Source organism: Lissotriton helveticus, chromosome 4_1, assembly GCF_964261635.1.
Source record: "Lissotriton helveticus chromosome 4_1, aLisHel1.1, whole genome shotgun sequence".
Taxonomy (NCBI): Eukaryota; Metazoa; Chordata; class Amphibia; order Caudata; family Salamandridae; genus Lissotriton; species Lissotriton helveticus.
This window is the reverse complement of record NC_136063.1, coordinates 1733489889-1733561977: the sequence shown is the minus strand read 5'-3', so window position 1 is coordinate 1733561977 and position 72089 is coordinate 1733489889.

Genomic DNA, 72089 nt, shown 5'->3' with positions numbered 1-72089 from the left:
AAGCAGCACATTGCAGGAATCACGTCATAAGCGTGACATGTCTACTGCAATGCACAGGAGGAACCCTCACATTGCATGGTGCATCACTTCTTATGCCTGTTTCAAACAGGCGTAAGGATTTGATTCAGCAATGCTATAAAGCTGACTCAGTGAAATCTTCTAAATTTCACTGTGTTAGTTTTACAGGGCTTTCATGCAAATTAATGCATACCTTGCAACAAAACACCTATATGAAAACTGACGCAGGTTTCATGTGGCACAGGACTTTACAGCATGACACATCTGCCTAGATGCATCAAGTTGTAAATATGTCGCCACATAGCAAATCTTTTGCACCGCCGCTGCGTCACAAAAGTGACGCACAGCGGCGCAAAAGAGGCACACTCCTATCATAAATCTGTCCCTAACATTTTAAATGATTGATTCAAGATTACGATAAAGTGTGGCCTATCCAGAGGTTTGTTTGAGGTGAGGCCTACTCAGGGTTGCAGATGAGATTTACGCTTGTTGAAGAGTACAGAGGAGATAATATATGTGAAGGCCTACCAATGAAGTAAGTCATGTCCACTTCACTCTTGAACAAAGGCCAGACCTCTTCTGTGTCCGTGGACAGACCTAAACCTCATCTGCACAATGTCATTCATAAACTTAGGAAACACAGGTGATGTAATTGAAAAATGTGGAGTTTCTTTTTCTCATTTCACAATCACATCACCTGTGTTTCCTTTGCTTAGGTATCTCATAGTGCAGATGGACTCTAGCATATCAAAGAGTACACATAAGCTGAGCAGTGTATACAACAATTTTGACATTTACATAAGATTCAGCTTCTTATCTTGTTGGAGATGAAATGAGGCCTGTCTTGCAACATGGTGCATCTTTTCCATCACTGCTGCATCGGTTTCATGTGGCACGGGACTTTACAGCATGACACATCTGCCTAGATGCATCAATTTTTAAATATGTCGCCACATAGCAAATCTTTTGCACCGCCGCTGCGTCACAAAAGTGACGCACAGTGACGCAAAAGAGTCATACACCTATCATAAATCTGTCCCTAACATGTTAAATGATTGATTCAGGATGACATTAAGGTGTGGCCTATCCAGAGGTTTGTTTAAGGTGAGGCCTACTCAGGGTTGCAGATTAAATTTACGCTTTTTGAAGAGTATAGAGGAGATAATACATGTGAAGACCTACCAATGAAGTAAGTCATGTCCACTTCACTCTTGAACAAAGGCCAGACCTCTTCTGTGTCCGTGGACAGACCTAAACCTCATCTGCACAATGTCATTCATAAACTTAGGAAACACAGGTGATGTAATTGAAAAATGTGGAGTTTCTTTTCCTCATTTCACAATCACATCACCTGTGTTTCCTTTGCTTAGGTATCTCATAGTGCAGATGGACTCTAGCATATGAAAGAGTACACATAAGTTGAGCAGTGTATACAACAATTTTGACATTTACAGAAGATTCAGCTTCTTATCTTGTTGGAGATGAAATGAGGCCTGTCTTGCAACATGGTGCATGTTTTACATCACTGCTGCATCGGTTTCATGTGGCACGGGACTTTACAGCATGACACATCTGCCTAGATGCATCAAGTTGTAAATATGTCGCCACATAGCAAATCTTTTGCACCACCGCTGCGTCAAAAAAGTGACGCACAGCGGCGCAAAAGAGGCACACACCTATCATAAATCTGTCCCTAACATTTTAAATGATTGATTCAGGATGACGATAAGGTGTGGCCTATCCAGAGGTTTGTTTGAGGTGAGGCCGACTCAGGGTTGCAGATGAGATTTACACTTGTTGAAGAGTACAGAGGAGATAATATATGTGAAGGCCTACCAATGAAGTAAGTCATGTCCACTTCACTCTTGAACAAAGGCCAGACCTCTTCTGTGTCCGTGGACAGACCTAAACCTCATCTGCACAATGTCATTCGTAAACTTAGGAAACACAGGTGATGTAATTGAAAAATGTGGAGTTTCTTTTCCTCATTTCACAATCACATCACCTGTGTTTCCTTTGCTTAGGTATCTCATAGTGCAGATGGACTCTAGCATATCAAAGAGTACACATAAGCTGAGCAGTGTATACAACAATTTTGACATTTACATAAGATTCAGCTTCTTATCTTGTTGGAGATGAAATGAGGCCTGTCTTGCAACATGGTGCATCTTTTCCATCACTGCTGCATCGGTTTCATGTGGCACGGGACTTTACAGCATGACACATCTGCCTAGATGCATCAATTTTTAAATATGTCGCCACATAGCAAATCTTTTGCACCGCCGCTGCGTCACAAAAGTGACGCACAGTGACGCAAAAGAGTCATACACCTATCATAAATCTGTCCCTAACATGTTAAATGATTGATTCAGGATGACATTAAGGTGTGGCCTATCCAGAGGTTTGTTTAAGGTGAGGCCTACTCAGGGTTGCAGATTAAATTTACGCTTGTTGAAGAGTATAGAGGAGATAATACATGTGAAGACCTACCAATGAAGTAAGTCATGTCCACTTCACTCTTGAACAAAGGCCAGACCTCTTCTGTGTCCGTGGACAGACCTAAACCTTATCTGCACAATGTCATTCGTAAACTTAGGAAACACAGGTGATGTAATTGAAAAATGTGGAGTTTCTTTTCCTCATTTCACAATCACATCACCTGTGTTTCCTTTGCTTAGGTATCTCATAGTGCAGATGGACTCTAGCATATCAAAGAGTACACATAAGTTGAGCAGTGTATACAACAATTTTGACATTTACAGAAGATTCAGCTTCTTATCTTGTTGGAGATGAAATGAGGCCTGTCTTGCAACATGGTATTTACAACAAGGGGTGGTGATGGACAGAGTCTCTGAATTAAGCAGAATACTCTCACCCAGTCAAGAGATCAGGGCTAGATCCAACACCGTTTTTTAGCTCATTGCACCATCCCAGTTTCAGAACCTGGCTGTATGCAAATTAGTCTGTCCCTGGCCCAGTGCATCATGGGAACAGGGCAGACCAGACTACAAAAGCCAATTCTTACACTGGGAAGGAAACAAGCTTCCGGGGACCGGTTTCTGGCATTTCAGCCGTCTTCGGCCCGGCTTGCTTGAATCCTGATGGTGCAATGAGCAAGGGACTCACATCTGAGTATACCCTTCCACGCTTAGGGTGGACAAAATTATTTACAACAAGGGGTGGTGATGGACAGAGTCTCTGAATTAAGCAGAGTACTCTCACCCAGTCAAGAGATCAGGGCTAGATCCAACACCGTTTTTTAGCTCATTGCACCATCCCAGTTCCAGAACCTGGCTGTATGCAACTTAGTCTGTCCCTGGCCCAGTGCATCATGGGAACAGGGCAGACCAGACTACAAAAGCCAATTCTTACACTGGGAAGGAAACAAGCTTCCGGGGACCGGTTTCTGCAACATGGTGCATCTTTTGCATCACTGCTGCATCGGTTTCATGTGGCACGGGACTTTACAGCATGACACATCTGCCTAGATGCATCAAGTTGTAAATATGTCGCCACATAGCAAATCTTTTGCACCGCCGCTGCGTCACAAAAGTGACGCACAGTGATGCAAAAGAGGCATACATGGCTATGTAAGTTAAATAATCAAAATCTAAATTTGCCAAGCATACATGGGTGTGTATTTACAAGGACCTTCCACCACGAGGAAATGTCTTTAAATAAAATGGGAGAAATAACATCAAAGGGACTCAAATGCCTTTTAAATGTACCCCAAGCAACCTATGAAACTCTAGCAGTACATATCAAGAAACTTAAATGACTTCAATAAACGTTTTTAAACACATCAAGTAAAGCAGTTATTCAAATACATTCAAGGGGAAATGACTTAAAATGGCCTAAGACACATGAAAGCGTTTTTTTAAGGTCCTTGCACCATTTTTGGGTCACTTTTAACATGGCTATGTTAGTCAAAGAATTAAAATCTAAATTTGCCAAGCACAGATGGGGGCGTATTTACAAGGACCTTGCACCACGGGGAAAGGTCTTTAATTAAAATGAGAAAAATAACATCAGAGAGACTCAAATGCCTTTTAAATATACCCCAAGCAACCTATGAAACTCTAGCACTACATATCAAGTAAACTAATTGATTTCAAAAATCGTTTTTAAACACATCATCTAAATCAATTATATACCTACATTCAAGGGGAAATGACTTAAAATGGCCTAAGACACATAAAAGCGTTTTTTTAAGGCCCTTGCACCATTTCTGGGTCACTTTTAACATGGCTATGTTAGTCAAAGAATTAAAATCTAAATTTGCCAAGCACAGATGGGGGCATATTTACAAGGAAAGACACATGAAAGCGTTTTTTTAAGGGTCACTTTTAACATGGCTATGTAACTCAAAGAAACAAAATCTATTTGTAAAACACTTGACACAAAGCAACATTTTAAATACAGAACTTTCTTCATAATTTTCTCCCTAAAGCATACTATTGTCTATCTAAATTAAATGAATCTTTTCTCACCTTAGCAAATACTTTATGAGTTTCAAAACAGTCTCAGAAACACACCAATTTGTCTTTAGCAGAGCAAAAGGTATGCACTCCAGAGTCTGCAGCTATGAAAAGCACAGACATGCTGTAACTCATCACACATATCTCTCATGTCACCCAATCAAAACTCTTCCCTCACTTTTTTCAAATCAACTCCCTTCCCCCCTCTGCCCTCTCTGCCTTTTTTGCATAGCAACCACCTCCTGAAAGACCTCTCATGTTTGCAAGTTCACACAACAATGTTTCAATTGAACTCTGAACTCTCAGTGCACCTGCATATCCAGTGCAATCTTTCATAAAATGATTTTTTTTGACCATTCAAATTACATCTTTCAAAGAACTCATCCATGCACCCTAACTTTCTGTTTTCAGCAATCAAAATCCACCAATCATTGCTACTGCTTCATTAACACAGAAACTCCACATATTTTTTCATTTTAAACTCTTATTTTTTCAACTCCCATTTATTTCATTGCCACACTTCATCTGACTGCAGCAGAACCTCCTCTCACCATGTTTTCTGTCTGGATTGTTGGACATAGTTACATCTACTGGGCTCAGAGGTATGCTGATAACAGAAATTTACCTAACCTCAATTTACAAGATGTGGAAATTAAGTGGTTTGGCCACAGAGGATTAAAATGTCACCAATTGATACCATTGGTGAAAACCTTTATGCATTTGCCTAAACCTGACCTGTTAATTTTGCACTGTGGAGGTAATGACTTGGGCACTTTGACTGGTGTAGGTCTGGAAATGCTTTTAAAGGACACCTTTGAGCAATTGATGGCACTTTTTCCTCAAACTGCCTTGGTATATTCAAATATATGCCAAAGACAGAAATGGAGGTGGTCGAACCAATTTTGTCCACAAATTGAGAAATCGAGGAAGCATGTAAACAAATCTGTTTCAGCTTACATGAGAGACCATGGAATGGGCTGCATCTACAACAATAACTTGCGTTACTACATGCAAGATATCTACAGAGGAGATGGAGTTCACTTCTCAGATGAAGGGAACAGAGTTTTCATCCTGAATTTAAGACTATGCATTGGTACCTACTTATAAGTACCTAAATGTACCATAAACCCAAAAGCTCTTCTCAGAGCTACCCCACATCTGATCACTCACAATTATTATTTTACTCTAACTTTTTTCACTAATTTTCAACAAAGTACGCTCCCCGGAGCGCTACCCGATACGCGAACCGGAAACTAACCGCGCAAAATTTAAAAAAAAAATGATTTTGAGTAAACCTAGGGGGTCAAAATACGTCTACCGTGTCCCCTTCTACCCATTCTGAACATTATTTGCCCTCCATCTTGTATCTTAATTCGACCGAAACACAAAATGGTGGACTCCCGTAACGCTGCAGGTTCGTGTACCGGGGCGCTCCCCGGGAAGCGCTCCATTATAAAAGGTGGGGAAGTAATTTACAGAAGAAACCCTAGAGACACTTTCACCAAATATAGATTTGCTCATACTACATACCAATCCCTACCATTTTCACAAATTTGGTTGGAATTCCATTTAGCCATTTAGCCTGTAGACCTCTCTAAATACCCTGAGGTAAATTACTTCACAAAACACATCTGAAGTGTTGGAATTGACAACCAATGAAAATGTTACTTTCTTTTCCATTTTTTTTTACCTGACATTTGATTGGTTATGTACCTGAATATAAAGGAAGAGAAGGAAACACAGCCATTTTGACTACTACTTCCTGGTATACATTTCAATAGGATTTTCACTAATAACTTCAACTTCTTTTTAAAGGTAAGTTGTTATTTTAAAAACTGAAGTATATTGTGCACTTTAAGTTAATATGGTAAACTTTTTCTGATAGTTATATACTATCCCTCTGTAGTAGTTATAGATTTTGATAGACTTCTCTGTTATAGTTATGGATGGAGTTAGGCTTGTCTTTTATAATTATAAATTTACTTACGTTAAATCACATACACTTTTTTATATTCCTACTTCCACTCTGATACTATGCACTGCCCAAAGATAAATTCACTGTTAAAAACTGCCTATCTAAAATTAATCCCAACAGTGCCCTATCTCTACTAATATATATTTTTTATGCAAATTTCAAGCAAAATGGAAGGCGAACAGAAAGTGTCATTTGAAATTGTCCTTGCAGAGACCAACCAAGAAATCATTGATCCAAATGACATTGAATTTATGGATGAAACTTGGGACCAAGAACTACTGCAATGTGTGCAATCAGTAGATGTCCTCCTTGAAAATGAGGACATTTTACACACTCAAACATTACAAGCTATGTTCAATGAAAATAACGACATTTCAGACAGTGAAATGGTAGACATTTTATTAAATTTTGAAACACAATCACAATAATAAATAATTGTTTAAAAAATAAATAAATAAATAAAAAATCAACAAAACAAACAATCAATTAACATACAATATTTGAAAAGTCTATCATTCTTTTTTCCTTATAGTACGCTCCCCGGGCCGCTTCCCGGTTCGCGAACCGGGCGCTCCCCACGCAAAAAAAAAAAAAAATGTATTTCTTTTTTTGCCCCGCGGGGCCCTTTTAAAGCCTCCACATCAAACCTAGGGGGTCAGGGAGGATCTACTATGCCCCCTTATGGTCATTTCCCCCTTTGTTTTGGCCTCCTCTTGTCTCTCGATCCTACCGAGAGACAAGATGGCGGCCGCTCCGGACTGTTTAGAATGTTGACAGACACCGGAGAGCCAATCAGCTTCGCTTCGCGAAGTTCCGTTACGCGTCAAGTATGCGAACCGGGGCGCTGCCCGGAGCGCTGTTACAGATATATATATTTTTTTTAACCTTAATTTCTCAAAATCCACTGGAGCACATATATTGAGACCTAGCAAAGGCACATCGGGCTAACAGTCCCTACAATTTTGCCAAGTTTCGTGCAAATCCATTCAGCCGTTCGGGCTAAAAGTGAGGCCAACCGCCCTATGGAAATTAACATGGGAAAAACGCGTTTTGGGACCCCCCTTTTTTTCTCGGCCCCCCCTTGACAAACCCCCCCAAATTTTCAGGGGCTGCTCAGAAACAAAATGTTCCATTTTCCTGAAAATTTCAGCCAATTCCGTCCACAAACGCCAAAGTTATTAGACATAGAATTTTCAAAAATCCCATGGAGAAAAAATCCTAACTATATATACCTACTGGCGACCGCCAGTAGGTAATATATATATATATATATATATATGTACATCACATTCCGTTTTCAAACGAAAGATAGACGGCACTCCAAGTCTCTTGTCCAAGAAAAGGATTTTATTAGGCAGACCCCCTGCCCCCACGACAAACGCGTTTCGCCACTAGGGCTTCGTCAGTGTCAACTTGATTATTGTGATAGACACCATTTTATCGCCACCTTCTCCACATCATAGAAAGAGGACTAAATCTCGCCAAATCGGCGGCCATCTTATAATGTGCAATATCCTGTTAAGTATCTTTTATACAAAAATATACATGGTGGGATAAATGGTGAGTAAAAAGTAATTGAAAAGTGCTCGTGAAGTTAAAAACATTGAATTGTCCAAATATTGTTTAACAGTTCGTTTTGGTTGCATGTACAACAATCATCCTTCATATGCCACCTAGTAAAGAATACAACATATGTATTAAAATCATAGCCATTCCCCATTATTATTTAGATGTACTCATTCATAAGAGATGCCTTCATTTCCTCAAAGTTCATTTAGATTATAAGCATCAAAGTTATTTATATTATATATTTACACCTTTACTGACAACCTTCCCATTTATGTCAGTATTCCGAGGATTGGGACGTTGGATAATTGAATTCTCGGTGTTCAATAACTCTCTCAATTCCTCTGTCCCTTGGTTATTAATATATGTACAAGCAAACGAATAATATAGCCCTATATGGGCATATATATTTTTTGGACACACTAATTCCTGCTTTCCAATAGTGCCCTGTATGGGCAAATATCTGTGCACAGCTACACCACTGTTATGTTACAGAACAACGATAATAATTATTTGTGATGCCCTATTTTATTCCAGGTGGACCCACAATTCCTCATCATTATTTAAACCTCTCGGGTGCATACTTTGGAGGTCAATAATGTACCTGGATTCCAAAGCTCGCAATGCTCTGATTTTGTCACCCCCACGTTCCTTCCTATCTAGTTGATCGATAAGGAAGTATGACAATAGATCCCTATTGTTATTGTGGTGGGTCTCAAAATGGCGCGCCACAGGGTAGCTCTTATCCCTATTTGTTATAGCACGCATGTGCTCCAGGATACGTTTTTTGGCCTGATTGATTGTACTGCCAATGTACCTCTTGGAACACGGGCATTCCAGGCAATAAATCACATATTCTGAATTACAATTCAGTAATTTTGTGATAGTTCTTATAGGGCGTGGATCATTGGGTCTCCCGTCATATTTCGTTCGTTTCTTACTGTACCTGCACGCCTTACAATGCTTGCAAGGATAGAAGCCACAAACTGATTTCTTGTTCGTTGTTTTAGGGGAATCTTCAAAGTGGCTATCAGTCAGATGGTCACTTAAAGACTTGCATCGTCTGTAAGTCACTGAGGGTTTGGGGGTAAGGTGTGTTTCATTGTTGGATCAGTTATCAGAATGTGCCAGTTTTTGTTGAATATTGTCACTAACTCACTAGATCTCATATTAAATGTGGTTATCATTCTGGCACATCCCTCCGTTTTTACATCCTTCACTTTGGTTTTCATTAGATCCTTTCTTTCCAGGAGGTCAGCTCTACTTACTGCACTCGCTAATGTTGCCTTCGAGTACCCTCTGTCTTTGAACCTGTATATTGCTTCATCCTGGGCCTGTGCAAAATCTTTAGGATCTGTACAGTTCCTTTTCAGGCGGAGTAGTTCCCCAAAGGGGATATTTCTAATCATACTCCTTGGATGGTGGCTATCCGCATGTAATACGGTATTGCCCGCTGTGGGTTTGCGATACAGTTTTGTTAGTAAGGAACTCCCTTTTACGAAGACCTCTAGATCAAGATAATATACAGATGTGTCGCTGATAGTGCTGGTAAATCTCAGATTGAGATTGTTGTCATTGAGAGCCGCAATGTATTCCTCCACCGAGGATCTATCGCCCCGCCATACGACAAACAAATCATCTATATATCTTGTCCAGATCATGATCTGATCCAACCATTTCTCATTGGTCCCTCCCCAGGCCACGTGCTTCTCCCACCAGCCCACGAACAAGTTCGCGTAGCTAGGGGCGAAGCACGTGCCCATGGCAGTCCCCCTGATTTGTCTGTACATATTTCCTGCAAAAAGAAAGACGTTATTGTTGAGACAAAACTCGGCCATCCTCAAAAGCATACAGTTATGTTGATGATACTTCATGTTTTTCATGCCTAGAAACCATTTCATAGCAGAGACACCCTCCTGATGATCTATACGAGTATAAAGATTGGCCACATCGAGGGTAATTAGAAGCATGTCCGGTTCCCACTCAATACCGTCAATCAATCTTATAAAATCTTGGGTGTCTCTAACATAGGAGGGTAAATCCTTGACAAAGGGAGCTAGGTAAGTGTCAATAAACCTAGAAGTGTTCTCCAGGAGGCTCCCTATTGAGGAGACAATAGGTCTCCCCGGTGGGGGAGAAAAAAAAAAAATATATATATATATATATATATATATATATTCACTGAAAAAACCATAGGTTTCACACCAGTTATAGTTAGGAATTAGCATTTAAAAAACCTATTAAATTCACTGAAAAAAACATATATATATATATGTACACACAACCACACACACTCCCATGTGAACTTTACAATGCCAAAACAAGCTTCTTGTGTAAGCATGGATATGTTGCATGCACACAATGTTTAGTTTAGGATCACAACCATGTCAGACCAACACATACATACAAGTGTCTCGTCTTATAACATATTTATTGCGTTATTCCAATCATAGGCTGGCATGAGGTCAGAAACATAGCAAATCAAACATGACCCAAACATTCTATGTCAGTGATCGTATTTTCAGGTGAAGACCTTAACAACATGGAAGAAGGGGATACATCAGACAATTTCCAACTGAATAGGCAAAATAAAATTGGTCTTCTGGAGCCATATCACCTACCTCACAAAAGGAATCCCACATCCTTTAAGCCAATAAACAGACACATGGCAATACAACAGTGTCTTGTCACAGGGTCATTTCAATCCAGTGTTGCTGCATCTGGTGGAATGTCACAAACACATGCCACACATGCCAGAGATGTGCCACAATGGCCTACAATGATGACACACATCAACAGCTACATGCAGTTTATACACAATGAGGATTTAGCCAATGTGAAGGGAGATTTGGACCCACAATAATGTTTTGTTGGAGCACATGATGGCACAATATAGCTTTAGAACCACCACGCAACAAGGAACAAGGTCAATGGATTCCTCTGAACTTCCATCCTATCTCTGTGCAAGCTGTCTTGGTACAGGTTTTGTACACCCAAAGTCTGTGAAAGCCATTCCCTGGAGCAATCCATGTCCACTTCATATGTCCAAACAGCTTCATATACCTGCCAATGTCACAGCTCTGAAATGTCCAAATACAGATGCCATGGTGAATGTACCTAAAAGAGACCAAAACAAAGAGATTAGATATGAAACCATACATATGACATAATTCACATAGTCAACTTCTGGAGAACACAGTCCATGACAAAAATCTAAGCTACACAAAGTGACACTAATTAAATGAGCATGTGTCAAAACCTTCATCCACAAACACCTTTCACCAGAATTTGCTAATATTTTCCCTAAACATGCTCCTCACATCATCACAACAGGAGTTGCTTTAATAGTCAGTATTGACATCTCACAATATACTTACACTCATGAGAAGAAGTTGTCGCTGAGATCTTGACCCAAGTTAGCTCCTTCCTCTTCACCACTATCATCTTCATTTGGCATTTCAGGATCCTCACCCAGTGGCACTTCATGGTCTCCATTCTCTTTGATATAAGGGATGTTCTGTCACATGGTGATGTTGTGAAGCATGCAGCAGGCCACGGTGATTTGAAACACCTTCCCTTGTGAGTAAAGGAGGGCTCCCCAATGTTGTCTAGACATCTGAATTTGGCCTTCAGGAGCTCAAAAACCCGCTCTGCTGGCCACCGTGTTCTTCCATCGGCCTCATTGGTTCTCATTGGATTCCTCACTAGTGCCAACAACCATAGACTGTTGAGATACGCTGAGTCTCCTAGATAGAACACAGACATAATGCAACAATAGGAAATTACACACTTTCTGATAATACTACCTGACATCACCCACACAAAGTTCGGACACATCATACTTACCAACAAACCAGGACCTTTCCGGTGTGAGTTGTGACATCAGCTGGAGCATGGTGCTGTTTCGCAGTATGAAGGAATCATGTGCTGATCCTGGGAGCCAATCACAGATGTTTGAGATGGGCAAATCCAGTAAGCAGACAACTAGCATGTTGATAGAACTGATGTGCTTCCTGTTACGGTGAACTTGTTCCCTGGCATGCAATGGTACTAAGGCAATATGTGTGCCATCAATGGCTCCAACCAGATGTGGGATGCGACCAAATTCATAGAAGTCAACCTTCACATTGGCTAAATCCTCATGTATGGGGAACTGGATTTAGCTGTCAATGTGTCTTATCATTGCTGGAAGCACGTCTTATAGTACAACACTGAACATTGGTTGTGACATCCCACCAGATACAGCCACAGTGTATTAATAGGAAACTGTGACCAGAAAATGCAACACTGACATAAATCTCACAAGAGGTGGGTTACATGTGGGATTAGTGTTTTGAGGAATGCGATCAGGCTCCATCTGATGACATAAACCCTGTATTGTTTACCTATTCAAACACAATTTCTTGATGACATCCCTTTCTTCCACGGTCTGAAGGTCTGGAAATGAGCAGCACACTGGAGGCTCCTTCATCTCTATTCTCTCCTTCCTCTCCCAGAGTACCTATGTGTGGAGTAAAAACAATTTTGAACATGGGTCACAGTATCAAGAGTAACATATATGAAGAGTAAGCCAAAAGTCATGTGACAAAACATAACTGCTTAAGAATGGATTACACCTAATTCACACTGTAATTGTCTACTGTACAACATGCATCTATAATCCTCATTGTGTTTTTCACTTGTGTCTGTAACAGAAATGTGCACATTATACATACAAAAATGTATCATGAGCACCTTAATATTGTAAAGTTTGAATTAATTTCACAAAATACTGTTACCGGTGGTGCACAGTGCACTGCGGTAATATAGTGTGTGGGCTAAAGAATGGTGATGGATTAAACCCAGATCAGTTGACTGGGGGTGAGTGCTTGTATTGTCAACGCTCCGTCCATCATTTCCTTTGGTAATATAGTGTTTATGCATAGTAGCACACTACACTGATGTTTGCGTAAATGTAATTACAGGGCAATGGAGTAATGCATATGTAAACATGTTGCAACACATTTGTAGTGGTTGTGACACACTTAACATTCGCCAATACTGTAGTTCCAACTGCTATAATGGCAGATGCCTGACCTCGCATATAGGACAATTGGAATCTTCTGCTGTTGGCGGAAGTCGACCGTGCGGTGGGTGGTTTAATTCATGGCGGACACAGCCATAGACTAACGTTGATGATTGTGACGATAGCTAACCAATGGCTGTGTCTGTCTACACTGATGACCGCGTATGTGGCATACATGTATGACATGTTTTAAAAAATATCTCACTTGCTTCCAGACACTGCTGCTATCAACACCTCCTTCACTTTAGATGCAGTTTGCCACCTCTGGGAGCAATCATGCCAGGTCAAGCAGGTGAAATGGTCCCCGCTTTCTCTCCGGAGGAGCTAGAAAAACTGGTAGAAGAGGTCTTTGCCCTGTATGACCAGCTCTATGTCTCACCAGCCACGGCCGGTAGTAGGTGTAACTGCAGGGCGGTGACGTAGGGAGGGGGAGGGGCAGGGTGGGGGGTTGTAATGTATGGATTACGGACTTTAACAGGTAAGTTAACATATAAATAAATAAAACGAATTTCGTTGTGTGCACTGCATCACCAAATGAGATGCAGTGCCCGCAACAAAATTCGTTTTATTTATCTATATGTTTACTTACCTGTTAAAGTCCGTAATCCATACATTACAACCCCCCACCCTGCCCCTCCCTACGTCACCGCCCTGCAGTTACACCTACTACCGGCCGTGGTTGTGTCTCACCAGAGGCACAGGTAGCTATCTCACGTACATAGTTTACCCTGTTCAACTCCATCCTTTGCATTCCCACAAGCTACAATGTGCCTCTGAGTACCAGAGTGAATTCAGATTACTGTTGTAACATTTTGTGGTCGCTACATAGGACAATCATGTCATGGATTGCGGAGCAGTGTACTTTATGTACTGAACATCACCATTGTGATGTGTCATTAGCCCTATATCCTTACATGTGTTGCTTGCACATATCTATGCATATATACATTTCATGGTACCTATGATATATTTGCTAGTCAGATCATGGTAAATGTGAAAAGAAATGTATAGGCTTTACAGCATGAGCTGTGTATGTATACTGCAAGACGCAGTTGAGGATGATTTTAGCTATGTGAACAGTCCCACATATCCCTCAGCCTAGATCAGGGCTTGCCAATCTGTTGTCTGGGAGCTAGCAATACCTCACAGGCCCCTTCAGAGTGCCACACAACCTTGAGGGCATGTATTGGATGGCCACAAGATGTACTTTTATATATTGAAGTGGTGGAAATGTGATGTTCATGTGGGATCAGTATACTCAGCCTGCAGATAGCAAGGCCTAACAATGAGTTGTACCCAGTCTGGAACATGGGCCAGGCTACGGCAGAGTTAATGGGGTAATACAACTGATGCACAGAGTAAGCTCCCTGGGGCATATTACCAGGCCATGCGATAATCATCGCAAATCGCGCTTAGCACGATTTACATTATCGCTGGATTACATCGCCATGTTAGCGACATATCATCAATGTTTTGCTAACAGGCGATGTAATTCCGGTGATAGAAGCGAATAACAGGATTAGCGCATGAAATCCAGTGAGGATTTCACAGCGCTCATGAAATGCTTGATAATAGGGGAGTGTGGTCCTAACCAGACGACCCACCTCTCATAAAAAATATGCCTAAGTCAGGTTTTACAAAAAACACAGTTGATGGACAGAATGTAGAACAATGTCATACATTCACCCCAGTACAAGGATCTGGGCCTAAATCCATCGTTTTTTTGCACTCCACACCACCCTTGGTTAGACACTGGCTATATGCAAATCAGCTCTGACCCTGTGCCTCATGGGAACAGTCCAGTCCGAACTACCAAGCCATGTCTTTCCCAGACCGGAATCAAGCATCCAAGGACCGGTTTCTGGCTATCAGCCTTCATCAGCCTGGATAGCTTGACTCCAGTGGTGTGGAGATGCTGGGACTCACGTCTGAGCATACCCAGCCCACTCGGGGTGAAAATTGCAAAAAACACAGTTGATGGACAGAATGTAGAACAATGTCATACATTCACCCCAGTACAAGGATCTGGGCCTAAATCCATCGTTTTTTTGCACTCCACACCACCCTGGGTTAGACACTGGCTATATGCAAATCAGCTCTGACCCTGTGCCTTATGGTAACAGTCCAGTCCGAACTACCAAGCCATGTCTTTCCCAGACCGGAATCGAGCATCCAAGGACTGGTTTCTGGCTATCAGCCTTCATCAGCCTGGATAGCTTGACTCCAGTGGTGTGGAGAGCCTGGGACTCACGTCTGAGCATACCCAGCCCACTCGGGGTGAAAATTGCAAAAAACACAGTTGATGGACAGAATGTAGAACAATGTCATACATTCACCCCAGTACAAGGATCTGGGCCTAAATCCATCGTTTTTTGCTCTCCACACCACCCTGGGTTAGACACTGGCTATATGCAAATCAGCTCTGACCCTGTGCCTCATGGGAACAGTCCAGTCCGAACTACCAAGCCATGTCTTTCCCAGACCAGAATGAAGCATCCAAGGACCGGTTTCTGGCTATCAGCCTTCATCAGCCTGGATAGCTAGACTCCAGTGGTGTGGAGAGCCTGGGACTCACGTCTGAGCATACCCAGCCCACTCGGGGTGAAAATTGCAAAAAACACAGTTGATGGACTGAATGTAGAACAATGTGATACATTCACCACAGTACAAGGATCTGGGCCTAAATCCATCGTTTTTTTGCACTCCACACCACCCTGGGTTAGACACTGGCTATATGCAAATCAGCTCTGACCCTGTGCCTCATGGGAACAGTCCAGTCCGAACTACCAAGACATGTCTTTCCCAGACCGGAATCAAGCATCCAAGGACCGGTTTCTGGCTATCAGCCTTCATCAGCCTGGATAGCTTGACTCCAGTGGTGTGGAGAGCCTGGGACTCACGTCTGAGCATACCCAGCCCACTCGGGGTGAAAATTGCAAAAAACACAGTTGATGGACAGAATGTAGAACAATGTCATACATTCACCCCAGTACAAGGATCTGGTCCTAAATCCATCGTTTTTTTGCACTCCACACCACCCTGGGTTAGACACTGGCTATATGCAAATCAGCTCTGACCCTGTGCCTCATGGGAACAGTCCAGTCCGAACTACCAAGCCATGTCTTTCCCAGACCAGAATCAAGCATCCAAGGACCGGTTTTTGGCTATCAGCCTTCATCAGCCTGGATAGCTTGACTCCAGTGGTGAGGAGAGCCTGGGACTCACGTCTGAGCATACCCAGCCCACTGGGGGTGAAAATTGCAAAAAACACAGTTGATGGACAGAATGTAGAACAATGTCATACATTCACCCCAGTACAAGGATCTGGGCCTAAATCCATCGTTGTTTTGCACTCCACACCACCCTGGGTTAGACACTGGCTATATGCAAATCAGCTCTGACCCTGTGCCTCATGGGAACAGTCCAGTCCGAACTACCAAGCCATGTCTTTCCCAGACCGGAATCAAGCATCCAAGGACTGGTTTCTGGCTATCAGCCTTCATCAGCCTGGATAGCTTGACTCCAGTGGTGTGGAGAGCCTGGGACTCACGTCTGAGCATACCCAGCCCACTCGGGGTGAAAATTGCAAAAAACACAGTTGATGGACAGAATGTAGAACAATGTCATACATTCACCCCAGTACAAGGATCTGGGCCTAAATCCATCGTTTTTTGCACTCCACACCACCCTGGGTTAGACACTGGCTATATGCAAATCAGCTCTGACCCTGTGCCTCATGGGAACAGTCCAGTCGGAACTACCAAGCCATGTCTTTCCCAGACCAGAATGAAGCATCCAAGGACCGGTTTCTGGCTATCAGCCTTCATCCGCCTGGATAGCTTGACTCCAGTGGTGTGGAGAGCCTGGGACTCACGTCTGAGCATACCCAGCCCACTCGGGGTGAAAATTGCAAAAAACACAGTTGATGGACAGAATGTAGAACAATGTCATACATTCACCCTAGTACAAGGATCTGGGCCTAAATCCATCGTTTTTTTGCACTCCACACCACCCTGGGTTAGACACTGGCTATATGCAAATCAGCTCTGACCCTGTGCCTCATGGGAACAGTCCAGTCCGAACTACCAAGCCATGTCTTAAGCAGACGTAAGAAACCGGCGATAACCGTGGTTAGCGCAGCTTTTAATATCGATTTGCGGTTCCTTGGCCGCGTTGTTAATACCGCGATGATGTGTTTGTGACCTTATTCATGTTGTTTGAAGAAGGAACACCTACTTTGCATCTAACTAGCGAAGTATATCGCTAAGATGCGAAGCGTTACGAAAACGGCAGCTAACATGCGCTAATGCATGTTACCGCTTCCTTGATGATTGTGTGATATAAAAATAACGGCTTTTTCAGAGCTATGTGCCGAAAAAGCGGCGATATGTGTGTTGATAACATGCCCCCTGTATATCTGCTGATCCTTGGGTGTTCCCAAAATGGGTTTTCTGAACCACGCTTTTACATGGACAACATTTGGAATGGTGACTAAGGTAACCCCCAGACCTGATACTTCTTTCCTTTGGCCCACACTGTCAATGTGTGACATTAACTAATAACAAGCCCCTTACTCCCACAAGTCTTTTGATACTTTTCCATAAGTCATGCTTTCACTGTACAGGCCTATTATACATGTGACACATTAACAGTGCAGGTAGTTGGTTGCTTCTGAAGTGATTTTGATATGTGAATCACCACCTTTGTTACATTCAACCAATCAAACAAGGCATACAATGGTATGTTTAATGTCATCCCTGTAACAGTGCCACAGATGTCAGAAAGGTGTGTCCTGTGATGACAGTACCTACCACACAAAATCAATCAGATGTAGTAAGATATCCCATTAAGGACTCCACATGTCCACACATCCCCAGAGAGGAAGCTTTCGGTGACACACATGCCAGGCCTGTCATTGTGACCTTGGTGTTAGGATGTAGTTTATAGTATGGTACCAGCCTGTATGGACCGGATGCATCAAGTCAATGGGCCTGGCTGCAAAGGTGTCTGTATAGTCATGTACAAGTAGTTTACCCTTCAGAAGGTCACAATGGTGTGCTGTGTTTGATAGCAGCTCACATCACAGTACATGTAGGATGGCCGTGGGCTACATGATGTTAGTGGCCTGGATTAGTCTATGTAGGTCATGATCAGAGGCTGAGGGGAGCCAGCAGAGGACTCCAAAAGTTTGTATTTATATCTGTGTAGTGCTTAGCATGTGAGAATTATACATGTAGTGTGTTAACTATTGATTAATGCTTGTGCAATGTGTATACAAAATGTGTGTCAACCAAACAGATATCCTAAAACCTGCAGTTGTAATCAGTTGCTTTATCTATTGCATCCATATAGGTCAACGCCCATCAGAAGCAAGCCATTCGGAGACCCAGCTACTGGAAGGTGCGGACCCTGGGGTTCCGTCCCTGGCACAGCACCATTGCAGGAAGTGGTGGGAACGCCTGTGGCACTGGATTAGGAAGATCACGAAGGTCCAGCTAGGAGAGTCCTCAAAACGTGGACGGGGCGCGTGCCGGACCCTGACCACCCTAATGGCCTGCATACTGGCGGTGGCCTACCTGAGGCTTGATGGGCAGTTGAGGGCCAGATAGCAGCAACAAGGGGCAAGTCCAGCCACAGTCATGCATGTTACATTCCCAACTTTATGTGTTACAGGTAGCCTTTCCTACTCAATATTGGAGGTGGCCCATGTGCGACGCACAAGAACAGTTATTGTTTGTGTAAGTCTGGTAGTAGGTGTAGTAGGTGCATGCTGATGTGCTTTGCCTATTGTCTTTCTGACCAGGAACACAGCAGAGTCCAGTCCACTGCCAATTTACTGTCTTGAGCAGATGCATGGCTGAGTAAAGTGATTAATCAGACCACTTGTCTTCAGTATGTCAGGAGTGATGCTCCGTCACCACTGTGTCTCATGTGATGGTGGACCTCCTTCATGTGACATAGCATACTGTGCACCTTGGATGCAGTCACTGAGCAATACTTCCCCTTGGTAAGTGGGGAATATATAGTAACATGAGAGTGCAAACATCACTGGTGACATCAGTATTAGTGCCTAAATGTTGGCATGTGTACCTTTCCCTGTTGTAGTATCATCTGCACTACTGGTTCATTCATGAGCTACATGTCTTCATAAGTTGATATCTGATTCTATCGCAAATATGTGTGTAGGCCAATCTGTATTTGTAAATAGTTATTTGTGATTGGCATACAGTTCATGTGTTACCACAGACAGGATTGTGTAGACTTTGGTGGGTGGGTCATACATACCCTGAGCCATTACTCAATGTCATTAGTCATGTCCAATTGATGAAGCAACGAAGGACATGGTAGGTAGACTTACAGTAAGTAATTACAATGTGTATTTCCATGCCATTGATGTGGGAGTAGGCAGTTATGTGAATTGCACATTTGGATTTGTCAAGGTTCATTCACTGACTGGTGACATTCATCGGGGAGTAACATACAGAAATGTAGGGATCATAAGTGAGTGTCTACACTCAGTAATACAATAGAAAAAGGTACTGTAATGTGCCTTTCCATTAGGATACAGGTTAAATCACATTTTTATAAAATGGATATTCCCTGAGCCTCAACAACCTTCAATGGTCTATTGGTTTTTAGGTATGCTATGTAAGAATTGTGTTCGCACCAGTAACAGTCTGGCCTGCAGATGTCCCTAGGCCTAGCTCATTCATTACCCTGTGGATATTTGTAGACAAATCTTACAGATATTTGGGCCAGATTGTCTCCAGTTTACTTTTCTGTTCTACATGTGATACATAGCAAAGCTGCTTAAGTGAAGCTTTTGTGAGACTATTGTGACAGTGGACATATGAAGATGTTTCTATTAGGAAGTGTCAACAGTGTGAAATGAGCAGTCCCATGTCACCTTCTTCCTGCTACCTTACGTATTGGTGCAACATAGCTGTGATCCAGTGGTTCACCATCAACAGATACTCTGCTACCATATAATCACCTGGGCCCATAAAGTCACAATGATTAACCCGCTGGGGTGTCAAGTTTTATTAAAATTGCACAAACAGTTTAGGATTAGTTTATTCAATACCTCTATTCAATTTTGAACGAACGCTTCACAGATCAACAAGTTATTTTCTCTGGTCAATGGACCATTAGTTGAATCTAGTTGATGGTGATAATTTACAAAAACGAACTTTTCTATACTTAAAGAAAATCACCACAGACTCAAGAAGTTTTTAAATCTTTATCTAAAATTTTAGATGCATGTGAACAGTCTCAATACAGTGCAGTCACCATCATTCATAGGAGAGACAATTCAATTAATAAACACAATGCCTTTATCTCTGACTCACGCAACAATTGATGCCGGAAAGGGAGAGGACAGAGAGAAAAGATCAAGAACATTAGCAAATAACAGAAATTCATTATTACCGAGGATGGTGTGGAAGACCAACCCCCTGGCCAAAGAGCTGGTGGGGGTCCCCTGAGATAGATTCAGGAGAAAAAGACTTTAGGACAGGATTCAGGACAGGATAGTTGACCTCTCTAAGATACCGGCGGTTGTGCCACACTCCTCTCTGACACTCTCTTCCTCCTCTAGATTCTTCCCCAGTCTTCAAATCTAACCCAAATTAATTTTAGAATAGAAAGTTCTGCTTCAGGTTTTGAGATCGATTCTTCATCAGCAACTCAGCATCCCACATCATCAGCTTCTCTCCCCAATCTTCAACAAGTCTCCATCTGACTAACTAACTAAAGCTATCTTACTTATACCTTTTGTTCTGCATGTTCCACCCATTAATGTTTCAATGTAGGGAAAATACGAAATTTGATTGGTCTGGGAAAGGGGGGTCTTCCTCACACCATGCTTACATGTCACAAGATTCAGTTAAACCATTGTCCATACACCCAACCCCTTACTTTTTGTTCATACATTTTATTCCCATATACTACTTGTATTAATATTGAAACATTTAAACATTATGATGAATAGAACTCTTCGCAGTTGAACTCATCACCCTCCTGTTACCATGGTGTGGCACCTGATCTTGGCTTCCTTTCAATTGCTTTGTCATTGACCTTTATGGCTACACTCAGTGGGCATGCGCAAACTTCTCGTCACTCAGCTCATTCAGTTATGCAAGAAAGGCCCAAATACGCACTAATGAGAAAAATGAAAAGTCAAATGTTAATTTCTCAAACAAAGTGTTTGCACTGTATACCACCCACCTCTACTCTATCCCATTTTATTTATTAAACTTATCCCCACATTAGCATTAGTAAAATAGCTTGCTTTAATTTCAAATAAGCAGGTGCCATGCATGCAAGACTTCTAGACACCATGTTAGTAACTTCTGCTCATGCACCAGAATTTCCCTCCAAGCATTAACTTGTCATCCTACGTAGATGCAGTTGACGCACGCGCAAAACAGATTTCCTGTTTAAAGCGGTATTAGTCCTTCTTTAATGATATCTGTGTTAGTACATCCATACGCTAGATTCACTAACCCAAAAATGTTTGCGTTATTGCATATTAGTTTCTGCAAAACTTTATTAATAACTTGTTAGTGAGTTAAACGAGCGGATTGCTTCCAAGCAAGTCTCTTTTCGATAAGATCTTGCTCCGTCAGCTGTATTAGTTGTCCCTCATTTCACCATAATGTGGTATTAGGTATATGACCTTTCGCTGATTGCAGGCCCTTGTGTGCACTCCGTAGGAATTAATTTGTCATTGCCATACTATTTGATGACATCAGGTTACTAATGTATACTACAAGAGCCAACCTATACAAGGGGATGAAGTAGCCTACTAAATACATGAGGATGCAGATCAGACAACTTCGTTCATTCAATACAAGCTGTCTGTGGTTATAACGTCACTGTGAGCAACTTTTTACAGGTCATGTAGCAGGCATGCATGTGCTCATGGTTATGTTCAGCCTATGTAGTGAACCATGGAGCTGGTATGATCTGAGAACTTTAGAAATGTTTTGTGTTGACATCTGATGGTCAGGTGTGGCAACAAGGTCTTTATAAACCAACTATATATATGTCATTTCAGATTCATCCAGGGCAAGCAAAGTCGATTCAACATCGTTAGGGAAACATCTGGTCACAGTGGTTCCGGTCGTGAGAGTACAGACACGGAAGGACCAAGTCACCAAGAGGGCCTGGGGAGTGCCCTGGAGGATGGAAGCTCGACTTCTTCATCATTAGAGTCATCCTCCAGTGGACACTCCTCAGTGGTGGTGGACCCCACACGATTAGTTTCACCTTCATCCTTGTCCGCCACTCCCAGTTCCATCTCCACCATCCCTGTTGCTCCCCACCCTGTTTACCAGGCCCACTCCCCTAAGAGGGGCGCCACCTCCTTTGCTCTGGGTATCTCATCCCTTTCCCGTTGACCCCTTGCCCTAAGTGAGAAGGCTTTTGACCTTCTGAGAATCATCTCTGTGGGTCAGACGACATTACTGGATGCCATCCAGGAACAAGGCAGACATCTGCAACAGATGGTGGCCTACCTGGAAGGCATCCACAGTGATATGTCTGGCCTACAGAGATCTTTTGCATCTCCTGACACCACCCTCACAGCAGCCTTCCACCCATCGAAAACTTCCACCCCACCTCCTGCTTCTTCCCCATTCAAATTCCCTATTTCCATGCCTGTCTCAAGCAAACTCACATATATGTACACACACATTATAACAGCCCCAAACAGCACACACAAACAAACACCAGAAAACACGCAAGCACGCAACCACTTTCATGACACTCATCCACCTCACTACCACCCCAACACACCCTCAGACACCACACCTACACCCACAAGACCATCCCCAACACTCAGCATTTCCCAGACACCCCACTCGTACCCACAGACCCATCTCCCACCCAAGCATTCCCCTAAACATCACACCCGCAGCCACAGACCCATCCACCACCCCAGCATTCCCCCAGACACCACACCTGCACCAACAGACGCATCCCCAACACCCAGCATCCCCAGCACGTCCACATCACCCCCAAAAACACACACTCATCCACACAACAGACAACTACAAAACACGAACAAGATACATCAGACACACAGACACATGCACCAACAACACACCTACCCACACCTCACACTTCCTCTCCCTCTACCTCCCAACCCCTAATGCTTCCTGCCAATTTTCCCTGTGAAAGTGTGTTAGTTGCCCTTGCCCTTAGCCCAGGGAAACCCAGCCCCCCCAAAACACAAAGAACCTCTTCCACACCCCAACTCATCCCTTCCACATCCCAATCCACCCCTGAGAAACCTGACCCCCCACCATTAAACAAAGGAGTACCCCTAAGAAGTCCAAAACCAAGGACACCCCTCCAAAGTCAGGACCACCTCTCCCAGAACCAAGCCCACCCCTCCCAATGCTGATCTCACCCCTCCCAAGTAACATCTTCAAGGTGCTTGCCATACCCAATGGCAGCCATGGCACATGCAGGTAAGAGTGGTGGGGCGATGGGGCCGGGTGAGTGGGGATTTTGACAGACAATGAGGGACAGTTAAATAAATAATTGGATGTCCCTTTGTTCAGTTGAATTGCTCCATATAGTTATTTTGGATCAATAAAACATTTGGTTGGTTTAGAACTCATTTGTCCTGGCATTACTTTTTTAACTATTTGATGTTATGTGTGATGTTTGATGTGTGACTCTTGTTGTCTTTGTTTCACCCTGATTGATGATCCTTTTGAAGTGGTTAGTATGATCTGACATAGGAACCAGTACCGGAGTCACACAGGACAAGGGGAAATATTCAAAGGATGGATATGTGGGATGAATTCCAATTGGGGTTGGTGTTGCATTGGGTGGTATTTCATATGGTAAGTATTTCAGCTTGGCCAATGTCAACATCATTTAGCTTGCACTTCTCCCTATGATGTAGGTTGGATATGTGTTTGATCTGTGCAAGTTAGATACTTGTTTATCCACACATGGAGGGTGTTTAAATTAAATTCTCATTCCTTAGTAGACACTTTTATGGACAAGTGTCCATTTTTGTGTGTGTGTTCCATTACACCGAGTTTATCTAAATTGGTGACAAAAGCTGTTACTACTGTGTTTGCTTTCCTGACATGCACTTACACATTTCACATATATGCATGGCACTTGGTTATGCTATTAGTTGTCCCTCATATACTTCAGTCCACAGGCCCTGTGCCAATGGATGTTTTGAGGCATGTGCAAAGTGGACTATGGCCCAAGGGCCCAGCCTTTCAGGGGTCCCTCTGAAAGAGGCATACCTATTCTGCAGAGTCTTTACAGTGTGCACTTTGAATGTTTCTCACACTGATTATTTGGAATCCCATTTACCTGATATTACTTTTTAATGTCAGCAATCCATTACAGAGATTTAGCAGAGAAGGTGTGTTTCAGTTTCATGACACATCCATGCAGATTTATCTTTGATATCACAACAGGACGTAGCAGGTGAGCAATGTGAGGGTGTCACATAGATCAATAAGTGTGATGTTGATGAGGAGGTGCTGTTGTGTGACACAATTTAATGAACACATCACTATCTCTGATTATGAGATGTGAACACATGTCCACTTTTGTAGAATGCGTCTGTGCAGTGTCATTGACCTGGCCGTGGGGGGCATCACAAAGCTGTAACTGAATCATACATTGAGAACAACTCCAAACAGGGCCCCACAAAATATGTTTGACACACCGACCCCAAACCCCTTGCCAGGTCCAAGGCAGGGCATCTATTTGCTGAGGAGTTGATGGAAAGAAGTATGAGTATAGCTTACCGTTTGTTGCGTCCATAACGGTGCCGGTTTTGGACATAATCAAGAAGAAAAGTAGCGGCAGGACGTGTATGATCGGCTCCATGGCGGCAGAGGATGTGTTAAGCTGAGTACAGGTGAGTTTCAGCCTTATATCCCTCACTTTCTGCCAGCTCAGATGTGGTGGTGGAACCGCCATAGTCATATCAGTGGGAAGGCACATCGTAATTGGGCAATAGAAATGCTGGCTGTCCGCCTTCCGAGACGCGTTAGCCTCCGTGGTTGAGACTTCCTGGCGACGGCAGCAAGACCACAGCGGTCTTCTGTCTACGAAACTGCATGCATCGTAAAAGGGCGGTCAGACAGCCAATGGTGCGGAAGTGATTCCGGGGCTGTTTTGACTGCAGTACCATGACTGCCAAAGTCATGATCAGTTTAAGAGAAAACAACGGTTCTGGTGGACAATCAGTCAATGTTACTTAATACATATTAGCACAATCACAATAATTGAAGGCAAGGACATGTCGGAAGAATAAAAGTATCATTGCCTGATTGTCCACAGGAACCATTGTTTTCTGTTAAACTGTAAAGAACTATAGTTCCCTGAGACTAAGGTGTCCCTTGTTTTTTCATCCACGAAAGTCGTAATCGGGGCCATTGTGTTTACTGTGAGGTTATCGCTGTTTGGGTGGGTGGGGGGATAAGATAGCAGGATGAAGTACAGCCAGTCCTGTTGCAAAGCACACTAAATTACATCTGATTACTATTGTATGTGTAGTTTTTAATTTTAATGTGTTTAAAGTGCTTTTCTTCGTGAAAGTAAAGCACTGGGTTGGACAATCAATTATTGTGCTGCTGTGTGATTTTTGATTTCTGATCTCAAATACCTCCACATTAACTCTTTGAAAAAACTGTGACTCTTTGCCATCGCTACCGCTGAGAGTCAAGTGCTGTAGAGGTTGTACTTGGTCCAGAGTCAGAGCCCTAGTAGGATGGACCCCAGGACATCAGTGGCAAACAACCTCAAACATCATGGGTGATGCCCAGTAGTCCCTGCATGCTCTATGCTCTGTGATTATAGCACAGTGGTCTCCAGCATGCCTTAGATATCTTATATACATTTACAGTCACTAAGGGCCAGATGTAGGTGGCCAGATACCGGTCGGTAACGGCCGATTTCGGCCGTTACCGACCGGTATTTGTAGTTTCAGATGTAGGGGGCCTAAAAATTACCGATTCTGTAGATTTACCGAATCTGTAATGTGGGATGTAGGTGGCACTGAAAACAGTGCCACAGGCCCTTAAGAATTCATTATTTACCATCAAATACTATTTGATGGTAAATAACGAATTCCTGTGTACATGCACATCTGTGCATGTACACCTGTGCCATGTGGCACACATACATGCCCTAGGGGCATGTATGTGTGTCACATGGCACAGGTGACACACAAGCCTGACACACAAGCCTGAATCAGGGGTGCAACAGGGTGTCAAAGTGACACCCTGTCCCCCTTGTCAATTCGGTAATTTTACCGAATCGGTATTTACCGATTCGGTAATTGCCATTGTTCCTATGGGCCTCAAGGCCCATAGGAATCAATGGCAATTACCGAATCGGTAAATACGGGCCTCAAGGCCCATAGGAATCAATGGCAATTACCGAATCGGTAAATACCGATTCGGTAATTACCGATTCTTAATGATTCGGTAATTTTTAAAGAATATTTACCTACATAGCATTTACCGATTCATAAATACCGAATCGGTAAAATTCGGTATGTACGAATCGGTAAATGCCATTTACCTACATCTAGCCCCTAATTCATTAGTAATTGACCATAAAAGGAGTTGAACAATGTTAGTAGATGGAGTCTATATAGTGCTTTACAGAACAAAGGAAGTCAAAAATGAAAAGAAAAACGTGGAGCCTAGAAGTATCTAGGTGTATATTCTGATTCCCATTTGCAGTGGAAGGTTGAACTTTAGTTTTAAGATAAAGCATTTTTGTGTACAACACCTGCTATGTGCTCCTTCAAATCCTGATATGCAAGTTTTTCACTTCAACCTCTGATTCAGGTTTTGCATGCAAAGGCCATTACTTCACTTGTTTATTGAGCCCCACTTTGGTACCTTGCTCATAACTCCTTTATGGACAGATTTGAAGGTCCACAATGGCAAAACATTTTAGAGCTTGAAAGCTCAACTCTGTTAGAGCTAATACAATGGAAGTTGAGAGTCAAAGTATGTTTGGGTGAAGCTGTTGACTCTTAAAATGCCCATTTTTTTGTGGCCATCAATACTTTCAACATCTGTGTCAGTGTGACTGCTCTACTCCTGTGCAACTCCACCACTCAGAGCTGCCCCCTAAGCTCTGTTGCAGGTTGTTCGTGGACCTCCTCTACCCACATGCTCCTGCCTGCGCCTCATCCCTGGTGGTCCAATGGGAAAGCACTCTGCTCTTCAACTGCTCTGCCTCTGTTGCCTCTTTCCTCTTGTCCCACTTTTCCTCTTTCTGCTCTTCTGTCAGTTTTCTCATTTTCACTTCTCACTCTTTCCTTCATTTTCACTTTTCACTTCTCACTCTTTCCTTTGTTTCCCCCCTGCCGCTGCTGCCCCCGTGGCCCATTCCCCCTCGAATGTGTCTTTCCTGCTCCGCCACCCAGCTGACCCGCCCTCCCCCATCCTTACTTAATGGCAGTCGCTGCGCGGCAAGAAGAGCAAGACCACTGACCTGTTCAGTGTGACTGCTCTCCCTCCGCGCAGCTCCACCTCTAAGTGCTGCCCTCTGAGTCCCAACTCCGTTGCAAGGTGTTTGAGGCCCTCCTCCACCCTCCTCCTCATCCCTGGTGGTCCAGTGGGACAGCACTCTGCTCTTCTGCTGCTCTGCCTCTCTTGCCTCTTTCCTTCTGTGCCCCTTTTCTTCTTTCCTTCTTTCTGCCCTCTGTCACTTTTCTCCTTTTCACTTCTCACTCTTTCAGCGATAGGAAAAGCTCACTCTCAGTAGCTGATTCACTGCTTTTTAAGATCTCCATTAAACTTGTTTATTTATTTATTTATTTTAATGTTTTATAGAGCGCGAACTTGACCCGTGAGGGTATCAGAGCGCTTTACAGGTACATAGAGTAATACAGAAAAGACGGTTATCACATGGGAACAATACATCAGAGGGCTATACAGAATCAAGGGTCATATGGTAGGCAGGGAGTCAAAGGGGAATGTGCAAAGGAGGTACAAGCTGTACATAGGAACCATTTACAGAATAGAAGGTCATACCTTAGGGTGGATGTTGCAGGGGTGCTTTATCGAGATGTCATTGGTACTAGAAGGCTACAATGAGAAGCAACAGCACAGGACTCTGCACACAGCAAAACAGTCCACCGGTTGCAAATATAAAATAAGAGTACACATAATGGGACAGCATTTCCGTTCTCTCCTTTGGTGCAGGTGACAGGTCACTGCTAATAACGCTGAGTACATTTGTTAAGTCATATTTTTCCGACAAAATGGCGTTTACTGTTCTAATGGTGATTTCTTTAATGTTCAAGCCTGTTTTCATCATGTCCATGTGCCAGTATTCATCTGGCATCTTTGTCCACTGGACTTTGCACATTGTTATCATAGTTCTTCATGCAAACACTTACTAACTATAGCGCCTGCAGCCTAAGATTTGGCAGGGATCTCTGTGTAACCATATGGGCACGGTTTCCACAACTCCTTAAGATATCATTGTTGTCAATATGGCTGCTGCAGAGATCTGTGTGTGAACGCAGGTCACTGGTTCCAACGCAGTAATACAGCTCAGGGGGTTAATGAGCTCTGTGTGTATTGGATTTGCGATATTGCTTACCTGCTACATTTGCATCACATTGTATTTTTGAGCTTGATCAGGGTGAGGCAGCATAGACTTATGTGTAATGTTTGCAATATGCACAGTTTAGCGAGATCTTAAAAGAACAATAGCATATTCCGCTGGTCACTTGATATTATAGTGTCAAAAATGCTATCAATACCAGATGAATGCTATATATAAACGATACCAGGTAGAGTAGGCTTGCTCTCTGGTGGCCGTGAAGGCATGGGTGTCTAATGCTGCATTCCTGCACTTGCTTGATACTATAGATGCCCGGAACCAGAGGAGCGCTAAAAACAAGCATTGGTAAAGTTAGTAGATTTCCCCTATGCAAGCTATTGACTTTGTTAATGTTTTTAGCCATGTTGCACAGCAGCATGGCAGGCTGAAAGTTATTTTTTTTTTTAATCATTGGCAAAACCAAAGGGTTTCCTCTATGTGATATCTATTGGCTTTGTCAATGTTTTTTAGACATGTTGCATAGCAGCGCGGGCTGAAAGTGAAGAAAATGATACCTCTATGGCGAGGTCAATGCTGGCACCGTCTTGTTTTTTCCCCCCTTTACTTTAAGCCATGTTGCACAGCATCTCGTGCTGCTGTGCAACATATATAAAAAACATTGACAAAACCAATAGATTGGTATAGGTGAAACCTATTGGCGTTGCCAGTGCTTGTTTCCCCCCTTTCTTGGGCCTTTGCTCCAAGGGTCAAAGAAACACTGGCAGAGCAAGTATGCCCAGACCACTTACGCGGCCGCAGCACTAATGGTGCTTACAGTTCTGCAAAGTAACCTGTCTACTCTGCCCACTGAACAGGGCCATCACTTCTAGGCCAGATGCCCAAATCAGGCTTGCTGCCGCATTGTGTAGAAAACAGCAACAAAAAAGCACATTTTGCCCCTGACCCTACCCCATCCTCCTTTGTTACTTGGGCCCTGTTCTGTGCGCAGGAACGGTGTCCTGTGCCCTTATGCTAACCCCCAAGTTCTTTTTCATAGTACGACTGCCAGAACTGGGGTCCAGTGCCCACTCACAGATGATTGGGGGCAGGGGCGGTCATGTACTGTGAAGCAGAGAGAGGGATAAGAACTATTAAAGAAGAAACATGCCGTTTCACTAGGGTGCCCACTACCTGAAAGAAATGTAAATGTGTGCAACAGGTTAATCACCAAATATAAAGGCTGCTATGGAGCCAGCGTAGGTTTTAATTGATGGAGTCACTTGAAACTTCATGGTGACAAATATTTACTCTTTTTAAGAGCTAATATGTTTATTAAAAGGAGTGCACTCTTTTAATGGACACATTTCGAAATATTTACACCAGATATAGTCTGAAATCTTTTCTCTAAAATGTATATTTTTTATAGCACTGTTTTTTTTATCTTAAACAGTATTTTGCAGCAGCCTATGTTATACTGTGTAATACAATTTTAAAATAATGACATTCACAATGCTTTCTGTCACAGACTAGGACCTCATAGCACAATTATTAACTAGGCACTATTCCTCACTGCACCAATCAGGATTTAATTCTGCAGTGATCATATTAGCTAACTGAGATTTCATAAGGTAAAAGAGTATATTTTGCATAGATTAGTTACATTTGCATTTATTTTTATTTTGAGGTGTGTGGATGTTTTTTATTCAACAATGTATATAGGGAGTTACCCTTTCTGGCAGGAAAAGGATTGGGTCAACAATCTAACAAAAAGAGGGTTCCTTCTCCTGGAAGTCAGTAATGATTAAGATCCGAAACCAACCTTGGGAGGAGGAGGACGCCACGCAGATCAGCTACCAGCTAGAAAGTGAACAGCTAATTTTAAAAAAGCTCAAAGAAAGTGACCCTTGAGTCAATGACGAATACATGCAAGAGTTAACCGCTAAAAAGATTCCTGTCTACACAGAGTGAAAGTGGTGGACGGAATAGCATAAGGTAGCTCCCAGAGGCGTCCCCCCAACTACTACAACGATCAAGGAAATAGGATCGGATTGAAGTTGGTCCATTTTCTTCAAAACCCGAGGAAAGTTTTTCAACACATCACAGATATAAGAAAAGAATGAAAGCAACATGAGCAGAGGGATACGTGCTCATAAAAACCTATACCAACGAAACCAGGAAAGACTAAACCTGGAAAATATTAAGCTGTGAACGAGTCCTTGAAGAAGGTGCAGAATAGAAAAAAAGCACCAAAACGCCGCGTCGACAATTTCGTTCTTGTAACAATTCATTGTTTTATGAATATGATTATGTAATGTTTATGTTCAAGTACCAAATCAGTGAAGGTTCAAATGTTCTTTAATTATTCCTTGAAAAACTTTTTTTAAATGTGTGAATAAAATTGTGTATATGATTTGTACATACTACTACTTAAGATTACTTATTCCAATAAATGTATGAAAATGTTTTAACTAAAAAGTATGTCTCATGGTTTTAATGATATCTTTATGGTCCATACATATTTAGTTGTAAATTTGGTAATCATCGTAACACTGCAACCCATTCCTTTATTGCAAATCATCCCCCAGTTGGGATCTTAATCATTACTGACTTCCAGGAGAAGGAACCCTCTTTTGTTAGATAGTTGGATGTTTTTTATTTGCAGTTACCTGAAGGTGAAAAATAAAACAAAAAAATGCAAACCTTTTCCTTCTATTTAGTCATGTTCTGTTTCCACACTCACTGCTCCTGCCCCATGCCACTCAGTAGTACCGTTCTCACACTTTTAATATGGACTTTAGCTGCTGCATACATATATATGAAGACAGCCTGGAAACGTGCTTTTCACACTTGCAGCCTATTTTCATTTACATGTAATTGCAGACTCATTTGCGCCCCCCTGGGGACACATCCATGGACCCCCTGAGGTGCGCGTCCCACAGGTTGTAGACCTCTGATCTATGAGTATAATCGTCATACAAACCCCGTGACTGGTCGTATGGACATTTGCTCGTCGACGTGAAGCGTTAACTAGGAGCTAGCATTTACATGTATTACCATAAAACGTGAAACCATTAGGCACCACAGGAAACGACGAAAAGGGCTGAGGAGAGGCAAAAGGGATTTATTAACAATTTAGTCAGATAGAAGCCATTTAACAATAAGGATTTTTAAATCTTAAGTATAATTGTTACAAATTCAACTTGTCTAAAAGCTGATATTTTAGAATAAAGAAAAACATTACAGGTACCAAATTACATAAAGAATCCAAAACATCCAGAAAGCGTGTACCATACATGATAACCCCTTACCCAAATTAAGGAAAGATAGGTTGCAAAGGGCGTTTGGTTACGCAAATAGATAAAGCGTCAGCTTCAGAATACCAAACAAAGGTTTCTGAAGAGAGAGAGTAAGAATGCTCAGAATTGAAGACTTTGTACTCAAATTGTGAAGATTTTCAGAGGTGAGCAATTTTCAGTTCGAAGTCAGTGATCATCTCTCTGGCACAGAAAGTCGTAAAGACTAGAGTCATTACAGGGGAGTCCCACCCTGTCTACGTATTACTTGCTAATATAATCCAGCAAAACTCTTATTGCAACATTTGGGCTTGTTCCCATTCTCAGGAACCAATCATTTTCCTCTAAGCGCTGGGAGCAGGCAAACTCCCTTAGTTCTGCTGCTTTCACTATTGTTCATAGATGGCTACGCCCTTGAGTTGCTTAACTGAGCAGAGTTTCTAATACAAACAGCTCTTCCCATGAGTCATGCTGTCTGGCATCGTCTCCTCCTCCCGGTAAGTACCTCACTATAAATCGTCTAATACATAACAAATGGCTATTCACTAGCTAACAGAAAGCTTCTGGAAAATTCCAGCATCTGTAGTGGAAGAGAATAAAAGAAAACATAACATGCAAAACAACAACGAAAATATGTGAACAGGCCTCTTGCCTTAGAAGTATAAAGTTGACATTCAAAATGATATTAACCCCTCCCCTGCGCCGCAAATTCTGCAGGGAGGGGGTGTCGTGTCCTATACCAATTACACACGGACACCGACTTGTATGTCTATAGCTCTTTATTCATGCGTCTGCACAGGTCCCCGTCCCTACTCTAACTGCCCCTTTCCTGTCCTGTCCCCTCCTCTTCCCCTCTGCCCACCTAACTCCGCCCACCCCAACTACTGGACTGCTAACTCTATTACATCTCCCCCTTTCTTAATAAAGTAACAAGTGAAAAACTAGAGATTAGTCCATCTCTGCAATCAGTCTCTTGGGAGGCCGCACATGACGGCGGGGTCTCGCTGGTGTGGACACGCCAGCTTCAGATGAGGGCTCTTCGGCAGATGAGAGTCCGGTGTCAGGTGCGACAGTCTCAGGATTGTCTCTGTTTTCAAGTGTGGGGACCACAGGTATATTTTCATGGGTTTCAGGAGAGCACTTCTTGAAATGAGAAGCGTTGCGGGTGACTCTTCGTGTTTCGGATTCTGCCGTCACCATGGTGCCCTTTTGTTGGGTAATCGTTAGTGGCTCATCTTTGAAGCGACAATCAGTCTTTTGACGTTGCTCCTGCTTGACAACAACTCTGTCACCTTCGTTCAGGGAGGGGGACCGGGCCCTTCGCTTGCGGTCCGCATACTCCTTCATCTTGTCCTTGCGGTGTCGATCCGTTACGGCCATGTCTCGGTGTTGTTGATCTGACAGAGGTTTTCTCAAGGCTCCGTCCCATGTGGGGATCCGATTTCTCATTGTCCTCCCAAGCATGAGAGTCGCAGGGCATTGGCCCGTTGTAGAGTGGGGGGTGGTCCGATAGGCACTAAGGACCTCGTTCAAGGCTGACTGAAGATCTTTCCTTTCAGCTGTGGCTTGTTGGAATGTCCTCTTGATGGTGGACATGAATCTTTCCACAGTGCCGTTGGCCTGAGGCCAGAGTGGCGTGACTTTGCGATGTTGAAAGTCCATGTGTTTCGCAAAGTCGCTGAACTCATGACCGTTGAATGGGGGCCCATTGTCCGTCTTGATGATCCTGGGGACACCCCAAGTCGCGAAGACCTCTTCAAGTACCTTGAGGGTGCATGTGGCATTGGTTGATGATATGAACTGGGCCACTGGGAATCTGGAGTATTCATCCAGGATGACAACGACATACTTCCCAGATTGCAGGGGGCCATAAAAGTCCATGGCAACTTCTTGCCATACCCCATCAGGCAACGGGGTCATCTGTAGAGGAGCAGGTGGATTGCTGTGGCTGGTCAGTTGACATGGGTGGCAGTCTCTCAAGGTGTCCTCGACCATCTGGTCGAGAGCTGGGAACCAGACACGTTCTCTCAGTGCTCTTTTGGTGGAGACGACTCCTCGATGGCCTTCGTGGGCCAAATCGATTACTCCTTGTCTCAGGGTCGTTGGTATGACTAGTCTGTGATCTCTGAGGAGGAGGTCGTCACTGGTTACAGATAGTTCGTCAGAGACATGCCGGAAGGCTTGTAGTTCTTTCCTGACAGCAGGACTTTCCTCTTCCTCCTGCGGGTGATATCTCCACCTGTTGGTTCGGGTGCGCTCAATCACTGTTTGTAAGGTGCTGTCGTGGCTGGTCGCTTCCCGAATGGCGTGCATGGGGATGGCTGGTGGACGAGCATGGTTGGTCACAAAATGAATGTATTCCTCCGCAATGGAAGGCACAGTCTCTGACGAGTCTCGGGGGTGGCGAGACATATAATCGGCCGGATTCTCATCCTTCCCCGGTTTGTGAATGATTGAGAATGTGTACTCTTGCAGCCGCAAGCCCCATCTCTCAATCCTGGGAGGCATTTTGCACTTGGGATTGCCATAAATCGTGACAAGTGCTTGATGGTCAGTTATGAGCGTGAAATGTTTCCCATAAATGAAAATGTGAAAATGTTCGCACGCCCACACAACGGCTAGGCTCTCCTTTTCCGGTTGGGAGTACCGTTTCTCGGGGTCTGTTAAGCTCCTGCTGGCATAGGCAATGATTCGTCTCTGATCCGACTCATGGTCGTACTGTGCCAGGATGGCCCCTAAACCCACCGGGCTTGCGTCCACAGTGATCTCTGTCTTTCTCCCCGGATTGAAGTAGGAGAGGCACTTGGCTGATTCCACAGCGTGTTTGATGTCCTTGAAGGCACGCTCGCACTCTGGAGTCCACACAAATTGTGCACCAGCTTTCGTGAGAAGCCTCAGAGGGTGACTCACCGTGGCGTAGTCACGAATGTAGCGGGCGCAGTAGCTGGCCATCCCAAGAAATGAACGCAAGTCGTTGACATCTGCCGGACTCTTGGTGTTGTTGAGCGTGGCGATTTTGTCTGGGTCCGGTTTCATGCCACTCGCAGAGAAGATGTGTCCGAAAAACTTCAGGGTTGACCGATGAAACTCACACTTCTCTTTGTTGAGAGTCAACCCAGCCTCCATCAGAGCGAGGCAGACACGATCGAGGGCGGTGTCATGCTCCTGCGTGTTTGAGCCGTAGACCAGGATGTCGTCGCTGTAGTTAAGCGCGTTGGGGATGTGGTGGATGACAAGACGTATGGCCTCCTGGAAGATCTCGGCGGCCGAGGAGACGCCAAAGCTGAGGCGTTTGTAGCGGAAGAGACCAAGGTGAGTGGCAAAGGTCGTGATGGGGCGGGAGCTGTCGTCAAGCTCGAGCTGATGGTAGCCCTTGTTCAGGTCCAGTTTCGAGAACACAGTTGCCCCGTTAAGGGCCGTGATCATGTCGCTCAGGAGCGGGCCTGGGTGCCGCTCCCGCTCAATTGCTTGGTTTGGCAGGCGCATGTCCACGCAGAGACGGACATTGTTCTGTGAGCCTTTCTTGGGGACAATCACCACCGGGGACTCCCATGGGGTGGGGCCCGCCGTGCGCTCAATGATATCTGCGTCTAAGAGCTCCTGCAGTTCACGCTCGACAGCGGATTGCAAGTGGAACGGCACTCTTCTCGGGTGTTGGGCCACTGGTTTGACTTTCTCGTTGATATGCAGGTGGATCTGACGGCCCTTCAGCTTCCCCAGGCCTCGGAAGAGGGAAGGGAACTTTCCGGCGCAGTCCGAGATGTCATGGACGTTGAAAAGGATGTGCACCAGTTGAAGACGTTCCGCCGTGGGGAGGCTCAACAGACAGTCAGCTTCAGGACCCTTGATCACGTGGATAACTGCTGGGATGGAGAGGTCGCCATATGTTAGAGTGGTGTCAAATTTGCCCAAACATTGGAGAGGTTTCTTTGCCATCCAGGTGTAGACGCGGACAGGTGCGAAGTGCAAACGTGGTTTGGGGTCCATACGGTCATGTTCAGCAACAGATATGTAGTTAAGTGATGCCCCGCTGTCCATCATGAACTTAGCTGCATGATTTCCCACTTTGATGTTAAGGCGCGGATAACGTTTGAACTGATCGTGGTCAGCAAAGTTGACATACTCGGTGGTGTAGGATGAGTGCCTGGAGGAGGACGATCTTGAGTCTCTTGAGGGGGAACGACGGTCCCACCGGGAGCGCCGCGAGTCACGACTCGAGTGTGAGGATGTGGGAGATCCAGGAGGGTCTTCCTGGACAGCTCTGATGTGATGACGTTTGGCCTCCGAACGTGAGGGCCGCTGTGATCCTTCCCGTCTGCCGCCATCATTGCGTTTTTCTTTGTGGTAATCCCCACACATGGCCTCAAAGTGGTTGGACCGTCCACATTTCCGGCACCGTTGGCCCATGGCAGGGCAGGAGTCAATGTGAGGATAGTCGTATCCGCACCTGAAACAACGTCTTGTGCGTTCAGGCCGGCGGTCTCTTCTGTCGGATTCCTTCCTTCTGTAGTCCGGGCGTCGCCTGGGTGAGTACTTGGAGCGCCTCGATCTGTCTCGCGGGTAACGCCGTCCGCTGTCGCGCCGATCCTGACGTCCCTGCTGTCTCTCAGTGATGCGGTTGGCGTGCTCGCGGCTGGTGCTGGGCCCTGTTTCAATTTCCGCCGCGTTTTCCTCGGCCTGGTCGTACAGTCGGGAGTTTTCTTCGATCTCCGCAAGTTCTTGAGGTTTTCGCAGCAGTCGCCATCTCAGGGACTCCGAGTGGCACCCCGTGATTATTTGAGATTTGATGGCTGCGTCCGGCGAGAAGTTAGTAAAGTCACAGTGTAGGGACTGTCTCCGCAGCCGATGTATGAAGGAGCTCAGTGGTTCTTCCTTACCCTGGCGCTGCTGGTGGAATTTATGCCTCTCATAGTCGACGTTTCGTTTATGCAGAAAACGATTGTTCAGAACAGTTCTCACTTTGTCATATGTATCACCATCTGTGGCGGGAATCTCTCGTACAATCTTGCTTATTTCACGCCCCCCTAGATTGCGAAGGGCAATGATCTTATCCTTGTCTGGTTCAATTTTGGACCCCTCAATGTAGTCCTCAAAGTCCTCGAGCCATTCTTGCCATTTTTGTCCCATGCTGCTTCCTGTTGTGACTGACAACGGCTCTGGGGCGCGCAGGTGGGTGCCTCCCGTGACATCCTTCTGGGCGGGAGGGTTGGACATCGTGACACTGAGCTCGGACGCTCGCGTCTGCCTCTTGCGTCAGCAACTGACGTGCGTTACCAAGTTTTCCACTTGCCGCTAGCAATGCTTGTTCGCCTCTTGCGACTGTCAATGCTTGTTTTCTCTCTCTTCTATCTTTCGCTGCTTCCAATGCTTGTTTTCCTTTATTGCATGTATATTTTCCTGATGCCTGACTTCAAAATGGCCGCTTCTATTTTGCTCAGGGAGGGTGTCCCAGGAATCGCCTGACTTAAAGATGGCCGCCGCCAAATTTCACAGGGTCTGTCTTTCAGGCTGCCTGACCTCAAGATGGCCGCCCCCTCTACAGCCCACGAAGTTTCTCTCTCTCTAGGCACACACACACCCGGTGCTGCTGGACTCACTGTTGTGCGGTGGCAGATCTCCACTCTTCCGGCGGGGATTGGGTGAGTTTAGTCCGCTCTGCTAGGATTGCTGGCCTCGCGCGCCGCGTACCAGGCAGCTGGGCTTCACTTCTGCCGGCAGGTTCAGCGCTGGCTTTGGACACTCTGCCACGCGCACTTGGGGCACTTCTCCCGCCCTCGCGGCGCTGCAGGCTCCCTGGGGCAGTGTCGGAGTGAGCTTCCGACCCTTACTTTGTCCCGAGGCACTTCTGTTTTTTTTTTTTTTTTTCGCGCGTCTAGCGCGACCGGCGCTCTCACTTGGCGCCTTTTCCTGTGGCGCTTCTGCGCTCTCCCTCAGCGCTTCTTCATGTAGCGCTTCGGCGCTTGTCCACTTCTCTGTCGCCTTTCCTCGACCCTCTTCCGCTTGCGAGGGGAGATCGGGCCGCTCCTGGGGGGCTCAATACCGGCGCTGCAGGGTCACGGTTGCAGCGGAGCTCTGGACGCTCCACGCTGCGGGACGGGGCACTCTCGGGTGGGTTTCTGCTTGAATCCCACCTTCGTCGCCAGCTGTCGTGTCCTATACCAATTACACACGGACACCGACTTGTATGTCTATAGCTCTTTATTCATGCATCTGCACAGGTCCCCGTCCCTACTCTAACTGCCCCTTTCCTGTCCTGTCCCCTCCTCTTCCCCTCTGCCCACCTAACTCCGCCCACCCCAACTACTGGACTGCTAACTCTATTACAGGGGGGAGGGGGGAGGCTAGGGGGTGGGCGTGGCGCCTTGGTGCTCATGACGGCTCCATGCCGCCATGAGTCACGGGCAGTGTGTGCTCATGACGGCGTAGTGCCGTCATGACCCCGCCCGCTTATTAATTCGCCCGCACAGGCGAGGAATTAGTGCAGCGGGGCAGCAGCGGTATGACGGCTTCACGCCGTCATGAGCACCCTAGGGGTTAATATTACGCTAACCTAATTCGTCTCAACATGTTAACTCGAGCGTTGCTTATAATAGTCAAGCTTGGTTACCTACTACAAACTATAAGTAGAATAGGGCACGTGCTAGTCAATGTTGTAAATCGCACTTCGTTAATGAGTGCGTATAGATTTTTGCAAAGGGAAATCACATTTCATCACTTTCATGCACTGGTTTTGCCAGATACAGATCTTCAAGAGTTATCTTCTTGATGAAGAACAGTGTCGATAAATTAAGAATGTTATGTGTACTTGGAACCGTCGTTGTTTTGATGTGACCGTGAACAGAGCTGGTTGATTTTGTTACGTGCATGTGACCGTTTTTTAATTTTTTTTATTTCACATATTTTACTGAACACATTTTTACATGAACATCTTGGCCGTTCTGTACCAGGGTTTTAACCTCAACTAAACTAACATATATCAATAGACATTTAGCAATACATTAGGAAATGCGAAGATTAAATTCTAAAAGAAAAATATGTGCGGATAGCTCCCTCTAGTGGCTGATGATCAGCACTCAAATGATTAAAACGTTACTGTGAAGATGCTTTAAATCTATACAGGAGACACGTGGCACAAATGTAATAGGGATGTTTAATTGCTGTCAGTCCCGTAAGAATCACAATTCTATAATAAAATATGAGACTGTACCACAACAAAAAGTTGTAATTAATGTTTACTCAGCACAAAACTATTTTCATTTCGGTTAATTAAATGGCCATGTATGAGATCATATGTGCAACTCTCAGTACCAATGGGTGGCGTGCTACTTGTCCAGAATCGGAGGGGGCATCCATGACAGTCTTCCTAACACTGGAACTAACAAGTATGTACATATAACCAACCTACATATTTGAGTGAAACTAACGACACGAACGCTTCGAACACCTGAATAACCCAAACTGCTTATGTGATTAATAACTAACAGAGGGTATACATGAGTAGCGTGCCACTCATCTGAAAAGCATTTCAACGCCTCTCTGGGGGCAGTGAGCATGGGCCCAGATAGATCAAACTTTGACGCAGCGCTACACAGCAAAACACCTTGCTCCAAATAGAGAAGACAGGAATGTGCCATAACAATCAAGATATGGTCCATTCCTGCTCTTCTTTGTGCTGGTGCACTCAGCACAGCCTAGTGCTAATGCAGACTCCCTTGCGTCGTGATGCAAGGGAGCCTGCGCTGCATGCAGGTTGTGTATTTATGTAGGAAGGAACACCTTTCTGCACAAAAACAATCATTAGAGTTTTTTTCCTCTTTCTAAGTGTGCTGAAACAATGAAGAGAAATAAAGATATTTCACCTCATTGTGCTCTATCGGGAAGGCATAGGAGTTTGACCCATTCCAAGCTTTACCTGTCTTAGTAAATCTGTGGTTGTGTTGTCCTTGCAACAGCAACACAATCCAATTATAAATCTTGCCCCATGACTATTAATCTGATCCACCAATATCAAACATATTCTGTAACAGAATCACCAAATATCACAGACACTTTCAGATAGCTGAAATGATTTCCATCCATCTCAGGGGTGAGTGCAAATGTAAACGTTTGTCTCAGAAACATCAGTTCTCAAATTATTGATGGGGATTACGAGCTCCACTGTAAATCCAATGGGGCTGCTAACTGGAGTTACTAGAATCAATTGATTAACAAGAGGGTATTACCTTTACAAATTTAGCATTTTCACCGGTGATTCCACCTTCTGGAAGTATGCGGGGTCTCTGGGCGGAATACCAGCGGAAATGAGGAATATAGCCCAGTAGCCAGAGCAATTTGAGACCGGAAGTGACAATTCCTGCTAATTGCTAATTTCTCATAGTGTGACATCTGGTAAGTATGCCCCCCTCCCTATCTCTGGAGTTACCAATACTCCTATTAGTAACTCAGAAGGGGAATCAATTTATTAGATTTAATTCCATGGACCTCTGATGGATGCTCTTAAAGCACTGGCCGTAGCAGTTTGAATACATTTGCCAATTATTCACTCATTTTATTCTTAGTTTCTTATTATATAGAGCATTACATACTGTTTGTTAACATATACATACGGTTCCCATGAATTAACAGAGACTGCTTTCAAAATGTCCACTTACTGTTTAGAAGTTATGTTGCATGAGTGATTTCTCTTGAAGTTTTTTTAAAAGTGTTATTATTCTTTCTCTCTTCACCTAATTATTAACTTACTCGCCACCTGAAATCATTTCATTGGGATAGTTTGCTATAAGAACTATACTATGCACTGTGGTAAGAAATTGAGTACATGGATATATTACAACTAAAAGTTTCACAATTCCTAGGGGCGTGGAGGTCTTGTCACATGGATCGGTACGCATTATATAATTTATTGGCATCAAGCTGTTCATCAGGAGGTGGAGCATAACAAAGTGGCATACTTACAAGATAATGACACAGTGCAGCACTGCAGGCCATCTTGCTGTGCCGAGCTGCGTCATTAGGAAAATGCAGGGAAGCGTCGTATTTACAACAATACAACGCATCCCTGTGCTTTCCTCTGTGCTGGCGCACAATAGGCTGTGACAATAGGCTGTGAGAGCCAACACAGGCCTCCTTGCACTATGGTGCAAGGGTGTCTGCATTGCAGGGATGATTGTTTTTGTGCAGGAAGGTACCCCTTCATCATTTATGGCGTTTTCATCGCTACTAAGGTTTTAGATTGCTTATGTGTGACATTCAATGACTATGGGAGACAGCTTCTTGTGAGCCACATCAAACAATGAAGACGATGGAAACATATAAATATCAAAAATTACGCCCACTAGAACTACGAGAAACACTAAGAACTTGTGGCCACAATAATAAAAAAGTCTGTAAAAATTATTCATGTGCCAAAGAACGGTGCTGTGTATTTATTTTGAGGTACGTTCTTCCTCCTTTATCAAAATAATTATTACAAGAGGTATTTATGGAAGAAAGAAACTTGCATGAAAATGTTTTTCCCATAATTTCATATTAACACACAATTTGAAATGAGGCCCTAGGCCTGTCACACCCACAAGCAAAAAAGGCCCCTTTCCAAAAAAGGAAACAAAATCATTGAAACAAATGTGATTTTTGTTTATAAACATTTATAAATAATTGAATAGTAAGCAATAAATATAAAGATAAATGGTTAAGGTATTCTTTACTTTTTATTTAGGTTTGTGCTTCTGTCTATGAGGGAGTATGTTCTGTGATTGCATTTATGTATGCAGGGGAGCCCTCACACCTATGATCCTTTCAGGATATATAGTACTGTGTTACTGAGAGGCCATCACTTGCCTGGTAGACTTGAGAGAAAACGCGGGCACGATGTGTAATATCACGGCTTGTACAGTGCCTGGGTTTAAATATTTAGAGAAACAGATGAACCATGTCTCCTCCCTAGGGTACTTCTGACCAGTGGCAGCTGACCAATTTTCTAGTAGAAAACACCACTAGTTATGAGAACCATCACTACTGTATTTAGGAGGTATCCTAAGCTAAGGTCAGGCCAAGCAATCAGAGACTGCCTTAAAATAATGTGCACGTGGGGATGAATTTCATGTTAATCTATCACCCTTCGCTGCCATGCCTAGTCTACATGTAAGTGAAGAGAATCATGCTGGGCAGGGCTGAGGATGAAGAATGTCCTCGCACTCTACACTGTCAAAGCCACATCCAAGGCCCTCATCTCCAGGTTCAGCCTGCATGGTAGGCTGTCACACTCAATCAATGAATGGTGGAGACCAACAGGGGCAGCTCTGAAGCAGTCACCTGCCACCATCTGTTTCTGCTGCTAAATCTCATATTCTACCATGCAACTTCTCATTCCTCAAAGCCTAGTTATGTCTGGGTCCTGATGCCAGTATTATATCTGTGTGGAACCTTTAAAGACAGAGAGGTGCACTCTGTCCCTGAATCCCCAGGCATGTTCAGCATCATATGGCCCTGTCACCTAACCCAGGGGCGGTGGGTGACATTTGAAAGTGGTGGGGGCGCAAAGTGATTGCATACAGCACCGTAGCGAGCGAGCGCAGCGAGCGTGCCCGAACCCCAAAAGGGGGGTTTGGGTGGGGTTACACCCCCCATGAAAATTTTGAAAAAAAAGAAGAAAAATCGTGCATTTCCAAGCAAATTTAAGAAAGCTGGAAGGTTAATAAAGCAATTGTTAAAGTGCAGTTATTACATTAATAGATGGCATAACATTAATTATGGCATAACATAGGTAGCTGCTTATTCAGTATAACCACAGAGCTTCATACATTCCGTCCTATCACGCTCAGGTGCTGAATTCAGACTATAAGACTTTCATGAAAATCTCAGCTCTAAGAGTAGAAGAAGTGTGTGTGGGGGGGGCTCTCTGTCTGTGTGTGGGGCTCTCTGTGTGTGTGGGGGGCTCTCTGTGTGTGTGGGGGGCTCTCTGTGTGTGTGTGGGTGGCTCTGTGTGTGTGTGGGTGGCTCTGTGTGTGTGTGGGTGGCTCTGTGTGTGTGTGGGTGGCTCTGTGTGTGTGTAGGTGGCTCTGTGTGTGTGTAGGTGGCTCTGTGTAGGTGGCTCTAATACTTTTTTCCCCAGAAATAAATCCGTACAGAAATATTTCACATTAACCGATATCTTAGTAAACAATCATGAATGCCATACAATTAGTAGTGTGCAGCACTAATTTAGATCAATTTAACCAACGCATGACTTTGGCTAATAACAATGTAAAGACTTAGAATTTCCGACACTAAAACACAATGAATGGTCATCAACCAAAAATCCCAGAAATATTAAGTTCACATTAAAAAGACAAAAGGTGCCAAATTAACCAGTAGCATGCAACTCGTTTTGCTCAGAACAACATTATAAAGTGCAACATGTATAACAGCTTATCACAGTCACCCGGGGATCACTTAGTCAACCTTATTAACATGTCAAATTTCCATCTCCCACTTGACCATGCCCAATCATCCTCATATCATCCTCATAATGCGAGCAGGTCTCAGGTAATCAACACGGTCCCTCATAAGTTAAAAGCATAAAAAAGAGGATTACAAATAACAACAATAACTTAGCATTATTATTGTTGGTCAGAATTAGGCGTGGTGCTTTAGTTTAAGTATTTTATTGCTTTGGCTACAGTATGTTACTACCTTGCCCCTCCCTACACAATCTCTGCAGCTCCACCGGGGGAACATACATCTCAAGAATAGAGGTGTCCACGATACCATGGGGGCAGTTGCATCTGTAATAGCGGCACAAGCAGTGTTTGCCTTTAAATCAGTTTACTTGTGGGGGAGTTCTAGCCTATAGAGGCTTCCTCAGAGCAGTTTTATGCTTATAAACCACAGCACTGCATGCACATTACAGGGCGGAACAACTCCAGAGCCACCACTTTCAGCCGTGTTACGTGGGGTCCCCTCGTCGGAATCATTCTGTGCAGGGGGACCCAGCTGTTTCGCTCTGGGGAAGCCCATCTTTTCAAATGGCAAGTAACTGTCTGCACCAATTGCTTCAATCAACCACCTGCGTGCTCCGGCAATGCTCCACTTCTCAGACCCAGGCGGCACCTGAACGCGCGGTCAAATCCACAAGGACAAAAACAACACTGGCCAAGAATTAACTCCGGACCTCACCAGTAGTCCGCATGACAGGCTTGATCCCACACAGCCGCAGCTGAGACACAGGCAGAGGGTATGCACACACAGGCGCCGCCGAGTCACACGAAAGGGCCTGCAGGCACACTCCAATGGTGACCGTGTTCTCTCCTCTTCGCCCAGCCGTTAATAATTAATGCCACCCCGCGTCACAGGTAATCAGCACTATTCCCATTACTCCTGTGTCACGGCAAGTGTCATGGAAAAGCCCCTCGCATGTCTGGCTGATTATTCGAGGAATCAATAATCTCACACCGAGCCCTCCATAAGCAGCACTACGGGTTCGCGCCTATGCCTCCCCTCACTGGGTCCCAGGCAGCGCGATTGTGTTGAGTCATCCCCGCCATCTTGTGACCTCACATCCACTCACCGGACTCCTTCTCCTGCGATTCCTGCCGCTGCAACAGTCACACGGTTCAGTACCAGGCACTGCTGCTCGCAGGACCGGATCAGATTTGGCACAGTTCTCTCTCGGCCACTGGTGTCTGTGGTTCCGACTCTGGTGCCGAGACTTGGGCGTCTTCTTTGGCCTCTGGCCTTTCACCCGCTTTACTTGTACTAAAGGAGGCTCCTTTGTTCTTTGATTGAACGCCACATCTTGCAGTCTAACATTTTTGCTAATCCGAGGGCTTGTGTCAACTTGACATGAGAGAATTCCCAGAGCATTAGGGAATCCTTGCTGAGTCTGCCCCCCCCACCACCTCCCCAAGGGCCCGCATTCCTCCACCCAAATCCCCAGAAATAATCACGGATACCTTAAGGCAGCCATTCAAAGCATGAGAGGCTGGAAGAAGTAAAGTACTGACTGTGGCAAGCATTAGATTACATGGGACACAACCATAAAGCGGCCTCCACCCACCGCTGCCATTCCACTGAACACACCTCTTCAAGCGGAGTGGGAGATTACAGGGTAACAACATTAGCCTACCACAAACGTCTCAGCTAAAAATGGAGGCCGAGCTGAAGACGCCATGTTTGATCGCTAGCACAGTACTAGATCCCATCATATGTAATGAGAGCGTACACCCCTTCAGACGACATCCCATAATAGAAAACTGTAAATCATCCAGTAAAGTGAGTTGGTTTCAAAGCTCCTGGTTTTTAACCCAAGACAATGTTTAAAGCAGAGGCAAAGTCTAACTTTCAGCGTTCACAAGGGGAAGTTACTCCTAGTCTTAGATTTACATTATTTTTGCCTTGTTAGAGCAACCGAGAATGACAAACATTTTTGATAAAGGAAAAGACTCCAATGTTTAATTACATCCAAGACGTGCACGCTCTCAGCCCCATCCCTGGTATCGTGGCATATATGACGTACACGTTTTCAGCTTCATGTTCAATTTAATAACAAACCACAAAGTGCACAAGTTTTCATCCTCATCCTTAATGCAATAAAATACCACAAGGTGTGCAAGATCCAAACCTCATTCTTGTTGTTATAACAAACTATAATGTGTGCAAGCCTTCGTGGTGCAATTTCATTTACAATGCATATGTAAATTGTAAATTGATACTTGTATAGCGCACTACTCACCCGCAAGGGTCTCAAGGCGCTTGTACGAATACCGCTGTGGAACCCATCCTGGCTTTCCCTGTGAGGCGTCCACTCCTGGGCACCCCCAAGGTGGAGGCCAGGCATCCTTGGCGTTGTGGGGGCCGTTGTGGAGATTAAGCAAGCTATTGCCCAGAGTTGCAGAGTGGGACTCCATGATTGGAATAGGCACCGAGGCGAGAATTATCAGGCGGGAAATTGAACCCTGGTCCCGGGCCCCGGGCTAGACTTCTGCATCAGGGTCTGCTGCTCTAACCATTGAGCCACACTTCTCCACTAAGCACGCCCAGCTCCATGTTCCAATAATAACCTATGTGATGTTCAAGGTCTATGCATCATCCTCCCTGGAATAATTTTAGCCTAGTATGTGTGCATGTTTGCAAGTCGTCAGCTTTGTGCATAATATAACCCCTAACAACCTGTGCATTCCCACTATACAGTGTACAAGCTTCATAATGCAAAAAGCGTGCATAGTCCCAGCCCAATCATGCATGAATCAACATAATAACCTACTATAAAATGTGCAAGCTCCAAATATCATGATCCGCGGAATAATATTAACCAAATAGCAAGCGAGCATGTTTGCAAACTGTCCGTATCACAAGTGATATAATAGCCTCCTACTGCAAGCTCTCAGCTTCATTATCAACATGCTCATCCCTGGGGAAATAATTTACAATGTGTGCAAGCTCCCAACATCATCATCATCATCATCATCATCATCCCTGGACACTCATCTATAGCTCACAAAAAAATGTGCACAATCACAGCCCCATCCTCCATGGATCCACAATAACCTACTATAAATTGAGCAAGGTCAGAGCATCTTCATCCTTGGAATAATATTAACCAAGTTGTCAGCATAATGCATGCTATAATAACCTCCTACAAGGTGTGCAAGCTCTCTGCTTTCTCCATAGAGCAATATATATCTCTAGCAGGTGCACAGGCGATAAGCATCCTTCCGAAAGCACTAATTATACAAGGTCGGAAATCTTTCAACCGCGTGCCTTGAGCACCAAAGGCAGCCTACAATGTTTGCAAACCCTAGTCACGATAATTTCTGGAACATTAATAACTTAAAACGAATGTAAGCCCCTCCCTCTTCCTCACCATGACCTCCAGAACAGTGTTAACGGTCTACAGGGAACAGAGGCTCTCAACTTCGCCCTGTAACAAGAATAATCTATGAAAGGCGTGGAAGCTCTAGGCCTTGTCATTCCTGATACAATAATGAAAATTGCAAGTTGTGCAATCTCTCAGCATCATCCCTCGTGCAATGACCTACTTACTAAAAGATATGCACCTCTCAACCTCACCACTGGAACAAGAATGACCAACTGCACGATGCTGGGGCTCCCAGCCTCCTCTTCCCTGATGTCTCTAAGCTCACTGCCGAAACAATGAAAAAACTACGGATAACTGCATTTACGTCCACCATTCGTGAATGTTTACAAAGCAAACTAAATGAAACATGTACGATCGGTACTCTTTATGCCCGCCTCTTCAGCAGGTCCTGATGTGAATGACTGTCTCCCTCAAATGTCTCCCGCCACAGACAACCTGAAGGCCTTCTTGTCCGATGCTCCCCAGCGCACCTTTTCTCACTCACATTCAAGTCTGTACACCCAACAGCGAGCACATGCTTGGTGCATTCATCAACCCTTGGTTTGCTGGGTGAATGAGTAAATTGGGCTGGGAAGCTTCCCTGCGGATTCTCTGCAGGCAGAGGCCACCTGCTAACCCCAGCTGATTGCTGTAAGATTTAATGAGTACCTCAGTCAGTGCCTGCAGGGTTGGTCTAGATCAATTGCTCTCAGTGGCCACACCTCCTTGCCCCCGCCATTCTGCGTTCCATGTGGACATGTCTACACCTGCCCACCCTGCTTGGACATTAAGGCAGGCCAAAGAAATAATCCGTGGGTAATTGACAACATTTCAAAAATATGTAGGGAATTTATGAAAGGTCGCAATATCTGCAGGGCAAGAAAAAGTTGGCAGCAGAAAAATCTGTGCTTCAGATATGGACGGCCTTGAATGATGTGAAGGTATCGGTCACGAAACAGTTCACGTGTGTACACAGCACAAGTGATTATTGGTAGGGATTTGTCTCAAAGACAAAGATGGAGGAACACAGTGGAGATTTCTGGATGCAGGTGTAGAACTGAAGTTTTCATTGCGTTATACCGTATGATTCCACCCACTAGCCGGGTTCCTTTAGCACAAACCATTAGTTCAGGCAACGTGCAGCCCTCTACAACTGTCCTACAACTTCTGAATCCAATATTCAAATGAAAATGCTGTCATAAGCAAGACGTCACTAAACAGTCCGACTGTTGTACACTATGTATAGAATCAGCCTGTGAGCAGAGCGAGGCCAGATAATCGAGCGCAGGGCGTGGCGGTGCCACCTGCCAGCCCACAGGAATTCCAGCTGCTAGGGCGAGTACCCCCGGCAGAGTCCGCAAATCAGAGCCGGCAGCCAGAGAGAGCACCGGAGGCGGCCCACGGAGGATGAGTTAAGCTGGCGAGTAGCAGCACAGCATGCTTATCTAGTAAATATAGAGAATACACTCACCCCTCTCCTCTCCCTCCCCAAGCTCCGTTATACACCCCATGGTTTTCCTCCCTCGGCCAGTCCCAATTCCTTCTGCCAGGAATACTCGCATTCGTTAATGGCGGGTAGAGACTAGAGAGGCTGGATCAGGATCTGACGTCACGCGCGGCATCCAATAATGGATTGCCCTGCGGTGACCGGCCAATCCTGGCGCCTAGGGGGGCTCATGAATGCTCGCCCTGTGTCGCCTTTGTGAAGCCGGGGGCTGCGGCCAGCTTAAACAAGCACCCCCTTATGGAGGAACACTGATGCGCATGCGCAGGCAAGTTTCTGCCCTAAACATGACTTGTGCGCTATATACCTTGGCTGGCTGTCTGCTGCTGCAGCTGAGTGCGTCACATGGTCGTGGACTGTCACTCAAGCTGCGCAGCAGTCCAGACCAGCCCCCCTGCACTCTCCACTCCTGGATAACTCTGGTGATTCCCGGCGGCGCTCGCTCGAACTTTTTAAACAAACAGTGACAGTCACACCAGTTTATTTTATTGCAGCAGCGCGTCCATGGGGCTTGTGGGGCTAGGCCCCTACGCCCCAATGGACGCACCGCTGCTGTGACCCCAGACTGAATAACGAAACACAGGAACAGATGCCTCCTTCTAAGTTAGTACAATGGATCAACCACCATCTTAGTAGTTATATGTCACGTCATCAAAATAGTTTGTTTAATTCCTTTAAGGCATTTACTGTCCACCTCAGAACTGACCTCTAATAATACACAGCATATCATGATGCTTGCTGGAGTACCCTTGGTTACAATGACAGATTGGGGTTCTCAGTTTACCTCTAACTTTTCGTCTGCTTTTTGTACTGCCATCGGTGTGGAGGTATGTCTATCATCAAGTTCCGCCCTGTAGACAGAGAGTCAGATGTGCTGTCTACATCAGCATTTAGAATAATATTTGTGGTGTTTCACTAGGAAACAGGGGGAGTAATAGAGGGAGCCATTGTAGTCAGCCACATTTATCTATATCTATACTACTATTATAAAGGAAGAACTTTGAACATTTGAGGCGGGTAAACTCGGGAACCACAGCGCCAATCCACACACCCGATACATCGTTGTAATTGTCAGGGTGTGCAGATGAACATAGGCTATATAAATTAAAAAAATATAAGTTATTTAAAAAATTTACGTGAAAATAAAAAGTAGTCCCATGGAAGTAGCGCCGGCCGCGACGTGCGTGCTGACATCAGGAGCGCGGGGAGGAGCGGCGTCCAGGAGCACGAAGAGGAGCGGCGGACATGAGCACGGGGAGGAGCGGCAGACAGGCAGGGAGGAGCGGTGAGGAGCTGCGGACAGGCTGGGAGGAGCTGAGAGGAGCGGCGGACAGGCGGGGAGGAGCGACAAGGAGCGGCGGACCGGTGAACTCAGGAGCGCGGGGAGGTGCGGCGGATGAGGTAAGGCTCTGGGGGACCCACGGGCAATGTCGGGGCGGGCGGGGGCCCTGAAGCCAAGGTCGGGACGGGCTGCTACTCCGGGGGACCCACGGACAATGTCAGGGTGGGAGGGGGCCAGGGGACCCACGGACAATGTCGGGGCGGGCGGGGGCCGGGGCGGGCAGGGGCCGGGGCGGGCGGGGGCCCTGAAGCCTGATTGCTCCCGGACAAGGTCAGGACGGGCTGCTAGTATGCAATAATGTACATCATGGAGTATTAGGAGGGCCACCATTCTACTGCACTTAAAGAACTCACCCGAAATCCATGCCATTTGAACCAAAACAGTTGTTTTCATTTGGTACGTGAAGGCCACACCTACTTTAAGCAACTATGTGACAGGTGCATAGTCATTTATACAATGATAAGTCCAGGTTTAAGGCTATGCTGACATAAAATGATCAACCAAAGTATACAGAGAAGTGATGGATGGAATGCTTGAATTAATCTCACCCTTGGGTTGTGTTAGACCTGGCATCCTTGGAGTGGTTGTCCTCCTACCTTTTTGCCTTCAACCCACCTGTTTTGCTTACTTTGTTTTTGCTGGCTTTATGACCCTGCACACTGTGTGTGCTTGTACTCTCTCCTTAAAACATGGTAACATTAGCTGTTACCAAATTGACATATATAATGTACTTGTAAGTCCCTAGTAAAGTGGTGCTACCTTTTTTTAAATTGTATTATATTTTATTAAGAACAAAAGATATACAGGGACTGTCAATGCCATGCAGAGCGGTAATCGTGTCAAGTCGGATAATCATTTACAATAACAAAAACACTGTTATGGACATTACATCTGAACTTCTGATATATGAAATGCATGCACTCTAATATCATGACCACAGGTGTAAGATAGCCGAACGGTCAAACCTTCCTCTATGTCAGAAGTCTCTTCTACTTCAGCTTCTTTTAAGAGATATTGCTGCAAGGGTTCTCATATGTCCTTAGGTTTAAAGGATGTGGGAAGCTCTTCGGCGTATAATTCGAGATTATCTTTACAGTATATCATGTCGCAGACCCAGTGTTCGAGACGCGGGGTTAGTTTACTCTCCCAGGTGAGCGCTATGCGCCTTTTTGCCAACAAGAGTGCGAGTCTAACAAACCTACCTAGTACACCCTTCAGTCCAGGAACATGAGTAAGTAGGCATACTACAGGTGTGCACTCCATTGAGGCCCCTGACATTTGCTGAATACAGTCCAATATGGTGGCCCAATATTGTGCCACTGGCGTGCAGGACCACGCAAGATGCCAGAAGTCTGCATCTAAATGCCTGCATCTTTTACAGTTACTCGCGTCCCTAAGGCCATAAGTGTATAATTTAAGAGGGGTATGGTAAACCTGGTGATTGTATTTGAAATGTATGAGCCTCAGGTTCCCATTAGAAGTGAGTTTGGATGTTAGGTCACAAATCTGTTCCCACTCTATAGTGTTTAAGTGGGGGTTGAAGCCTCTCATTCTAATGACTGAGACTTCTGTCAGCATCTCTCGCCATGTCTTCTCGTATTGCCCCGTATACTTTAGTGATCATCTGACGCCGCGTGGGAGCTACTAATAAAATCTGTAGAGCTTTGGATGTGGCAGGTTCAGCAGGGAAGGACGTGTAATGTGTTTTAAGTGCAAGTTTCAGCCAATGAACCGCGAACTGAAATATGGGAGGTTGATTGACAATATGTTGTGTGTCTTCAGCTGTGATAAAGTGCCCATCAGGGTATATGTCTCTCATACATTCCCTTCCCACCTCACTAAGCAAATTCATTGATCCCGGCTCCTGAGTCACTGAGATTGCTGCATGGTGTGCTAGCGGCAGGGCTGGGGCATACAGGGGGCGTTTGTTTGTGATTTTCCCGATTGACTGCCAGGCCCCTATAGTGACATCCAAAGTGTTAATTTTGGCCCTCGGTGTACCTCTATGTGTGTCCCTGAGTATTCCAGCAAGTGGGATAGGGTGTGCATCTCCGTCTTCTATTGCTACGTGTGGTGTGAAAGTGTGTGGGTGATACCAATAAAATGCATACTGCCCTTGGGCGCATAGATAATAAAGGTAGAAGTCTGGGGTATTAAAACCTCCTCTATTATAGTCAAGCATAAATGTCCTCCAGCCCACTCGGGCCACTTTACCTCTCCAGATTAGTCTTAGTAGTTGAGTACGCACCGTCTTAAAAAAATGGGCCGTCAGCTTTATAGGGATATCACTAACAGATACAGAAAGCGAGGCAGGATGACCATTTTAATCAGGGCTATAGGGTCTGCCAGCGAGAGAGGTAGTGTCGACCATCTATCCACCTGTTGCTCTAACTCCACACATGCCTTACCGTAGTTTTCCCTTCTGACCACTTCGGGATTGCGGTGTACCCACACTCCCAAATATTTGACAGGCTATGCAGACCACAACAGTGGGTACTCCATGCTAGGGGGGCTGTGATTGCTGTCAGAGGCATTACAACAGATTTAGCCCAGTTTTTGTTGCGGCCTGAAAATAAACCAAACTGGATATACTCCCGCAGCACCTGGGCAAGGTATTGCTGTGGTTCACAGATAAACAACACCATATCATCGGCATAAAGAGAGATGCCAACTGGGCGGTGGTGAAAATTGAGCGCCGCTTCCCGGTGCCGCTGCCTGATCACACAGGCCAAGGGTTCAAGCATAATGGCAAACAATAATGGGGACAGTGTTCAACCCTGCCGCGTGCCACGCTCAATACAAAAAGGCTCGGTGGTAAATCCACCGATCCATACCATCGCCGATGGTTCAGTGTATAGTAATTGCACCTAGCGTAGAAAAACATACGGAAACCCCATAGTAAAGTGGTGCTACCTGTGCTCAGGGCCTGCAAATTAAATGCTACTAGTGGGCCTGCAGCACTGATTGTTCCACCCACTTAAATAGCACTTTGAACATGTCTCAGACCTGTCAGTGCAGCCTGTATATACAGTTTTTAAACTGATATTTCAACCTGGCAAAATAAGTCTTTTACCATGCCCAAACCATCATTTTTAATACATATAAGTGACCCCTATGGTAGGTTCTAGACAGCCCAGAGAGCAAGATGCAAAGTATTTAACATTTTGGACATGTATTTTTAAATCTTATATGTCCTGGTAGGGAAAAACTCTTACATTTTCACCACTGAAAGCCTACCTCTCACATAGGAGAACATCAGAGTTATCTTATTACACTTAATAAGCTGTCATTTTGAAATAGGAATAGGTATCCAGTTCATGTTTGGTGTCTTTGGAATTGTAATGAAAAATCCTAACTTATGATGAAGTCAGATTTTAAATTACAACTTTGAAAATGCCACTTTTAGAAAGTTTCACAATGGGGGTTTGGGCCCTTATCGACAACCACCACGGGCCTCACAACTATAAACTATTAACAATAAGAGGTGGCTATAAAGTTCATACATGCTTTTACTTCAACATAGAAGACATTTTATTAAATAAACATGGCCTCTGGTTCATTTTATACATTTAGTTCATTCCTATTCAAAACTTAGACTAGTTCGATTGTAGAAAAACAGAGCGACATATTTCGCTCTGTTTTTCTACTATAGGACTGGTGAACACTGAATAGTTACAGATTTCTTTGTATGTTTCTCCAAATATAATGTTCACATTTAAGCACATATTTGGTTTCACATTGAGCACACTATTTTAAAACAAATTTTCATATTTGTGATGTGACTTTGGTTTTCTCTTTCTTTCTTGTATCTATGTCTAAGTTTTGAATGTGGTCTTAAAAATTTTCCCTGGACCCTCCTGCTTTGAACTGTTTTGGTTTGGTAGTTTTTCTAGCAGCTTTTCGGCTGTGGGTCTTTTTCTCTACAGGAGTATTACAGCAGGATACTCTGTTTTAAATAGGAGCATTTTTATGAGGGTCGAGTCCTTTGGCCAGGCACTGACACTGAGGTTTCAGTTACTTAACAGCTTTACTCACATCTCTGCACTGAAATGGCTGAGCAACAAGGCTTAGCCTTTGATGACACGATGGCTCAAGCCATCCTGAGCACACCCGGCATAATAGACACCTTTCAAGGAGGGTTAACATCCTGTACATGATAACTAGCAGCCAGGGGCATGTATCTTGCCACCATACTTTCTTGTGTTAATAAATGTGCACACTAGATCTGCCCTCTAGAGCGATAAGAGGTTTTTCATGTCAAGCAACCCTCAGTTCACTTTCTGATTCTAATGTAGAAATTGGGAAGAGTGTATGGGGAGAATGTATGTGAACTTTTTACTTTGGTTCCCCATCATCTAATTTGCTTATTGGGGTTTGACTGATACAACACTATGAGTTTGAAAATGTTTATACGGATGATGGATGTCTGCCTGTGTAACCAGATTCATTAATGAGTGAAACGCCGCCTTATTAGACCGTATTTTGTGTGAGGATCGGCTTATGATTAAGTGACTGCTGTATTTTCACCTTGAAGGCGTACGTCATATTACACTCATGCGCAGAGACAGATATTCCTGCTCTCTGTCGCTAGTTGTCTGTCATTCTATTTAGCGTCGGATGATTGGTCTTACACAGATTTTGGCTGAGGGTGTTTGTAGGATCTCGGGTGGCAGAAGAAGACACCAATGTTGTAGTTTCCAAAGAGGTTTATTACTTAGATCGCAAGTAAATAACACAGACTGGCTCACAGCACGCCAGCCGACCCTTGATCCGGGCGCTCGCCTTAGAACGCTTTAACCATGACATTCTAAATGATGTCACCTCGGCACGTTCCAAGGCGATCGTAGGGAAGGGAAGTGTCGCGGCTGGGTAATCTTTTACCCCTGCGGTTGAAGATACCACACATCCCCCTTCTCTGCACAAAACAAGAAAACAACATACAAGAGAAAATATGAGAACGATGGTCATATTCTACATAGTAACATTTCTCCAGGTGTTTTGGGCGATTAACCACCCTTTGGCTAGTTCTGCGGGAAGCGCAGGATTCCCCATGAAGCTCCCTCCCGGGCAGTTCGCCCCATGTCTGGGGATCGCCTTCCCCTCTGGTAGCCTTGTTTTCGTCCTCAGGAGAAGAGTGGTATCTTACAACTCTTCCCAGGTTCCAAATCTTCCCTTCCTGAGTTTTCACAGCATTTTAAAACAATTTGACAATTCTTGTGGGTCTGGTAAACTCAGACCAACTTGCTCTACCTGTTGGTGCTCTGATTTTTATTACGTCTCCTACTTTGCACCCTACCTCTTTTACGGAGTGTCATTTGTCAAACCTGTCTTTCCTCTCTATCGTGGCTTTGTACTGCCTGTCCAACCCTTTCGACTCCCAAGAGTGTTCTGTCCAACCTTTGTGCCATCCCATCCATCCCGGAGAAAGCTTCGTGTTAGGCCTTCTTGCTCGGAGCAGTTCAAAAGGAGTGACCCCAGTTGTCTGGTGAGGGGTCAGGCGGTATGCTTCTAGACGTCTCCCTATCTCTTCTTTCCAATTTAGTCCATTTGTTTTTGCAAGCTGGATGTTTTCCTTCAGAGTTTTATTGAATCGCTTGACCATCCCATTGGTCTCGGGGTGGTACAATGCGCAGCGTTTGTGTTCGATCCCATTAATTTTGAGAAAGTCTCTCATTTCTTTTGAGCACAATTGTACCCCATTGTCTGTTAGCATACTACTGGGTAGGCCTTCCCTGAGGAATAGTTCTTGTAGGAATTCGATGACCACTTTGGTGGTGATCTCAGATACTATCTTCACTTCCGGCCACCTGGAATATAGATCCACAAGCACTATTATGTCCAATGCCACTTCTTCCCAAGGCCCCGACGCGGGTGGTCTAAATTGCATGGGAGGTGTGTGCTGTTTTAAAACCTTGTCGCTGATAGTGCATGGTATGCAGTCTCTTACTTTTCTCTCAATCATGTTGTCCATGCTGGGCCACCAGTAGTCCTCTCGCATCCTCTGTTTCATCTTGGTGATACCTAGGTGCCCTTCATGGGCCAAATCCACTAGGTATTCTCTCAAGTTTTTGGGCGGGATCAGTCTCGTCCCACGGAATAGACATTCGTCAGTGACGGACAGTTCATTCCTGATCATCCAGAACGGGCGTAGAGTCTCATCTTGTTTGTCTTTGTGCTTCCAATTCTCTTTTACTCTCCCACTCACTTCCATCAACTGGTCATCAGCTCTAAGGACCTCTTTCCAACTTTCTTCTTCAACGGCCCCATGGGTAATTTCACAAACCTTTTCTACCTGTGTCTCGTCCTTATCTTCTTCGTCCTCTTCGCCGGCCTCACCTTCCTTCGTTTCTCCCACGAGGCGCGAGAGGCAGTCTGCTGCAAGATTCCTTGCCCCAGGCACGCATTCAACTCTGAACGTATACTCCTGGAGGTTTACAACCCAACGCCTGATTCTACTCGAGATCGCGTCGAGACTTTTTTTTGTGAATACTTCAACCAGAGGCTTGTGGTCAGTTCTCAGATTGAACTTTGTTCCCCAGCTGAAGTCCCGGAACTTGTTCATGGCCCAGTGTACCGCTAATGCCTCCTTCTCTATTACCGATTAGTTGATCTCGGACTTCCGAAAGGGATCTCGATGCGAAAGCTATGGTTTCCTCTCCACTCTCTCCTGCTTGTGTGAGAACTGCTCCGAGACCTTTTGAACTCGCATCTGTTGTCACCACCGTCTTCCTGTTCGGTATGAATGCTTTGAGGCTTGGTGCCTCTGCTAGTGCTTTCCTCACTTCTTCGAATTCCTTTTGGCACTCACCATCCCAACTGAACACCACTTCCTTCTTGAGCAAATGGCGTAAGGCATAGGTTCTGCACGAACTTGCTGTAAAACTCCAGCATTCCCATGAACTATTTTATTTCCTCTTTGTTCTTTGGCAGAACCATACTGGTTATGGTGTTCTGGAGTTCAGCTTTGGGACGAATTCCATCCGGTGTTACCTTGTGTCCCAAGAAGTCCAGTTCTTTACAGCCAATCCTGCACTTTTCTCTCTTCACCGTGAGGCCCTGCTCTCTGAATCTCGCCAACACCTGTTTCAATCTTGTGTTATGTTGCCCATTGTCCGTGCCAAAGACCAGCATGTCGTCTTGATAGCACAAGACACCAGGAATGCCTCTAAGGATGCTCCCCATAATTCTTTGGAACACCGCTGTGGCCAATACTAGGCCGAACGGTATTCTCTTGAATTTGAAAGCTCCCATTGGTGTGATGAACGCCGTGAGGTCCTGCGAATCTTCATGGAGCTTGATTTGGAAGTAGGCCGAGATTAAATCTAACGTCGAGAATACTCTCGCTCCTTCCAACATGCTCAACATATGTGTGATATTAGGCAGCGGGAACTTGTCGACCACGACCTCTTTGTTCAGTGCTCTGAGATCGATGCATAGACGGACTGAACCATCTTTCTTCCTTGCTGCGACGATCGGCGCCAGCCACTCCGTGGCCTCCACTGGTTCAATGACTCCTAGGTTGCATAGTTTCTCTAGTTCTGCTCTGACTGCTTCCTGGTTTGCTATGGAGAGGTTCCTTACTCTTGCTACTACAGGCACTGCGTGTTCCTTCAATTTTATTTTGTGGGAGTAGTTTTTTAGACACCCTAATTCCCCATTGAACACTTACTTAAATTCTTCTTCGATGTTCCCCCAAGTCTCACCTACCTCTTGCACCAAAATCTGTGGGGTTTTGTTGGGGTTTAGATATACACCTAGTTCTTTTTGGGCTTGCCACCCCAGCATGTTGTCCCCCACTAAGAATACATAAATCTTGGAGACTGTCAGTCTATCCTTATAGCCTACGGTGCCCCAGAAATAACCTTTCATGTTGATGGGCTGACCACCATAGCCTCCTGGCCTTACATCCATTTTACTCAACCTGAGGTTTCCTTTAGCTACCCTTTCAAATTCTTTGGCATTGATGATCGTTATCTTGGAACAAGAGTCAAACATTGCCTCCAACCCTGTTTCTTCAACCATTATCATGTCTTTAGGATTGCTAACTTGTCCGCTCTGCACATGCAAAACGATTTCATCACACACCTGTGCAGTGTTGTCCTTTCCTTGTTTCTTGTATCCTTGAACACTCCTGCAGTACTGCCTGAAATGACCCTTCCTGCCACACTTGCTACACGTGTATTTCAACACAGGACAATCTTTGTCACTCGCCATATGTCCTTGATTGCCACACCTGTAGCAGTTTCCCTTGAACGTCCATCCTCCTTTGTTCTCCTTCTGTTCTTTCTGCACATTCTTCTTCTCTTTAACTGCCAACACTCCCTCGCCTTCTGTCACCACTTCACTCACTTTAACCTTGCTCTCACTGACCTTGCTTTCGCTGTCTTGTCTGATCTCACTTACACATTGCATCATGTGTTCCACTTGCTTGGCCACTATGAGCACCTCTCTTAGAGGTGGGTCATCTTTTAGCCACAATTCTTCACACACACGCTCAGTCCTGCATGGCAACATAAACTGCTCCCCGATCCTTTCCTCACACGCACCCCCAAATTTGCACGTTGCAGCTAGTTTACGTAGATCTGAGACAAAATCTTCTATTGATTCCCCTTCTTTCTGTCCTCTTTTAGCAAAATGGTACCGTTCCATTATAGTGCTAGTTTTAGGAAGGTAATGTAGATCTAGTTTTTTAAGACTAATCTCGAATTCATTCAATCCCCTTGCATCATGCGCGCTCAGCTCTGGGAGATGCTCCAACACTTCCTCTCCTTCCGCCCCCATATAGTACAACAACAATGCTACTTTCCTCTCCAGGCCTAAATTGGGTCCACACACAACTGCATAGTTTAAGAAGACCTTCTTCCATTTGTTCCACTTAATTGCGGGTACCCCTGGGCTTGGTAAAAAGAAAGGAGGGGGCGTTACATTTTGCATATTTGCCCTAGTAGAATTTGCACAGACACTGTAAGGAGCGCAATAACACACTAGTATAGTACACTTTGGGATTAAAGCAAAATGCTACTCTTTAGTATTTCCACTAGGGGCTTAGATCCCTAAGAGAAGTTCAGTTCTCTATTCCTCAGAATAACAGTTCTTCATGCATGGTGGAAGCAGAAGAATAGTTCACACTGGAGCCCACTAGATGGCAGTACCCCTCACTGTGGGTTTTCCCTGACAGGCTCTTCCTCCCTATGAACCTATGTTCCTGTTCCTTCACTACAGTTCCTTTTCCTTCCAGGTGACTGGAACTGCCAGAGGACAGTGAAGACACACCACCTGCTTCCTCGGGCTACTTTCACCTTTGTGTGCTGTCTTGTTTCCTATTCGCCTCCTCCTGCCACAAATCCACACTTTTCCCATTGTAGGCGCCTGCTTTACTGGTGGAGATAGTCACAGGCTCCAGTCAGGCACCCTGACTCCCCACAACCTCCTGGAGGTGTTCCACGGAGCCCACACGGTCTCTGTCAGAAATTGATGTCATATACCTCCCACCGGCTGCTCCTCATCCACGCCAGCACTCATGAAGACGTTTCTCTGCTGTGTACACCTCGAGTGTCGCTGACTCCCTCCCCTTTGTGTTTCAGTCTGACACACTGGTATTCTGCCCCGCAGTCTGCTCAACTTTCACTCTGCGCTAGGGGACAGCGCACTTACTTTATCCCCCGACGCACTCACCAGGTGTATCTTTTATTGTCCGTCTTTTGACTTGGTGCTGATCCGCTCCGCCACACTGTTCACTGGCCTGGAAGACAGCACCGACCTCCGTAACTGCAGCTCCTTGGTCCCAGCGGGGTGATTCTTGACATCCCTCGTTCTTCAGTGACGGTAAATACTTTCACCTGCCAGTCTCTGCCGGTAAGTTTCTCCTACTAAGTTTGTGGGCGGGTTGTGACAAGGTGCTGCTGTTTTCTTTTGATCATTTACCAACCACGGGTGGTAGCGTGTTGGGGTCACAGCTGTCTCTTCCTGGTCCCGTTGGTCCTCTGGCCAGTGTAGGCTCTTGGGTGACAGAAGAAGACACCAATCTTGTATTTTCCAAACAGGTTTATAACTTAGATAGCAAGTAAATAACACAGACCCCAGCCACAGCTGACTGGCTCCCAGCAAGCCAGCCGACCCTTGATCCGGGCGCTCGCCTTAGAACGCTCCAACCATGACATTCTAAATGATGTCACCTCGGCACGTTCCAAGGCGATCGTAGGGAAGGTAAGTGTCGCGGCTGGGTAATCTTTTACCCCTGCGGTGGAAGATACCACAGTGCGCTATAGATCAGCACTTTTTAGATAAATGGATTGTTTAGCGTGTATGTGGGTTTTAAACGAGACTTCCGGAATGTGCGTTTGTGCGCATGCACGGCCGTACAATATTTCTGTGCCGGCCCATGCGTGGATATGTTCCTTTTGGGTGAAGCTGCTCCACCTGAAAATGATTGTCCTCGTTCAGTGTAGGATATAAGATAGCACGGCCATTATGACTGGAGTACCAACGGAGAGTTAGTGGTCTTTGCCGTTGCTGCATTGTTGTTTAAATTTGGTATTTGTGTTTCCCTAAGAGGCTAGTTTCCCTTGAGAACATCTTTAGAGATCGGGACTAGCTTGGGTTGTTGTTTGTAGCCACAGTGGGTATTTTAGCCCTCGGGTGATTTTTGCACTGTGTGATTTAATTACATATGTTACACGGTTGAGTCTCAGCACTGTGTGGCTTAACGACAAATGTAAAATGGTTAAGGATGGAGTCTTTCAGGGGCTTTTCTCTTTTGCTGACTCTATGGGGACATTATGCTAGCTTCTCTGGAATATTCTTAGAGGCTTGGGTAAAAATTGCATACAACCCAGATTGGGTTGTTCACTCCCAGAGGTTGGAGGCAGCACTACATACAGCCATTTTGGGCTGATCGTTTTAATGCTTTTATTAAGTACACATTTTCATCATATGAAGGACTATGCATTCTTCCTCTAACGCATAGTAACACTTCAGGGTGACACATTCTCTAAAGTTACAGAGCCACTTGATGGTCTGATCCAATGGACTCTGGTTGTCACGTCTCATTGCTCTGGGCTTCTCATTTGGGCTCCCTGTTCTTAAATATGCACCAGAGTGAATGTCTATTTTAGTTCTCGAAATTGGTTAATAAATTCATTTGTACTTATGTAGAACATGGCTGGCTAATGGCATTTACATTTCTTTTTCAGAGCAGTGCCCCCTTCCTGAGTTGTTGCCAGGTTGAGGTGGGTAAGATTGTTCTTTTGTTACTATTTCGCTTATCCATATAGAACCTACTTCTGACATCTCCTTATGCAGCATTCTTCTGAATGTATACATGATCTTTGGTGTTTTTGGCTTACTTATTATAGGTAATTCTTCCCTAAGGAACAGATGGACTGAGAAAAGTGTCTGTTCATGTATCCTTTTTCTGCTCAATCACTTACACATTTACGCAGCAGCACCATCACAGGTCCTGATGAAAGCCATGCCCACGTTTGGGTTCCAGGCTGAAACATGTTGACCTCTATTTTCCACTCCACCAACATGGTTTAAATCCATACCGCTGGTGCACTGTCTTTTAATCCTGGCAGTGGGTGTATTGGAATAAACATACTTTTTTTCACTCCATATCCAGTTTTAGTTTCACTTCCTTCACAGTTGTTTTTGCTTTGCGCTGTGCCCTCACTCACACTGTGTTTTCTCTTCAAATGGGATTTAGATCATCCTACCAATATCTGAAAACATCCCTGAGCTCCTCCCTCTCAGAGAGGGGGTCATAACCCTCAAAGGAACTAGCTTTTTCCTTTGGGAGGAGAATCCCATATGATGAAGCATGTCACCTTTGGTGAGTGAGGGATTTCGTCCTAAAAAGGGAAGTGCCCACAGTCTTTGCTGTGGTGTATAGCCAGTAGGTCTGTGTTGATAGCTCTATTAATTTTTGGTAGTGGTTTGCCACATACTGACACTATTCTTTAAATAGACCCAAGGATTTCGTACTGGTTTTTGCATAAATATTGGACCTCCTACCCCAACCCTTGAGAACACTTATGAACCTGTGAATTCTCTACGAGGAAGAAGGACTGCTTTGCTGCTGAAAGGACTCCAACTCTACTGGACTACTGCTCTAAATGACTTCTGCCCTGCTGTCCTCTTGCCTGGGTGAAAAGGACTGGACCCTCATCTGTTGAACCCAGGACACCTGTGTGACTCCAAGGGCTAGTTGGCTTGCCTCCTGACTTGAACGTTAGGGACAGAAGCCTCCAATTAACTCAACCCCAACACCTGGACTCTGCTATCTGTGAGTCTACCCTGCCAAGTGGTGACACCCCAGTCCTGGACCCTTGAAAGCTAGCCTATGGTACGCTGCAGTCACTGTCGACCCAGCTGAACCAACCAATCTCCTCAGCTGTGCAGTGCAACCCCAAGCAGAACCAGCACATCACTGCTGCTGCATGGATCTTAACCCATCACAAAGACCTGCATCACCTTCTTAGCCCACAACCTCTTCAGTACCGCCACTGTGCGACACAACCTTGGTGCAAGCACTCGCATCCCTTTCCGAAGGAAACTCGCAGGCGATGCCGGACTCCGCACGCAGCTTTGCAGCTCCTTGATGTATAGCCTCGACTGCGCGATGCATCCTCAATGCCAGACTTCACATCGCTAGCCCTTGCCACAGGATCCTCAACAATGATGCAGGACCTCACATCCCTGCCTCGTCGCATCTAGGAACCCGGGCATTGCTTTGATTGCACAGCGCAACTTCGATGTGGACTATCGCAACACTCTGCAAACCAGAGTTTAAGGTACTTGGTTCAGTAGGACTCTTTGGGTCCTTGTAGCTATCCCGTGCCCCATCGTGGTCAGCCTGAACTGGCGAGTTTATCCCGGTCCGGCACGACTGGATATCCACACTTGTCGCTTTGTGGTTTTTGGCAGTCTTTTTATATTTATTACAAATGACTCTATTTTTCTAACCTGGCGTGGGATCCTTTTTGTGTGGTGCTGTCACTTTATTAATGTTTGAAGTGTTGCACAAATAATTCACACTGAAACAATATCGATGGCAAAAATATAGAACTACAAAAATATCGAGTAAAAAATATAGAATGCCAAAATATCGACTTCCTATCTCCAAACAGGTAAGTACAAAAATATTGAATCAAAAATATTGTTGTAAAAAATATAGATAGTCAAAATATCGAATTTTTTAAATAGTTAAAAGTAATTTAAAACTATTGAAATAATAAATATAACTAACTTAAACATACTTAAAATACTTAAATAACATTAAAATTAATAAATAATATAAATTAAAAAAATATTTTCTAATAATATATATATATATATATATGTATATATATATATATATATACACTCCACCAGTGCTGGTTCTGAAATGAGGCTGTCACGGGCGGTCCTGTTTAAGCTACCAGCAAGCTTAATATTCGCTGCACAAAACTTCAAAACTCTTGAAGAAAACAGGACACCCAGAGCTCCAGTTCAAGGATTTATTTGGCAGATGAAAAAATCTTCATGACGCGTTTCGCCATTACGGCTTGGTCACGCTCGTCTAATGGTATTAACAGCCATTTTTAAATACCAAACACCACAGTGTATTTCGTGCACAAGTGTAAACCAGGAAAAGCGGCAGACATCTTGACATAGGTTCGCATTCAAGGCATAACAAAAATTATACATGTTTATGGTGTAACACATCTTTATAACACTCGAATCCTCATCACAAATTTGTTACGTAATAACGTTACTCCGTTACACCCAAATTTTCACATTATATATAATTTCAAATTCATATTGTAAAATACCTCATTTTATGCCATATCATATCAGAAATTCAGAGATTATATCAGCATGTTACTTTGCTTTATAACCACGATGTTTTCGGCGGTTTAAACAATACAACAATCTTTTAATCCATTGCTCTAGTCAGCGTGAATTCCATTGGCTCCTTAAACAAACCATTGCGCTATTGGTTTAAGTCGCGGTATATATATATAAACATAGTATTAATAAAAAATATACAATAATACAATATATTTACCATATGATAGCAAGAGGGTTAAATTTACTATTACCACTCCAGTGAGTGCAACAGTAGAAAAAATATTGGATAGCGTAGCAGTAAAAATTATTATTCCCACTCCAGTGAGTTCAACAGTAGGGAAAGCGTTGGATAGCGGGAGGGTAAAAATTACTATTCCCACTCCAGAGAGTGCAACAGTAGGGAAAGCGTTGGATAGCGTAGGGGTAAAAATTATTATTCCCACTTCAGTGAGTGCAACAGTAGGGAAAGCGTTGGATAGCGTAGGGGTAAAAATTACTATTCCCACTCCAGTGAGTGCAACAGTAGGGAAATCGTTGGATAGCGGGAGGGTAAAAATTACTATTCCCACTCCAGAAAGTGCAACAGTAGGGAAAGCGTTGGATAGCGTAGGGGTAACAATTACTATTCCAACTCCAGTGAGGGCAACAGTAGGGAAAACGCTGGATAGCGTAGGCATAACATTTACTATTCCCACTCCAGTGAGTGCAACAGTAGGGAAAGCATTGGATACCGGGAAGGTAAAAATTACTATTCCCACTCCAAAGAGTGCAACAGTAGGGAAAGCGTTGGATGGCGTAGAGGTAAAAATCACTATTCCCACTTCAGAGAGTGCAACAGTAGGGAAAGCGTTGGATAGCGTAGGGGTAAAAATTACTATTCCCACTCCAGAGAGTGCAACAGTAGGGAAAGTGTTGGATAGCGTAGGGGTAAAAATTACTATTCCCACTCCAAAGAGTGCAACAGTGAGGAACGTGTTGAATAGCGTAGGGGTAAAAATTACTAGTCCCACTCCAGTGAGAGCAACAGTAGGGAAAGCTTTGGATAGCAGGAGGGTAAAAATTACTATTCCCACTCCAGTGAGTGCAACAGTAGGGAAAGTAAATACTTCATATATAAATAAAAATTAAATAAATATTAATACCAATTACAAATTAATGAAAATAATTAACACTTTTATATAATATATTAACTAATCAATTAAAAATACAAATAAAAATTAATTATTAAAAATAATTACCTACTAATACAAATTATTTACCAATTAACAATAAATTAATTAACAATTAAAAAATAATTAAAAATTAGATATAAAAAAAGAATTAAAAAATTGAATTACTTACAATTAAATTACAACCCACTACAGAAAATAAATCACTAAAATTAACATAATTATCAATTAATAAATTAATTAAAATTAATTACCCATCATATTTTAATTAATTACCAATTAATAATTCATTAACAATTAAATCAAAATAAATACAAATAAATAAATTAACATATTTAATTATTTATAATTAAATAACTTCCCACCCTATTCCCCTATAAACCCACAACCCGCTACAGAAAATAAATTACTAAAATTAACATATTTATCAATTAATCAATTAATTAAAATTAATTACCAATTATATTTTAATTAATTAACAATTAATTCAAAATACATATCAATCAATAAATGAACATATTTATTTATAATGAATTTACTTCCCACCCTATTCCCCTATAAATCCACAACCCGCTACAGAAAATAAATTACTAAAATTAACATATTTATCAATTAATCAATTAATTAGAATTAATTACGAAATATATTATAATTAATTATTAATTAATAATTAATTAACAATTAATTCAAAATACATACCAATAAATAAATTAACATATTTAATTAATTATAATTAAATTACTTCCCACCCTATTCCCCTATAAACCCACAACCCGCTACAGAAAATAAATTACTAACATTAACATAATTATCAATTAATCAATTAAATAAAATTAATTAACAATTATATTTTAGTTAATTAACAATTAAAAATCATTTAACAATTAATTCAAAATAAATACCAATAAATAAATTAACATATCTAATTAATTATAATTAAATTACTTCCCACCCCATTCCCCTATAAAACCACAACCCGCTGCAGAATTATATTACGCACAAATTAAATACCATAAAAATAATTAATTAATATAAATAATAAAATAAATATACACTTTTCAAACATATACTAACATAAAAACACTTTAAAAATTGATGTTAACTTACTTACTTCAATTTCGATATTTTTGTAGTCTATATTCTGTCCATTCTATATTTTGTTGTCTATATTCTGTCCATTCGATATTATGTCCATTCTATATTTTTGATTCGATATTAATGCTATCCTATTCGATATTTTTGTAGTCTATATTCTGTCCAGTCGATATTGTGTCCATTCTATATTTTGTAATCGATATTAATGCAAATCGATATTAAAAACTCGATATTTTGAGTGTATACCAATTCACACATTGCTTCTAAGTTTAGCCTGACTGCTCTGTGCCAAGCAAATAGCTGGCTTGTGCCTCACCCTGACAAGGATTGTGGTTGCTGCTTGACCAGGGTTCAAACCCCATTCAACCAACAACCCAATTTCTTATAGGTTAAATTACAGGTTAAATCCCTGCCCATCGTTATTTTGTGCATTATTTGCACACCATGCCACTGCAGCTTGTACAGCCAGGTCCAGGTCCTCTCTGAACCAGAATACAATCAAGCCAAGACTGGTTTTGCCCTAGTTAGAGCTCAACCACCAGGTATAGCTTTGTTCCAGTGATACTATGTGGACTAGACCCACAGCTGGACTGCTCCTATTGGAACAGGGTCAAGACTGATTTGCATATGGCTGGGTCTAATCTGAGGCATGCCACCTCAGATTATGGCAAAAGAATGATGGGTTGGAATGCTACTCTGAGTGACTACCAGGAGTTAGACTTATTGCAAGGATCCTCCCATCGCCTTTTGTGTGTTTGATATACTGTCCTAAGTTGGCACGGGTATGCCAAGATGTGGATCTCGTGCTTGTAACCAAGCTACACCCTACTGAAGAGCCCCAATCAGGGCGAAGTCAGTCTTGGATGGCATGTGTTCCAGTTTACAGAGGATTTAGCTTTGCAGTTTGTGCTGGACCATTGCTTTTGGATCAGGGTCAAGACTGATTAGCATATGGCTCGGTCTAATCTGAGGTGGCATGGCAGTCAAAACAATGATAGGTTGGAATGCTACCATGAGTGATTGCCAGTGGTTAGACATTTTGCAATCATCTTCCCATCACCTTTTGTTTGTTGGAAGTACTGCCCTATGTGGCCAAGAGTATGCCCAGACGTGGGTCCCTTGCTCACACTGCTACCAGAACAAAGCTACACCCGACTGACGAGCTCTAATCAGAGCAAAATCAGTCTTGGATTGCTTGTGTTCCAGCTTAGATAGGACCTAGCTTGGCAGTTCAGGCTGGAACGTTCCTATTGGATCAGGGTCAAGACTGACTTGCATATGACTGGGTCTAATCTGATGTGGCATGGCTGGCAAAAGAATGCTGGATTGCTACCCCGAGCAATTGCTAGTCGTTAGGTTTACTGCAAGCATCCTCTCATCACCGTTTGTGTGTTTAATGTACTGCCCCAAGTGTCCAAAAACATGCCCAGATGTGGGTCCCTTGCTCACTGTGCCACTGGAGCCAAGCTACACCCGACAGAAAAGCCCAAATCAGGGTGAAACTGGTCTTGGGTTATTCCTGTTTCAATTTAGAGAGAACCTAGCTTTGCAGTGCAGGCTGGACTGTTCCTAGTGGAGCAGTGTTAAGACTTATTTGCATATGGCTGAGTCTAATCTGAGGTGCAATTGTATGTAATGTAGTGAATTACAAGAACAATTTTAGTTCAGAAGAGTACTCTTAGGGGCCAGCAACCAATCTCCATGCTTGATCTGTCAGTTCCATGCCTAAAGTCCCAAAAATGGATAAAACACTCCAAGTAGACATCTGTTAAGGGAGGGGGGGAGAGGTACTCCCTGATTACATGGGCCCCCATGCAGGTATTTGGTTGAACTGCATATAGTATCGCACTGGTCTTGGTTTTAATAAGGAAGAGACCTCTTCATTAATAAAAAGAATCTTCTATTAGTGGTTCTCTATCCTATTTTAGATTCACCACTTCCACATATATATTTTTTGCACTGCACTTGATTTCATCAGATATGTATCATTTGGTCTTAAAGTGATTGTGGTTTAGATTCCCATCTCTTTTAAAAGGGCACGATCTTTGTCTCAATGATCTAGAGACATTTGACCCTTAAAGGATGACCAAATGATAATATTGATCATACAATCTTTTGATGGGAACCCTGAATGTGTCTCCTCCACAATCACTGGTGGCCTACTTTTTTGATACTCCCTGTCCCTAGTCAGAACTTGTTAGTCTAGGCTCTTTCTGGTCGTACTAGTTTAGACATCCAGATAATGATGTAGAGGTTCTTGATTTCTCAATAGAAAGCCATAAATATACCAGTAATATAGAGAAGCACATCAGAATGTAATTGTTGAATCTTTCTACCTCTACCCAAGTGTCCATGTGACACTGAACACAGTATTGACCAATCCAGAAGTAAATCAATTGACGAGGCTGATGTCAGTCAGCTAAACAAAAGTTACAGGCATACTTGTTTGATAATAGTATAGTATGTATTTGCAAGACAGACTTAATATTTAAGTGTTTGATACTCTAATTTGACTCATGAGTCCTGGTGAGCAGAAGAGAGAGCCTGAATTGATGCAGGTGACATTTTTCTCCTCAGTTATGTCTCAAGTTTTCCCATTTCCCTTTGACCTGAGGAGATATCAACGCTAGTTCAGTTTTTGGAGGTTCTTGTGTGCAGAAGTCTCTGCTCTTCTGAAGCATATAGATAAAAATGTTAATGCATTTGTTACCCAGAGCATAGCTTCTTTACCATCCTCTTGATTGAATGACGTGTACCCTTCCTCTGCTTAGAAACAGAAAACTACTCTTTGTTTGCTTTTAGCACTCCATGGATGTGCCTGTGTTTTCTTGCTCTCCCCCTTTGTGCTATTTCCTTCCCCACAACCCCTCTGATCTCTACATTACTTCCCCCGACCACATCCATTGCTTCCCTCTCCCTGGCCCAAATGGATTTTCCCATTTTTTATTTTCTTTCCTACCTCCATCTCCTCCATTGCTCTACTGCAATTTCTGTTCACATTCCTTTATGTTGCTCGGAGGTGTTTATTGCTTCCCCCACTTCTCTCTTGCTCCATCCAGCCCATTTTTTTCACAGGGTGCAGAAGCGGTAATTTGCTTTCAGGCTACTCCTTTAAAGATAATGCTTTTGTGTGCACATTTTACTTTTTTCTATTACTGCTTCTCTATTTGCAGTCTTGAAACAGTAAATTGAAATTGAGAGCAAAAAATAAATAAGAAATGGCTGCCATCATGATGTATATGTGTACTGGGGCTAGTCCTTTTTTTTTTCCTCTTGTATGTGCGGACAGCGTCTACAATATTATGTTTTACATTTGCTGAGGCTGTTCCTAATTGGCAACAAAGACAAGGAAAGTCATGAAGTTGGCTGACACCTTTCAAAGGTGCAACCTATTGGCTTTGCCAATACTTGTTATGTAGTTCTTTTCTAATTTAAAAGCACCCAAATCTCCCAAAGTATAATACAATTTAAGCACATCAACGGTTTAACCATGTCTACGATTGTGAAGACTTTGACACTGCTATCTCAGTATTACCAATTACTGTCTAATAGTCTCCAATTAATTTTTAGTTGGTGAGCGTCATGGGTGAATCCCCCGTGGATCCTATATACATATACATCCAATCTTTCACAAAAGAGTCTTCAAAGGCGGTATTCATTTTGAGCTCATCTGCCTGGCAGTGATCACTGTTAATTGTACAGTCGTGCTTTCTGAATACAGATTAGATGACGCTTGTTCAAGCTCCATTGCCTTTCCAATAATATTTGATTTATCGTTCTTCATGAATCTTTATAGCATCACTTAAAAAACTTCCAACCGATCAGGTTTTAAGCGAAAGAAAAGTAAATCAAGTCAAACGATTCTCTGATGAACTGTACACAGGTCTTGGCAGTTGTACATCTTTCCATGAATAGTACTGGTCATCTCTATGTACTGCCTACCTTACTATTTGCATATTCTGTTTTACAGCTAACTGTGGATTGATCAGAAATTGATGCAGTCAAGGAGAGTATGTCCTTCACTGTTTGAGATTAATTACTGCGTGAAACTAAATTGAGAGCAACAGAAGAAATAGGTATCAGTATTGATGCGCATTGTAGCTGAGATCCCACAAAGTTAAAAATCCAGCACCAAAAAAGTAAAAGCAGTTTTTCCTGTTTTCAGGGAAAGCAACCCCCAGACAGACTGAAGTCTGCCTAACTGCATTCCTCCCACGCCACCCATAACCCTTACTGGCTCTCCTCGAGACATTTCCACCTGCTCAGAGCAGAAGGAAAATGTCAGAGCTCTTCTTCCTGGAATCATGGAAACCCACACAAAAAGGTCGCAGCGTGATTATGCCTCAAATCCAGGGTGAAACTTGTAATCACTGTTTTTTCTGGCTTCGGAATACCGGCCAGAATTGGGGATTCCAGCCTCCTTGTATGTCTGCACCAAAAACTGACACACTCATTATCAAGACCAATAAATACCCACTGCGAGATTACTGTGACCCCATTGAGCACTGATGGTTGGTATACAAAACATTGTGAAAAAGGAGCATAGCACACTCTTGTTATGCACTTGTGACCATAATATCTGCACTGTGAACTATGTGTGCTTTCATACCAAGTGCTGCGTCAACAACTGATGGATGGAATGCTGAATACATCAAACATTCACCCTCAGTAAAGAGATCTGGGTTAAATCCATCGTTATCTTGCTCACTATGCCACCCTAGTTTGGACCCAGCCATATGCAAATCAGTCTTGACCCTGCCCCTCATGGGAACAATCCAGCCCAAACTGCCAAAACCAACACTGGTTCCGTATTTTTGAAGCAGTGCATCCTACAAGATGTCCCCTGGCCCAGAAAGGCAGCAGGCACATGCCGTACCGTACCGTTGCAGAATTTGTTCAGCGCATTGGAGTTGCACATCGGGGGTAGGTTGGGCAAGCTGTGTTCCATGGCCCCCCACGCCACAGCCGGTTCTGCCAGCGATTCCTGCTGCTCCCTGGCTCTCTCACACCAGAGCCCTGCGAGACCAATCCTCCAGCATACTTTCAATTGTGAGGAGACGCTACCCGTCCAGATGGGCCAGCCACAAAGTACTTCTGTACTGGCAGAATTGGAAGCCCTGCGAGATACGGCGGCCCTGGCCAGCCTGCCTCTGCAATCTGAGCACAGGAAAGGTGGGCGGGCCTGCCGGGGAGGCAAGGGGTTGGGAGGCAGACACAAGCGCCAGACTTCCAGGGAGGGGTGTGAGGGCTCGTCCAGCAACAGCACCACATCCACAAGCATATCTGTTTCGGGTAATTTATTTGTCACGCATGGGTAAGATAGCTGTGAGCAGCGCGCGAGACAAAAAACGAGTGTGAATTCACCCAGCAAATCAGACAACGAACAAGAAGGAGGAAATGGGTACTGCAGGAGGAAATGGGGGGATGCAGGGGAACAAAATAGTTAAGGGGACGATAGCCATGGAAGGACATGAATGACAACATGGCCATCAAGAGGAGGGACTAGCAGGCCTAAAACCAATCAGGAAGTGGCATTTAGGATCTAATCCAATCAGAAAGATGGGCGGAGAGTGGGTGGAGCTTACATGAAGCTTTCCCGCTATAGTATATACTACATGCCTCGCAAACCGGGCAGCGCATGCGCTGCAATGCTAGGCGAGACCTAAAAAGGAAGGTTTAGGCCTGAGAGATAGGTGAAGTTGTTATGTCGAAATGGCAGTTTAAAACTGCACATACAGTGTTGGACTTGGCCCTTTTTGCAGGGTCATCTCAGAAATTTTTGCTTTCCTCCTGTATTTTACTGACCTGTTGTTGGTGGTTTTAGGACTCTGGACACTTTATCACTGCTGATCAGTGCTAAAGTGCATGTGCTCTCTATGGTAAACTTGGTAAGATTGGTCTACTACACCTGTTTGGCATATTTAATTTACCTGTCAGTCCCTTTGTACAGTGGCATCTCATATACCTAAGGGCAGTAAATGAAATGCTACTGGTGGGCTTGAAATAAGCAAACAGGATGTCTACGGGGGTTATTTTGATTAGAGTTGTGATAAACCTTAGACCATTAATTCCAAAGTTTTCAAGCTTTATTTCGCTTATTTTTGATATTTCAACAAAGACATTAAAAAATCAATAGAACATGTCTTTTCAAAGAAACACCACATTAGTAAATCGCACAATTCAAAAACGTTTGAATTAGAACTATATACAACATTTACATAGTGCAAAAAAAATGTTGTGAGAAAAAATAATAATATATAGAATGTTTTTGCAAACAAATAATAACAAAAAATCAATGATCACAAGAAAAACATCAATAACTCATGTGTACCAGCCTGAAATTAAACCAGTCCTACATTCATA